Genomic DNA, 62,584 nt, shown 5'->3' on the forward strand with positions numbered 1-62,584 from the left:
CTGATCAGAATGTGACATTTAGAGGTCATTAATAGCACTGGAATCAAGCCAGGGCACACTTGAGTAAGTGTGGGTGCTGAGGATTGCTTTTACAATGTTCGCACTGGTCATCCAGGGCATTACAGGGCATGTCACAGTCACAGAGTCATTTCAGTGTGAGGAACAGCAGGCATCACAACAAAGACATTTGGAAAACTACCACTCTATCATGCCTTTAAAATACAGTGAGCGTGAGTGAAAATGGTTTATTGGGATGTTTGGCTGACTTTGGACTGAGTTTGTGCATGTGGCTGATTGTAACATGAATGTTAAAACTAAGATGTATATATTGTGAAGGTGTGGAAAGTGCGAAGGTCTAAAACGGCATCTCATCTGCAGGATAGGCCTCTTGATTATTTGGTGAATGTCATGTTTTGGTGTTAGTATTTAAAGTGAAGTTGCTATTTTAAGAGGTTTGTTTGTTGTTCATTCTTCTATCTTAACCTCTTTCAAAAAGAAAGGGTGTTAAGTCTATTGACCATATATATATATATATATATATATATATATATATATATATATATATATATATATATGATACAATTTAAGTATGACAAATTACATGTACGCTTACATAATATTTTTTTCACAATTCACAAAAATGTTAGTTAAATATCCATTAACAAGGCTGTCAGTACTGAAACAGACATACTGTTATGTTAATCTCAAAATGGACAAATATTGTCCAATGATTCACCTGGCTGATAGTGGCCTATCATTAGCTAAGTTACAGACAATTCATACATATTTATTTATATAATGTACATTTTAGACCAATGAGTGAGAGACCTGAAATTTGATGTGCGTCTAAAATTTGATGTGTGATGACCATGAGTGCTCGTAGTCACTGCTAGTCACTTTTTTGACCTTTTACTTTTTTTTTTACTCCCATCATTGACACTGCCCCTGGATGTCTCATGGCATTTCTAGCATGAAAATGTCAAACTGTCACAGTACATTTTCTGTATTTAAATAGTAGATGAGTAGAGAAAAGATATTTGTAAAATGTTAACGAATCAACCATGTATTCATATATTTAACATACATGTATTTTAATATATATTTTAATATTAATATAAAAAAATTAAATTAAATATTTAGATGTACAAATTGTTTATATTAATTTCCAGTTGCATTTATTGTTGATTGTGGATACAGACTAATCACCTCTTTCTTTTCTCAGGTTCTTCTTTGCAGGTAACACATGGTCACCTGAGCTCTCCTCCGTCCCAGCCTCCTCTCAGCTCCATGGTGTCCCACCATCACCCCTCCATCATCAACGGTCTAGGGTCGCCGTACTCAGTCATCACTTCTTCCTCCCTGTGCTCACCTTCAGGCTCCATGCCCACTACCTCCAACATGGGCTATGGAGCACTCAACAGTCCACAGGTACAGCACTAAGAAAGAGTGTCTATCAAAGTGGTTCAACTAGGGGCAAACATTTGGAATAATTAAGATTTTTAAATGTTTTTGAAAGATGTCTTTTATGCTCACAGTAAAAATAGTAATATTATGAAAAGTTATTACAATTTAGAAGAACTGTTTTCTTTTTATATATATTTTAAAATGTAATTTATTGCTGTGATAGCAAAGCTGAATTTTTTAGCATAATTACTCCAGTCTTCAGTGTCACATGATCCTTCAGAAATCATACTAATATGCTGATTTGGTAATTTATTTGTGGTGGCAAAGTCATTTCAAGTAATTGGTTAAAAACACTGGGAACATGTAAGAACAATCCTGAAATCATGTAGTTAAAATGTAGTTAATTTTTAAAATTTTTACAGAAACTAGGAGTGTTCATAAATTAAAATAAAAAATGAACTATCTAGTAGGCCTTTGAATATTGAATGTTGAAAAGCAGGCGCCTTGGAGTCAAAAAGGCTGGTCTATTAGATACTGTAGTATTTATATCACAAGTCTCAACATAAGGTCTGCTAGATTTTAACAGCAAAAATGACAAACACGACATTAAATTATTCATATACTATTTCATATTCTTTCAAATTTCTAAAAGAGAGTGCTACCACCTCTGAGTTTAATGAGCACAGCTCTATTCTTTTCTTTGCTTTGGATCATTTGTGCTTTTTCACGGAAGAGATAGTGGAACATCCATGCTTCCATGCATCAGAGAAACTTTTGCTGCAAGAGCGAACCAGCGAGGCAAATGCAGAAAGCTCTTTTAATGCATTTCTCCTTTCCTCTGCAGGGCCTCCCTAAAGCCTGAGGGAGAACAGCCCATTCAGTTTAGTCTAGCCTAAAAAGAGCTAATGTAGCGTGACGGACAACCCTAGTATAACCTTGTCTCACATGGAGAAAGATATCATTGCGTTGAGTCTGCGCTACAGCGGGCGCAATATGCGACACTTCAAGAACGCTGTGGAAACCTGCCATACTATTAGCTGTAAATAGCGTCATGTGTGAATGTCTCGCCTGAAAGTAGGGACGCCTCTATAGAGGAATGCTTCTCGTGAGTGAGGGCCAAGTGCTCTGAATAATATATGGGCTATAGGGAGCAGATTAAAGGGAGTGAATGTGATGGTGGCTGCTGTGTATCACCTTCCGAAGATCTTTCTGCCTCACTGAACTGCTCACCGTTTCAGGATAGCGCTCTCACAAAATGAACGTTTGTGTGAGTGTAAATGCATGATGTCTTGCCTTTACTGTTTGAAAAAAAAAAACAAATGTAACATTTCTGATTGCTTACAGTATGTCAACCTGAAATCAAATCTGACACTATTTACTTTTTTCAAAGGATGTTCCTGGTCTTATTAACCATACATATTCCAAATAAAAGATGAATTAAGTATGTTGCATATAATTTAGTATTTGGTTACATTTATGATAAACTAAAATATATGTATTTAATTATAATTGAAATGACACATTTGTAATAATAAAGTTGCAATTTATTACATTTATAATATATTAACTTTAAATATAATATGAAATAACATGCTACACTCTAAACAAAAATAATGCTAAATAGCACTAAAGGTTGTTCATTGTCTTGTAATTATAGAGGAACCACTTTAAGTGCTATACAGCACCTGTGTCAAATGGGGCTATGTAGAACCTTAAGAGGAGCCCCCCGTTCTCCTCCTAGATTTGTTACTCCAGTTTCAAACTGTTTTGAATCACTTTTATGCTTTTCAAAAAGGTCAAAAAGTCTTGTGTGAGGGTCCTGGAATATTTCCTTACAGGGGCCAAGAGGGTCCTTAGGAGCAAAAAGGTTGAGAACCACATTATCTTCAGGAAACACAATGTATTTGAATGTGGTTTTTTAATCCTTTCCCCAACTAAACTAAAAGAATCTAAGAGAGAGTTAGAGAACTTTTAAAGAACTATACAGGGGCTTAACGCGTTCTTTGTATGGCAGTGGTGTTATATAACACCTCAACCACCCCAAAGAACCACTGAAGAACTGCTGAAGAACCATACTGTTCTTGTTTTTTTTGTTTTTTTTATTTGGTTTGTTTGATTTGTGGCAAGTCGACTGGTCTAAAGAGGTTATTTTTTTACTAATTTTCTGTGTGTGTACAGTTAGAATTAGGGTTAATTCTTCGGTGTTCCTGGTCAAAAATGACTTTACTTGTTTTTTTTTTTTTCAGTAAGCCCAGGTTTTGTATTTTATTTTGGAACTAATTGGTCTTAGGCCTTATTGATTTGAGCTAATGCACCTCAGTTTTTGAGTGAAAAAAATAATTATTTGTGGATAATTTTTGCACTGTTCACTCAAAACCTGAGGTGCATAAGCTCAGATCAGTGAGGCCTACAGTCAATAAGTTCCAAAAAGAAATACATTTTTTTTTCTAATTGAAGGAAAGCATGAACACCATAGATGTAACAAGGTGGGAAACAATCACAAAATTTATCAACATTTTTTGGGAAGTTGTTTTACCTCGTGTGAGCAAAATAGTCCTATGCAATAACATTATAGCATTTCCAGGAAAAAGAAAATCCTCTCCTGGTCAAAATGACTAGTACACAAATGAGGGTTAAGTGATGCAAGTACTGATTTAATCGAAAGCCTCAAATGTGGAATATTGGACAATCTGACGCAGCTGGATGACAAAATAAGCATTTCAAACTCATACACTTTATGATTGAGTACATAGTGTGTAGTGCATCATTTGGGACACATCTATAGTCATGAAAGTGTAATCTCTTTGAAAACAAGTGGCCTTGTATTTTCATTAATTTCATATTATCTGTAGTATTAAATACTTTTAAGATTTGAAGTACATTTCAAGTGCACATTCAGAACAATTAAGCGCACTTCTTTTTCACAAGGTTAATAAGTTCACATTCAGGTCTGACTCTATTCTGCTTTGTGCTCTGACTCCTACTTTTAACTGTCCAATCTATTCAAATAAAGTCACAAGCTTGTAGAATACATTAATTATACAGCATTTATGCAGCAGGAGCTGGCTGTTGTGTATAATGCTTGAAGCCTGAGATTAGTGCACTGTTGGGTTGAAAGCTAAATACTTGTTTTGTTTTGCTTTTATATATGCACTAACAATCGCAGTGCTCCCTGCGTCATTAAAAATGCACATCCTGACATTGTTTTTTTTAAAAAAAGTTCAGCTTTTTAAAAGTCTATTGACCCATTAGGGTTTAGTTGGTTTGTTTTCAGTTTCCATTCCCTGACCTTACTATCTTTCTCTGGGCATGTGTGTCTAATTCTATAACAGCATCTGACCTATACTTGAACATGATCTTGTTCCGCTCATAAAACTTGCCATGTCGAGTTTGACCATTTGCTGCCCTCTACTGGTGAAGACAAACTCAATGTACACTTAGCCAATACATTCATTGTAGTTAATTACTTTTATTTATGATAACACTCTAAGTTCTATATTCCATAGTTTTACATTTCAACCATCTGGAAAACTGTATACTATGCATGTCTAATAAGGCACACATAGAATTAATTCAAATGGTATAAACAACGATTCAAAGGAGTTAAGTCACATGATCCAAAAAGGAAGTGCTCCTTTTGTAACAATTTGATTGTTTAGGTGGTGGGAAACCACACACACACAGGCTTACTCTGTTGATCGTTTCTCTCTCTCCGTCCTTGCAGATGAACTCTATGAACAGTGTTAGCAGCTCAGAAGACATTAAACCTCCTCCAGGACTGGTGGGACTGGGCGGTTACCCCTGCAGCAGCCCGGGGTCCCTCTCCAAACACATCTGTGCCATCTGTGGAGACCGATCCTCAGGTAAGTGCCCTCATACAGCACCCACACACTAGTACATGTTTACTCATGCTTATTCTCTCTTTGACTGGAGCCTGACTGACTTCCTGAAGCCTGAGGGGGATAGTTCACCGAAGAAAACAAAAAAAATCATTTACTCCCCCACCCATATTATTCCAAACTTGGATGAATTTCTTTCTTCTGTGGAACTTGAAATAAAATACTTTGACGAATGTTTTTAACCAAAAAGTTTCTGCTCCTATTGACTTCCGTTGTATTATTTGTCCATGCGATGGGATTCAGTGGAAACCGAAACTGTTTGGTTACAAACATTCTTAGTAAATGAGGGTAGAAATTTTGACTTAAGTTTTTTTGTTTGTATTTGTGATGGTAGAAATTTTGGGTGAACTATCACTTTAAAGACAGATGTTTTATTATCTAATGATATGAAAATATACCATCTGTCTCTACCTACAGGGAAACATTATGGTGTTCACAGCTGTGAAGGATGCAAGGGTTTCTTCAAGAGAACCATCCGGAAAGACCTTACGTACACGTGTCGAGAAAATAAAGACTGCCAGATCGACAAGCGCCAGCGTAACCGCTGCCAGTACTGCCGCTATCAGAAGTGTCTGGCCATGGGCATGAAGAGAGAAGGTGAGTGACTCAGAGGAAAGAGACCGTCAGAAATGAAATCTGTAGGTATTTTTTTGTTGTTGTTTGTGGATTATTGTTTGAAGCAGGGGCGTAGGCAGCGGAGGACCTGACGGGCACAGGCCCGCCCACTCTGATGACAGCCCCCCCCAGTTTATTATACAAGTATAATATTTGTTAAAAAATTATTGTTTAATGTTTTTAACACAGTTAGAGAACTATTATAACATCTCAAATAACTAAAATAAATAAAATGTGTTTTTGCATAATTCTTGATGAGTTTGACTGACAGCAGTGTTAGCCAATTGTTATCTAGGCTGTAAATTTGTGTGTCTTTACCCATTCAGTTGGACTGTAATTTGCAGCTGTGTTAGAAAATGTTAGAAAAACAGCAGCAATGCATAATTCTGGAAAAAAAAGACTTTTAAAAACTCGGACTGATGGGGAGAAAGCCCGTCCATCAGTCCGCAAGTAACGGTAAGACAGTTCCACGTGCAAACCAGTTCATTCTGTGAAGCCAGGAAACACTACTGTCAGGCTGATTATGAATGTCATTTGAGCTCAGTCAGTGTTTTCAGTCGGCTTTCAAAGTCGTTTGGTGTGCGGTGTCTAAAGAATTTAAGACCAGCTGTTGCCAGTCGTCCTCACAAAGATTAGCCAGTTTTTTTATATAGGCCTAGTCCTATATAAATTTTGTGACTGACGCCAGCGATTATCTGCACCTGTTTCCTTATTTGCAGACCATTTTAATAACAAATTGAAAAATAATAATAATTTAAAAATTAAAAAAAATCACAAACATGACATTTCTGATTAAAATTATTTTATACACTTTAGTTATATCTAATTTGGCATTTTCAGTTAATGTAGGCCTGTTACATTCTTCTGATTATTATTAAGCCTATTCCTATTATTATGTTACTTTTATTCTTAAATTAATATTACAATTATTTTGCCCCACAATAATTTCATAGTGCATCACTGCAAAACTGATTAATTAAGCTTACTCTATTACTCTAAGATGTTTTTAAAAAGGTCTTTCAAAACAGGTTTATTAATTATAGGCCTATAATTAATATTATTAACACTGCAATCAAAAAAAAAAAATTATTTCAAGCACAGACTTTTTAAAAAAGAAAAAAAGAACTGTTTACATGAAATACATTTCTTCTCTCTTTATTTATTTATTTTAAATTTGTTTAGTTTTATTGCACTAGCTTATATGTTTGGGCCACTAGAGAAATATTAAGTAAGTAAATTAAATCATTTAGCTACTGTATATACCATTATCAGCATATGAGGCAGATTTGTCTTTGTCTTCTCTTAATGCAGTGTCAGATGCCGAAAGCGCCGTCAGTTTTTACTTTCACTTTCTAGTGACTCGACTGAGATTAAGAGGTTCACTGCATAATTCTTGAGCAAAGTTTGCATATTGCTTGTGTGATATCCATTGGCTCGCCTTCGTGTTTTAAAACAAATATTTACAATATTGCGACATAACCAGAACCCCCTCCCGCCCCCCACCCTTGAGTTCAAGGTTGGGGGCCATGGATTTGCACTTTTGCGGTGGAGTGTGTCTGTTAGTTAGCCTAGTGCCCGCTCACTTTTGCCCAGGCCCGCTCAAAAATAAAATTCTGGCTACGCCACTGGTTTGAAGTAATAGAAATGTTCCGTGTGTACAGCGGTGCAGGAAGAGAGGCAGCGCGGTCGGGAAAAGAGTGATAATGAGGTGGAGTCTAGCAGCAGCTTTAATGAGGAAATGCCAGTGGAGAAGATCCTGGACGCTGAGCTTGCAGTGGAACCCAAGACTGAAGCTTACATGGAGTCCAGCACAGGCAACTCGGTGAGACACCTCTTCAAGTTCTGTGAAAAGCAATGTGATGTCCAGTAATGTTATTGCATACTTATACAAAGTATGTTTGCTATGGTTTTAGTATTATTTCTTTCATTTTTCTTCTGCAATTATATCTTCTCAATTAAATTGATCTTTTTTAAGGATGAAGAAACAGGATTTGTTACAGTGCATTATTAGGAACGCTGTCAATTTGACAAGCAGGATACTAAATATAGATGAAGAAACAGGATTTGTTACAGTGCATTATTAGGAACGCTGTCAATTTGACAAGCAGGGTTGTAAATTTGACAAGCAGGATACTAAAACAGAAATTCTCAGTTTTATTTTTATTGTATCAGTGGTCAATAATTTAGTATGTGGGTTATTTTTTATTTTCTGATTATTGGACAAGTGACCAACATCTGCCAGGCTGCAGACAAGCAGCTCTTTACTCTTGTTGAGTGGGCAAAGAGAATCCCGCACTTCTCCGATCTTCCTCTGGATGACCAGGTCATCCTGCTGCGAGCAGGTCAGGATCCCTCTGTTCAGATGTTAAATGTGTGTGTAGAATAGGGTTAGGATGTACGGGCCACTCTCATTGTCGCTGTGTGTGCGTTTAGGTTGGAACGAGCTGCTCATCGCTTCATTCTCACACCGTTCTGTGACGGTCAAAGATGGGATCCTTTTGGCCACTGGCCTGCATGTCCACCGCAGCAGTGCTCACAGCGCAGGGGTCGGCTCTATATTTGACAGGTCAGGTCACAACACTCCTCAAACCCTCCCTAGATGCACATACCCTCCCCCCAAAATGATATGGACATTTAAGCAACACTTACAATGTGTGAATGCAAGTTATAACAAAAACACCAAACCATAAAATATTACATAACAACAAGTGCATATATGTTACTGATTTTCCATTCATTGAGCCCTCTGCATTGTAATATGACATTGTCCAATTAACTTTTATAGTTTTAGGATCATTTCAATTAGATTTTTCAATTAGATTTTTTTATATTATATTACTGAATCCTTGTAAATCCAATCGAAATACATTATAATGTTTGCAGGGTATTAACAGAGCTGGTGTCTAAGATGAAGGACATGCAGATGGACAAGACGGAGCTGGGCTGTCTAAGAGCTATCGTCCTCTTTAACCCAGGTAAAGCTAATAAATCTAATCTAAACACTCCTTTGACTTCTAATTCATTATTATAATTAATAGATTAAGTGTTACATTTCGGAATTGCAATTAATTAAATAAAAATGATAAAAATAGATATTTTAAGTAAATATAAATTCTATTCTTATGGAATTTATGGGGCATTAGAATTTTATAAGAAGTAATTTATAAGAAACATTTAATAAGAAATATTTTATCATTGCAATAGATCATTTTCTTAATCAAAATATATTAATCAATATTTTATATCAATGTTAATATTTAATATTATATATTTTATTGTTGCATTAATTATATTGATTATTAAATATAGTGCATTATATTATATTATGTTATTTATTATATTTATTATTATTATTTTAGTCTTTTAAGGGCACTGTTTGTTGATTTACAACAGCTTGTCAGTGTGGAAGTACCCTTAAAAGGTTTTCTTTTATAGATGCTAAAGGATTGTCAAACCCGTCAGAGGTCGAGGCATTACGGGAAAAAGTGTACGCTTCACTGGAGAGCTACACCAAACACAACTACCCCGATCAGCCCGGCAGGTAGTTCCCACACTGCCACCTATTATATGATATTTTATTAATGCAACAGCACTCCTGTTCTTCTTTATTTTCTGACAGGCTTTGGCTCGTTACTAGTGTGAACAGATACATGCAGGTGTAGTAGTGGAGTCTGAACGCTTTTTCTCTTTTCACTCAGGTTTGCCAAGCTGCTCCTCCGTCTGCCCGCTCTGCGTTCCATAGGACTGAAGTGCCTGGAGCACCTGTTCTTCTTCAAACTTATCGGAGACACACCTATAGACACTTTCCTCATGGAGATGCTGGAAGCGCCGCATCAAATCACATGACACAAGTCTTACTGCATGTAAATATTCCCCAGCGCACACTTAATATACATTATAACAAAACAAAGTTCTTATTTTGTACCAAGCACAATGTGAAAAACAAATAAACACAAAATACTTGTATTGGTATTTTCAAAGAAAGAGACACTGTTGAAGTAAATTGTAAAAGTACTGTAAACCTTTCTTTGTACATAGATTTTGCCATCTGTGATAGCTGCAGAAACTAAATGTGAAAATATTTAATTCAAAACAAAACTGTATAAACAGTCACCAGCAATGAGTTTAGAATTCTGTGAAAATAAAAAATATATATAAAAAAATCATTTAAAATGTTGTTTTATTGTTGTGTGAGACGTACAATTTCTACCTAAATTCAAACATTTAGCAAAAAAAGATATGCAACTAAGAGCTGGAAAATAAAACTCAGGTTTGTCTCTTGTTTTAATAAATTGGTGTTTTTTATTATTATCTTTTTTAATCTTTATAATATTAATCATTACTAATATAATATATTAATTTGTTTATTGGATTGATGTAATTATTTGATGTTTTTTTTTATGTTTTTAATATATTTAATGTATTTAGGGTTATTTTGACATACACTGCCATTCAAAAGTTAGGTATTTTTTTAAATAAATTAAAAAAATATGTTTATTCAGCAACATAGGATTTCTATTTCAAACTATTGTTTTGAACTTTCTCATTATAAAGCATCCTGAAAAAAAAAGAAATATTCAGCATTTTAGAATGATTTCTGAAAGTTATTTATATATTTATATATTTGATTATAAAAATTTTTTTATAAATTTTTTTTTTCATTATTTTATTTAACATTTTTTATTTGTATATTTATTATTTGTTTTTTAATTGTTTAATGTGAATATGGAAAAAGTAAATCATGAATTAGGTTAAATTATGTTCAGTTCAATTATGAGTTTATGTAAGCGAGGTGTCATGTGTTATTCAGGTCCGTCTGATTGTTCTAAATCAATTAATCTGTGACTCACTGGATGGGAAACTATTTTTTCCCCTAAAATTAAAAAGCACTTGTAAAATGTCTGGAGCAGGCAGGAAAGCAACACCATTAATGTGTTTCTCAGCAGGCATGAATGAAATGTGCTTCTTTCATCTGTCTCTGTTCTGTCTAGACTGATGGTATTTATGGAGCTGAAAATGTATTTTATGTGTCCATGTGTTTTGATAACAATGTCATAAAAAATATGTGATTATATGATTTCCTGATTAAACAGACACTTCATAAAATAGCAAATATTTCATGTCAGAGTTTCACCTGTGTTCATCTGATGCAGTCGCATGCCTCATTCGCCACATTTATGATAATCAACAGGGCAAAGTAACGGCAGTTAATATAACACACAAAAACATAGATTTGGATTTGACCCATACTAGGTCCAAAAATAAAATATAGATAGATAGATTTCTTTCCTAAACATCTGTTTATCACTATGCGCTGCAAAATATGGCAAATTTATGTAGCTAATGAGAAACCTTATAATTATCTGTTTTGATCCACATCTCTGTTGCCCTAACATCTACACTAGATTATTAGATAGTCACTGCATAACCAAGTCAAGCTCTTCTTATCTGTATTTTCATTATACAGACACATGAACTCAAAATATTAAATATATTTATGTCTATTTGAGGGTTTTTTATACATACACTCTCAGAAAAAAGGCACAAAAGCTGTCACTGGGGCAAGGTCATGTTTGTGCTTAAAAAAATTTGGTTTATTTTACAGTACGTGTACTTACAGTGTATTTATCTAAGAAAGTTCTGTTAATACAAGGTAACTACATGGGGTAGGGTTAGGTTTAGGGGTAGCTTCAGGGTTAGTACCTAGTTATTACATAGTTATTGTAATTACTATAATAAGTACATAGTATGTACATGAGGAACAGGACTGTAAAATAAAGTGCTACCAAAAATACTAATATGTCTGTACTAACATGAACACATGTACTAATACAGTATGTACCCTTTAGGGTTAGATAAGTTACAGAAGTGTACCTTTTGAAAAGGTACAGCCCTAGTGCCAATTTTTTTACCTTTTTTCTGAGAGAATACAGAATATACACCTCCAAATGTTTAGGGCCAGTTTATTAATTATAAATTACTTTTATATCAAGGATGCATTTAAATTGATCAAAAGTTAACTTTCTATTCATCAAGGACCGTAAAAGGAAACGTATCAGGGTTTCCACAACAATATTGATCAGCACAGCTGTTTTCAACATTGATAATAATAGGAACTGTATACTGAGCAGCAAATCAGCATATTAGAATGATTTCTGAAGGATCATGTGATACTAAAGACTGGACTAATTCAGCTTTGACATCACAAATTACCTTTTGAAATATATTACTGTAGAAAATAGTTATTTTAAAATGTATTAATATACACTAGAGTCGGGGTTCTCAGACTCATACTCTGACTCGAGTCTGGACTCAAGTACAACTTTTAGCAGACCTGGACTTGGACTCGCGGACTCGGATGCGTTTTTACTCTGACTTGACTCTGACTCGAATCAGGTGGACTCCAACCCAACACAATATTAATGTTTGTTTGTTTTTATATTTTCAATTGAGCAAATGCAGCTTTGGTGCTATAAGATACTTCTTTTAAACACATTTAAAATCAACTGAATTTTAACATGCAGGTTACATGGTTAGTTTTAATAGGTCTATCTTCAGACTACAAAGCTGTGCCTGAGCAATCAAATGCATGATGCAAACCTCAAAGTATCTGTGTCAACAACACATCTGAGCGGGAACATATAATGATGCGAGACACTTAATGAAGTGGCCCAAATGTTGTCCTCAAAGTCTATTTTTCTAAACAATAAACAAAAACACTGTGAGAACATGATCTTTCTGTAAGGTTTTGCTTTTCTCATTTTCTATAACTTTGTTCAGACTATTAACAACTACAGCGTCTGAACAGAAAATCTATTGCCTTTGATTGTTGGGGACACATGGATTAATGCGTCTCAATGGTCCCTGGGTGCAATGTTGAGTTTTGAAGCGCATATCCAAACCAGAATGCAGAAATAATCACTGCAGTGTGTTTGGAGGTGTGGTACACTGCTTTAACATTTGAAAGACATTACTTCAGAACAAAAACCACTTCCCATAAAGAGGATGTTTTCTCTCTCACTTTCTTCACAGCGCGTGGTCATTTTATTGCAACAGGAACTGAGAGAAAAGCCGAAACATTTATTACATCGCACAATATAGTTTTTTTAATGACTGCATTGTTGGATTTGGTTTGATTTTGGGTATTAGGAGATCATTACTCCAACGTCCTTCTCAGTTCAGCTTATGAATCAGCTTTGGCAGCTATTTGAGACACATACATACTTACCAACCACCAAAACAATCCCCAAACACTTCATGACCTCCTACATGAAACCAAATCGAGTGACTCAGATTTGAAACAAGAGAAATCTGTGGGGCCTTTTGTCAATAGTACGTAGTTTAATTTTTGTGACCAGATTAAAAAAGTCAAACACCATCTGTGTCAACTAAATAAAGTCTGGGAAAAGTGCAGGACCTCTGCAGTGGCATGTTTTGGTTTCTCTTAATTTGATTAAAGAGCTTCATTTTGACCCATAAGCTGACCGCATTATGAGCTTTCATGCACTGAAACCCAGTATCAGAAGCACCGGACACTGAAATTGTAATAGCCATAATAAAAAAATATAAAAAATGAACCGTTCATCCCATTTGTGGAACATTGAGATCCAAGGACATTTTAAAGAGGTCACTGACTCTTCTGTCAGCATTGTGGGCACATTGCTGACAGTGTGTGTGTGTGTGTGTGGGAGGTTAGTCTTTACATCATCATGCTTTAATTGGATTCAATAAAAATTTCTGGCCAACAGGAGAAATCCAGCTGCCATACAGTATAAAAGAGTCAAAGCGCACAAGGACAGAACAAGGTGAGTTCAGAAAGACGCTTCCCTTTGGTAAGTCCTTCTCTGCATGCAGACGACTTTGATGATGAATGGCTTCTTTTCGAAACAGCAAACTTCAATGTTTTGTGATCATATCATGTCTTTTTTAGACAAATAGGTTTTTTTTTTATCAGTGTGCGGCTGCTTTGTTGAGGGTTATCATGACTGGATCTGCTCTGGTTTCATTTCTGCTGGCGATGGCCTGTGTTCTCCTGCCACTGTGTGCAGCTCAAGGTGAGTCGGATCATTTCTGGATCTGTCCATCTTGGTCCTGGTGAGGTCTGGTTGGATTTAGCTTGTGTTGTTGTGTGCAGGCAGCTGTGTGGGCAGATGTGGTGAGCAATTCACCCGCGGGCAGGTCTGTAACTGTGACTACAACTGTTTTGTCCATGGAGAGTGCTGCAAGGATTTTGAGGATGCCTGCACTGCTGGTAAGACCCTACCATCTCACAATGACAATTATTTAGTATTTCTAATTTACTTATTTTTGAAATTTGAATAATAAATAATTTAAACTATGAATTTTTTTAGTGACCCAGAAATATACTTTATTTTAGAAAGCTGGATAATTGTTCATATGTTTCCTTCACTTCCTGGCCCAATTCATTTCTATTCATTCAAAATTCAAAATTACTATAACAATTGTATATAATATTTTTTATATAATTAAATATAATCATAACAAATATATTTTAGATATTTAATATAATTATTTTATGTAAACAAAAGCCTTAAGATCAAGTTTTTTTCATCATGAGGGGTCCAAACTTTTATAGAGACTGTGAAAATCATTACTGTAAATATTATGTATTACTGTAAGTAGTGACAGATAGTTTTTATGTACTTCTATCATTTTAATACATCATTTCTATAGTAAGTTTCTTCATTTTTAAACCTTCTCCTAATATTATTTTATTTTACGCTCAAGGAGGGCCAAAACAAATTTTATTTATTTATTTATTTTTGTTTGTTTGTTTTTGTTTTTTGTTTTTTCAAAGCTATTTTTAATTGTGGGGGCAAAACAAAATGCAATGCAACATAATGGTGACTAAGAGGTGCACGAATAAATGTTATTCAAAAGCCTAATGTCATACTTATAATCATACTTATTACTAATATAAAAAAAATATATAAAAAAAAAAAATCCGCAGAGGTTTGGTCCTAATTTAGTAGCCTTAAAAAATTCATTTGTCAAATTTGATACTACGGTGCCCTTAAGGTGACATGTCCGGTTCACTTAGTTTTGTCATGGCCATAAGATATTCATTTGAGGGAACGTCATATTAACTTGTGGGAACGTGATATTATGTCGTGACCACGAGATAATTTTGTCGAGGTAACAACATCCTTATATCGTGGCCTCGAGATGCTATGTTAAGGGAATGACATCCATTTCTCGTGGCCACGACTTCTTATGTTGAGGGAATGACATATTTTTATTGTGGCCACGAGTTTAATGCGTAAACAAACCTGCATGACAACACCAACCCGGGATTATCAGAGATGGATTCATTAATATTTTATTTTGAATTAAGAAATTATTATATTATTTATTATAGAAATGATCACGTTCCCACGAGTTAATATGATGTTTCCTCAAATTAATATCTCGTGGCCACGACATATTATCACGTTCCCACGAGTTATTATATTACGAACATGTCACCTTACGGGCACCATATAATACAGTCGGTTTTATAGTGTTAAAATTGTTGTGTGTAATTGGCAGGTGACTCCTGCAGGGGTCGCTGTGGTGAGGCGTTCCGGCGCGGCAGACAGTGTGAGTGCGATTCAGACTGTGCGCGCCACAACTCCTGCTGTCCCGACTACAGTGAGCAGTGTGGTATGACACAACATTCTTATTTGGAGTTTTTTATTTTTATTTATTTATTTTTTTAATACAGACCCAGGGATCCCCCAGTATAAAAAACTACTTAAAATTGCTTAACTATATAGGCTACTACTTAAGATCATTAACAAATGATAATTGTAATTGTTAATGATGATATGAACATTTTTAAAAAGTCATCTTCAGTTATCTTCACTGACTTGATACAAGTTTTATTCCTGTTTTGACTTTATTCTTGTCTTCATCAGATGCTCTCTCCCAGTTGCAAGCTGCAAGAAGTTCAAAACTAAACAAACCAACAGGTATTATTTTAATATATCTATTTAATCCCCTTTTCTTTTTCTTTTTTTGTATGATTGCGACCCCCTTAGCAATTTGAGGAGCCCCTATAGTGCTGATTGGCTGTAGATTCTGTAGAGGTTATTCAGGAAAAGGTCATTTACTCAAGCTGCAACATATTAGACATAAAGATCAAACTGTCTTCAATCCCTCCCAAAACCAAAACACCAAAGAAGCCTGATCTGAAGCCCCTCGGAGCAGCTTCCGACAGTGGGAGCGAGGAGGCAGGTACATGTACCTTTAGGTTAATGTTAAAGACAAACTGTATTTTACAGACTACTGAAGAGGATCACTGGCACAAAGGTTGGAGCAGAAAATAAAACAAAGCATATATGAATTGTGGAAATAAGTCAGACATCTGCTGGTGATCCAGTCTGACTGGAACCCCTGTAGCTCTCATTTTGTATCAACTTCCGATTAATTAATGCAGAAGTGTATTTAAATTTGCTGTTTTTTAGATTATACTGAGGAGTGTATGGCAGCATGTCTCGCAGCACAGCAAAGCCCAGATCTAATGAGAGATGGTAAGTTTTGTGTCTTCATTATATATACAGTTAAATGGTAATATTATGAAATACTATTGCTTTTTAAAAAAAATAACTGTTTTCTGTTTTAATTTTTAAATGTAATTTATTCCTGTATTGGCAGAAGCCATTACTCCAGTCTTCAGTGTCGCATCAGAAATCATCCTAATATGCTGATTTAGTGCTCATTAAATATTTATTATTGTTACTTAGCATTGTTGAAAACAGTTGTGCTCTTAAATATTTTTGTAGAAACTGCATTTTTCTACTTTGAGTTAAGAACAGGTTTTATTTGAAATAGGAATATTTGTCAACATTATTCGTCTTTACTGTCACTTTCGAACAATTTAATGCTTTTTTGCTGAATAAAAGTATACAATTCTTTCAATAAATAAATAAATAAGTCTTACTGATTCCACACTTTTGAATGATAGTGTATATGTATTTTTATTAAATTTTTTCAGACACCAGACTGAATAACTTTATGGCTCCATCTGATGCTGCATCACTTCCTGCTGGTGGCCCTCTGCCCCAGGACATCAGCCTCTTCGCTCCTCTGACACCCTCTGACACACCCGGTAACAGCTTTATGAGTTTGCTTAAAAATAATTAACCTATTAACTAAAATTGATTTGACTTATTATGGGAAAGAGACAACTAATTCAAATCTACAGACATTTCTATGTGAGCTGATGTTAACCAAACTACATGCCCTCACAGGCATCGGTTCCAACCCTTCTGGGTTCCTACTGCCGGAATCTGGTCCTGATCCTGCCGCTGGACCACTACAGGCAGCGGGACCTTCCTCTGGGAACCCCCTAACCGTCCCAGTGCAGGTGTCCCTCTCCATCAGTGGACAAGGTGCCTCTGCTGCAGGTAAACCCAGCACTCTTGCAGACGTCGCCCAGGCCCTTGCAGCCAGCAGCCCTGCAGCGCCAGGTATGGAATTTGTTCACATCCCTGTAATTACCACCTATGTATGGAAAATATTTGAAATTAGTTGTATTTAGTATTTCAAATATATATAACCACATAAAACCCTATAAAATATACTGTTTCTGTCTTTCATGTTATATACAGCTGCTCAATCGATTCATTAAAATACACTACTGTTCAAAGGTTTGGAAATTGTTTGGGTAAAAATACAGTAAAACAGCAACACTGTGAAATATTAATACAATATTCTTCCTGTGATGGCAAAGCTACATCTTCAAGAGTCATTACTCCAGTCTTCAGTGTCATGTGATGCTTCAGAAATCATTTTAATATGCTGATTTGGTTACTGTGATGGCAAAGCTACATCTTCAATTGTTTTTAATACATTATTAATTTTGATTATTTTAAACTTTTGAGCAGAACTGTAAATTAAATCTGAATATATTTGAACCATTAATTTCTGTTTTTTTGGCAACTCTCTTCAACAACTCCATCATAGCTTTCAGAGGTACAGCTTCTTTATGTATATACTGTTGCGTATAGTGCAATTTTTTATAAGAACACTAATTAAGAAAAGTGCTATCCATCTCAGGTCACTTCTTTTGGCTGCTGAACCCTAAGACTAGAAGAGCCAGTCGTGCTGGTAGAATCACTGAAGAACTGGGCATCCCGTCTCCCATCGACACGGCCTTCACACGCTGCAACTGTCAGGGCAAGACCTACATCATCAAGGTACTGAAGAACGTGGAAAACCATCAATCGACACGTGTTTTAAAAGCTGTTGCAAAATCCACTGAATTGTAAATATTCTCTCACTAAGGTGACAACTATTGGAGTTTGGAGAATGGCGTTGTGGAGCCTGGATATCCCAGATCTGTGGCCCAGGACTTTGGTGGGCTCACCGGTGAGATCACTGCTGCTCTGCCAGTCCCAGCTACCAGAAAGAGGCTGGAGTCAGTGTACTTCTTCAAGAAAGGTGTTAACTAACTCTGTGTCCTGTGTTTGGTTAGAATAATTAGAAATAACCAAAATGAGAAAATTAATCAGAATTTGTGTTTTCTAACTAGGAGGCACAGTCCAGAAATTATCTTTTCCTTCTTTAAGTGGATCAAGTTGCCGTGGAAAGAGATCCAAAAATTCTGACAAAATTCCAAAAAATGCCAAACAAGCCGGTAATCTAAATTATATTTGTTAAACTGAGGTACGCTAAGAAAATTGTCTTGCAATGCACTGGAAAGAATATTTAAAAATGATATATGATTATAGCATTTATTCATTTAAATTTGCTTTTATTTTCAGTTTGCTATCATGTTTTCAGTTTTCATTAACATTACATCTTTATTTTTAAACAATTCATATTTAGTTTATATATATATTTTAGTTTTAACTTTTATTGCAGTTTTAGTCATTTATCATTTTATTGCATTTAATTACCAAAGCAACATTTTCATCTAATATTTATATTTTATTTCAGTTTTATTTCAAATAATGGAAAGATTTTAGTAGCACAGCAGAAAAAGTTATTTATTTTATGATGTTCTTCAGTTTTATTTCAAATAATGGAAAGATTTTAGTAGCACAGCAGAAAAAGTTATTTATTTTATGATGTTCTTCTAATCTGACAGAGATCCAGCTGTCAGGGGAGATCAACATCAAGCTCAAAATGAAGGGCTTCCCGACCCCCGTGACATCAGCCTTGTCCATGCCAAACCCCAGGAAGTCTGACGGTTTCGATTACTTTGTTTTCTCTTGGCGTAAGTGACAACATTTTGTCTTGCAACACAAGTATTTCCTGTGGAATTAAAAGTGAAGACCGTTTGTGAGAGGATTTGAGTGTGAAATGTGTTACTGATCGAGTCTCATCTTGGTTTCTTTGAATCAGTACATATAAAGTGATGCATTTAATAACACCATCTCTGTGATTTACAGCGAAAGTACTAAACGTCAAGGTTAGTGATGATCTGCCCGCTTTGACGGCCCCTGTCAGCCATTCCTCCCAGCAGAATGACATCAGCAAGTGGCTCAACTGCGCCTGAAAGACCAGCATGAAACAAACACCACAAGCAACTGCATGGCGAGAAAGATTCTCCATTTATTAGCAAAAACCATTGAACATAGCGTCAGTATGATTACTCACATAATATAAAATAAGTCTAACCAATGTTTTAAAGCACATTGAAAGAAAACAAAGTAAAACTGCAGTAGGCTGATTCTGGGTACTCTGAAGAGTCATTCAAGGACTTGTAATCAGTGTTTCTGCTGGGCAGATGCTGTAAAGGTGAGTGGATTTAGATGGGAGTGCCTCTGTTGAGTCCTCGTCCCCGACTTCCACGAGGAAAAACACCACCTGCAGGAAAAGATTGAGATACAGACCCAGACAAACCAAATCAAATTACACTGAAGATCTTTGTAGACATCCAAAGTTATTAAAATGTCTGTTTCTACAGAACAAACACCAAATTATACAATCAAGCACAAAACTGACAAATGAAAAGCTTCTGTATGCATTTCACATAATCTTTGCTTCATTAAAAAAAAGAGAAAAGTTTTAAAATCCAGTCTGTGTTACTTTTTGTGAGAAATGTGATTAATGATATACTGAGAGTATAAGTATGAGTAAGAGGATGGATGTAAAAACACGGGGTCGTAACCTCTCCTGATGATCTGGTTCCTGCGCGGCAGCTGGTGCTGAGGAAGGAGCCGGCTCGCAGGTTTGGCCTGACCAGTACTGGTGCTGGTATCTAAAAGAGGAAGAGTATGGGGTGATAAACAGGGTCAAATACTTACGGGTAGAAAGAAAAAGAATAGAAAAGAATAACCCCCTTCAAAATAATCACATTTTGTTGCTTTGCATCCAGAAATGAAGACAGACACAGTTTTGGTTTCATTCAGCTGTATTTACGCAGTGCAACTTATAACATCCAAGTGAAAAATAGAACACCAACATGTCAGAAAAAGATAAACCAGAATCACTGAGTTGGAAAAAGGATAAAACAAAAACTGTGTCCGTCTTCATTTCAGGCTGCAAAGCAACAAAATGTGATTATTTTGAAGGGGGTGATTCTTTTCTGTACCCACTGTAAAATGGTCAGTGATAAAGAACAGGAAAAATCTTTTAAAGGGAACATAAGTAGAGTTTCACAAAATCTCATTTTAATCCTAAGTAGTTATAAAGAATTGCATCCTTCATATCTGCAAAGTATCTTTAATTTGATCAGATTTACAAAGATCGATACAGCTTCAAGCTTCTCTCAGAAAACAGTCGAGCTCCTGAAGGCATGCCCTGGGCGGAGCTAAAGAGTCACGAACATATGAAGCTTTTGCATAGTGATAATCTGCAATCTGTGATATTGGCATACATAAAACAGGAACACAAAACTTTGACTTTTGACTTTTAAGTCATCCTTAAGTCTCCCTTCTGGGAGAAGTGCCCACACAAGGAATTCCACCCAAATTGTCATACGGGCCATACTCAAGAGACAAAAACAAAAACATTCCAAAACTCATACAGACCCTGAAGGAGGGTATTTGGCACAGAAATACTCTGTCATAAGTCCAACTCATTTTTTGAAACTTTGGCCATGTTTAGAATAAGAATCCTACTCTTTAACAGTGTAAATAAGTCAGAATGCTTGAAATAGCATTAGACCTACCCCTTATAACAACTTTATAACCCAACAAAACAAGAAAATTCATTTTAATTTAGACAGAATTAGGTCAGATTTAATTTTACATTATATTTGAGAAATTAAAAGATCCAGAAGAAGAAAAAAAAAAAAAAAAAAGTGCCAAGTCTGTGAAATGGTGTGTACCTGCGGAGCTGGATGTGGGCTCTTGACTAGTGGAGGGCATGCTGGCATCATCGGTCGGCTGTGCGGATTCCAGCTCCGACTGGCCCTCGAGACACGCCTCACTACTCGTCCTGCACACAGGTAACACAATTACTACAGCTCCACTGAAAAAACTGAGCCACTCTCAAATGAAGCATGAAACTCACCCTTCACTCTCAGCCTCCCCCACAAAAACGTCATCTCCATCGTCCCCTGGAACAGCTTCTCCTGGTGCGGTCAGACTGGTGGTGGACGTGCTGACCATGGGAACCGACTGAGAGGCTGTCTCCGACACATCAGAGGGGTGGCTCTCTGTGAATACCGTCACTGTCAAGACAAATGAAAGGAGGAGAGCAGGTTTAGTAGGTCTGACTAAATCATATCAACCAAACAAATTTGACATGACTTCACCTGGAGCAGCCACTTGTAGAGGGGTGGTGGGGACACTCCTGCCTCCAGACTCTTCTTCATGAGCAGGCAGGAAGAGAGGACTTTCATACATGCCCAACCCTGAAGAATGAAAAGTGGAATGTCAGGTATTACGCTATGTTCACAGTAATTATAATATTTACTAGAGTTATTACAATTATTATTTTTCAACTAATCAAAAAAAAAAATCAAATTTTCAAGTTGGAAACTCTGAATGTTATAAAACATGTTATAAAACAATATTACAATTTAAAATAACTTTTGTTTTAATATTTCACAATTTTTTTTTTTTTTTTACTATGTTTTGTTTTATCAAATAAATGCATTCTTGGTCAGTACAAGAGACTGTCTTCAAAAACATTCAAAAATCGTACCAACCACAAACTTTTGAAAAGTAGTGCATTACTAAATGAAAAATGATATAGTAATGAATACTGTAAAAACACTGTTCAGTGTTGCCATTAGGGCTGTCAAAACGGCTGAAAAACTAAATTCGATTTTTTTTTTACTTTTTACTTATCAAAATTCGAATTATATTTGAATTTAAAATGCATAATTTCAGTTAGGGTGAAGAAAAGCTTTTGGCTTCTCTCCTGAGGCCACAAGAGGGCGCATCAAGCAAAATATTACTAATGCTCATTTATTCAAAGCATAAGATGACATGACTGTGGAAAAAAAAGTGCATAATGTTTAAAATAATGTTTATAAACCAATTATAATTAAGTTGCATAATCTTCTATAAACAAACAGCATGTATGCATACATTGTTTAATACAATAAGGCCAAAAGCCAATCACACAGAGTACATTTTTCATTTAAAAACATGAGATACAGTGGGATGGGGAAAAACCCCACCATAAAGTCTCGAGATAAGTTGAACTTGCATTCATTTTACATGGCTTTCTAAACATGCGGCTCTTTTGTACAAGACGTGAGAGCAGCGTAGATAGATGTCGCTCTAGAAAATGAAAACATTATACTGCAACCACACTTCTGTCACCATCGCATCTCATGTGCCACTGATAAGGCTGCCTCCTTAACGCACACCTAAAATTCAAATGCAACGTTTTTAAATTTGACGACTATTCGAAATTAAAACAATTTTTGACAGCCCTAGTTTCCATAGAAACTAATACTTTCGTACAAAGCACACGAATGGCTCAAAACCAGAAACTCTAGGTTGTCATCATGTAATCAAAGTCATTCGGAAACAATGTCAAAGCAGCATTACTGTGTAGTGTTTGTACTCACCTCCATGTGTGGCCAGATGGCTCAAATCAGAATGAGAGGAGCTGGCCTGGGGCATCATATCCTCAGGAGGGCCGAAACGGAAGCGAGGAACTCCGGCCACCTGAGGGGAACTGAGATGGAGGGATGCATCATCAATCAAGATGTTTAATGATGTATCCCTTTATGCTATAAATGAGTCAAAAACTGCTGTGACTCACTGAATGGCCTCTGCGAAGCCATCTGTACGGTGTGGCACCACAAGGGTGGGAGTGCTAGGAACCATTCTGTCATCATCGTCAAAGAAGTGTTGCTGAAGGAACCAAAATACTCTGTCAGAAATTATGAAGCACTAAAGACACAGGATGATTATTTTCATTACACACACAGTTCACTCACCATGCTTGCGATTCCAGGCGTGAGCTGGGGTACACGACTCATTGAGGGCCTTCTGCTCTGTCCAGACTGCCTCTGTCCAAAAGAATAGTAATCAAAATTATGTAATACTGAAATGGAAGTATTTAATTTATGTAGTGTCCAGGGAAACAAATAAGAATTCTTATGTTTGAGCTGCTTTCAAGTATGGGACATGGGCAATATACCTGCATGATGGGGGGTCCAAGCTCAGGGACGGGGTGGATGTTGAGGCGTGGGGGTGGGGTGTGATGTGACCTCCGGGGGGGTTGGGGAAGACGTGGGGCCAGGGAGGAGGTGGTGGTGGTGGTGCTGGGGACTGGCTGGTGATCTCTCACAGGCTCAGCAGGGAACGACTCCAGGGTGCTAACACTAGCTTCACCTGTGAACACACATGAAAAACATAAGTTACTCCGATTCAATATTCATAGATTTGTCACTTATTCCTAAAGGCGCCATATTGCACACTTTCATAGTCTAGACTTCATTGTATGTTTTCCATGATGGTCTGGGTGGACTGAACATGCAGGGAAACTGTGTTAAAGCATACATTAACATTCAAACATTTAGGGTCAACAAGATTTTTATTTATTTATTTTTTTGAAAGAAATTAATAGTTTTATTCAGTAAGGATTCTTTAAACTAATAAAAAGTGACAGTAAAGACATTTATAAATGTTACTGATAATTTTAAATTTAATTTTTTTTATATATATCTGAACCATTTATTCATGAATGAAATCACAGTATAAGTTTCCACAAAAACATTAAGCAGCACAACTGTTTTTTTTTTCAGCATTGAAAATAAAACACATTTTGAGCAACAAATCAGCATATCAGAATGATTTCTTCATGTGACACTGAAGATTGGAGTAATATATTAAAATAAAAATACTTTAACTATATTTTTGAGCCAATAAATGCAGCCTTGCTGAGCATAAGAGACTTCTTTCAAAAACATGTTTTTAAAAAGTCATAACAGCCCAGACTTTCAAATGGCAGTGTATCACAGCATTAGCATGAGAAATTAATGTACAGTAATGCGTGTGTTTTTGTACCACTGCTCTGAGAGTCCACTTGCTTCTGGATTGAATCAGATGCCTCTTGACTCTCTTCATTGTCCATGCCTGGATCAGCTGCCCCATCACCCTGGCAACACAACAAAATCACATCAAAACAACCAGCCAAAAGTAGTCACAATCATTTCACAGAAACTTACTACAAAAAATAAAATAAAATAAAATAAAATAAATAAAAAAAACTCAAAACTTAAGATGCGACCACACTGACTGTTTGCAGAGACCGAGTGGCACAATGGAACAACTTGTTTTCTAGTAGCCAACTGGCTTTCATTACAACAGCAGCTTTATGCATCAGAGGGTTAGAAAAGTAGGGGTCACCTCTGCCTCATCCCCCTCGTAGGCCTCATTGGCATCTGCACTCCCACTGCCTTCATTACTATCCTCTGCTGCTTCTGCCATCCCTCCATCCCCATCTTCATCATCTTCATCTTCTGCATCATCATCTTCATACTGCAGAAAGAAGGGAGGTTAACACAAACTGCTAATTACAAAGTTTCTGCTTCTCTGAGAAACACACTGACCTCTCCAGGCTCCCCCTGCTCCTCCTCTTCCTCCTCAGTGCCGCTATCTGTCTCTATGATGATGACGTCATGCTTATAGTCCTCGGATGAGTCCTGTCCGCTGATCTGAGACTCGGAGGGATGGGACTCACTCACCTGATCCATCGGGACAGACTGAGACAAAGATTCTTCGTCTCCCTCACCTAACACGGGATATGCTTCCTGTGAGAGAAGAACAGACACAGTCAGTGCGCTGGCTGTTCATTGTTGGGATGAGTGGTTGTGGTTATACGGTTACCTCACTGGCATCTGGAGGCTGCTGGCTTTCTCCTGGAGCTTCACCCATAGCATCATTACTCTCCTCAGTGCCTGAAGCATCCTACAAAAAGAGCAATGTGGGATGACGTTTAATCAAAATAATGTTTTAATTGCCAAGGTTATAACCACAGTGTTTCCAGCACCACAAGTGCAGCATCTACAACAAAAAGAAATAATATTTTACACGCACTAAGAGTTTGTAAAGACTGGGCAATTGAATAGAAAGATGATGTGTCTGTTTGTATCAGAATGCCTTCACTGGCTTCAAGCAAAAGCATATATGCAGTGCGATCGGTGTATCTGATATACAAACAAATTAAACCATTCACTTTCACTTAAACTTTCACTTATGATGAAAAAATTATATATTTATATATTATATACAAAATAAGATGCCAGTATAAATCAGACAAATTTCTCAATTAAAAACACAAGCCCCTCCCACAAGATAATAGTTGCTCATGTACGTACACTGCTCACCTCCAGGCCTATTCTTCTTATGATACGGAGCTTCTTAGTGATGGGTGGGTGGGTGGGGTCATCCTGTGTGGTGTCAGTCACCTCAGTGGAGCTCTCTTGCTCTTCCTCTCGCACTCGCTTGGGCACAGATGAGCCTGCAGTTGCTGACACTGACAGAAGAATGACATGTTAGTCTCATATTATCTCATAAACCTCATATTAATAAAGGGTGTGCCGAGGTGGGTCAGTGAAAAAGTAAGAAAAGTGTAAAAAAAAGAAAAAAAAAAGAAAAGAAAAGAAAGTTCATATTTATCAAATCTCACACCATTTTTCTCCCAAAATATAAACAGTTTTTTTTTTTTTTATTATCTTCTTTCATTGATTCAATGTGACTAATAAACACGACTACGACAATATATGGTTTCTCGGAGTTCATCTTATAGTGTTTTATAGTGTACATTTAGATGCCATGGCTTCAAATGTTTGCGACCTCTTCATTGTTCTTTGTACCTGTACCAAAGACAGCGGTGGAAGTGGACGGCCTCTCCATCTGTGAGCTATGTACTGCCTCCATAATGGTCGTTGCTGGCTCCGGACTGGTCTGCTGCTGAGTGGGCTGGACGAAGGCTGTGGCTTGGCTCTGCTGCAGGCTGAGGATTGGCTGTGTGGTCTGAATGTTAGGGCTGGTGGAACGCACTGAGCCGCTGGTGCTGCCGAAGACAGTCACATGTTCCATTGGACTCTCTGTGGACTGGAGAGCTGATGGAACAAACCAATGACAATTTACAACTTATGCACTAATAAAGATATCCTATCAGATGTCAAAGCCTGAACTCCACCCATACCTTCCTGCGTTTCAACCTGTGTTGTGGGCATGACTGTGGCTGTGGGCGTGGTCACAGGTCCGGGTGTTATCATTGGGCGGATGCTTGCCCTAGGGGTGGACTTACTCCCTGCAATTGGTGAAGGCTTGCTGGGGGCAGCAGCAACTGGTGTGGGCTTGATGTTAGCAGTGGGCGGCTCGGATGCACTGGCACTGTTAGCAGATGGAAAAGGGAGAGACAATATTTAACACCGCTAGAAAAATAAAAGATGCAGAAGTCTCACACATTCATGGAAAACATTACTTCCGCGTTGCAAAATTAGGTGGATATGAACCATTACCTTCCTCTGTCAGCAGCAGGTGTGGGTTTGAGAGTGATCTGACGAGCATCTGATGACCTCTGTGCCTCCTGAACCTGGAAAAGATCAAGTACTTTGATCAGTACTGAGGACAAATACTTATATATTTACTTAAATACTTTCATTTAGTAAATAAAGACCAGGATGTCTCTTGTAAGATAAAACTTAATAAAAACCCATCAATGCCAAAAAAAGTCACATTGTATTCATACATATGTTTTTTTTAACATACATAACACAGAGTATTTCTACATACATTGGTCAGAGAACAGAGCATTTGTGGTGCTATACCTTGCTCTGGCCAGGCTCCTGAGCTTCATCTTTCTGATCTCCGTGTCTCTCCTGTTGCTCACGGAGTTCCCTCAGCTCTCTCTCCTGCCGGCTCAACCGGCCTTCATACTGGGACTTGAGTGCACTCATCCTCACCTCCAGCTCCTCTCTTTGCTGCTTTAGCTCCTCATTCTCTTTCGCCAGCTGCTCCTTCGCACCTAAAACACATTGGATATAGGGATGTAAGGATGTAGGACAATTGGATGTAGGATGTAACTAAAGTCCAACAGCCTCAAAAACATAATTTGCTATTTTTCAGGGAGCGGTATATGGCATTAAGTGGAAGGATATTTGCACCCTAAAAAGCATTTTATTGGACAAAAAAAATTACATATGCCCCTGTGTACAAGAGGAGTCAAATATTTCAGTCCAACAAAAGAAATACTGTAAATATTACAAAGAATACATTTTCAAAACATGTCCATTTTTAGAAGTACACCAGCTAACAAATATGGAATGTAAACCAAGATTTTAAAAAATGTAAATGGTCATTTAAAAATATTTTTCCCATTTAGAAGTAAAAGGCTATTTTCTATCCTGTTTTTGAACCTGTCTGCAGAACTGTTTTTATAGGCGGGGCACATTCAAGGCTCGCAAGTAAACGCCTACTGCTATGATTGGCTAAAAGATTTGTTTATTAAAATAACAGATGGACTGCTGTGACGTTCTCTGAAAACAACATAGGTCATTTGGATTAAAAACCTATAAATACTCAGTATATATCAAACAGTCTGGAACAGCTAGTGGTAGAAGCACATTTACTCACACTTGCAACAATTACTGTTGGACCCATTCTAGTCTAGTCTCAGCCTCAGACGTCACGCCCACGGACCATTGGCTAAACGTCTGATGCATATGGGACACAAAAGTGCAAACAATTCAGGAGTGTCGAAGTCTTCATCGGATTGGTTGAATTCTACAGGATTTCCGGGAGGCGTGTGTCACGTTCTTTAACATTCCGCCAGAAAAAAGGATTCCGTGGCGCCAAACTCCCTCACGAAAGAAGAAAGCCATAGTGTCTACAACTGTGACGACGAGCGCTTATCAGGATCAACTAAACACTGTAGTTTCAAAAGTATGTGAAATATTTAAAGCATAGAATCTTTAAAGATTCTATGCTTTAGAATCTTTAAATTTGCAGCATAGAATCTTTAGTTTAAGTAGTATGTTTTTTATTTAAGGTCTGTTATTGTGGCAACATTTCCATGCCCCGAAATGTGATGCTGAACGAAACGAACTGTGATTGGTTGTGTGACATGTCGGTCAAACGGCCTCATGGGCGGGCCTTGCCCAATGAAAGCTGCCATGGATTCCAGACCTTCAGCCGTCAGTCTGAAGGTCTGGCTACGCGAGACTAATTCTAGTCAGACTCAGTGCTGCATCATAATGCCTTGTCTGCATCATATTGCCTTGTTTAAAAATTAATCTGTAGCAAAGTAAAGCAAACCAACTGTGTTTCAATGACTTGATCTGGAGCTCCTTTACACTGGATTTTAGACAACAGAACCCATTTATAATCGATGATTCTGTCTAACACTGGATGCGGAACGGATTGACAACAAATCCCCGACAGTAAACTAATGTCCTGCTCTATTTATGACATATAGGCATTCACGCAGTTTCTGACCTAAAAGAGAATTTCATTCACGACATGACGCAGCAGTGCTTGCGTCCGATCTTGATGTGTTAGGATCACAAGGAAGGCAATTCAAAGTTTTTTCAAAGACTCAATTCAAAGAGTTTTCACAACTTACACTACACAGTGTCTTATAAACTTGCAATGACATCTGTATGGTTCTAGTATTTCCTGTCCTACTACTAAAAGTGCATATCAGCGGGCGGGGCAAAAGAGGCAGTGATGTAGACGCAGGCATTGTTCTCCTGCAGAGGCGGGGCTTAGCCACACTATTACATCATAAACTAGCACAAACCAAAATGAGTCATTTTCTGAGCTTGGTTTAAATAAAAGCGTTTTTTAAACTAACGAGGAAGTTTTGAGTTTTGAAACTTACAGGATGTTTTTATAGTACATAGACCTGTTAAATGTCAAAAGATCAAGGGAAATTTGATTTCTCAGTTCATGACGTCTTTAAATCATTAACTTGCAAAAAATGGTCACGATTATCTGGTTGGACTATATTGCTTTGGACCATAGGAATACCAGCAAGATTAAAGTTGCTTGTCACATGTTCTGGTTTACTAACTGTTGAGCTGGTTGATCTTCTGCTTGGCACCCATGAAGGCTTTCTTGGTCTTCTCCTCTTTATCAGCGATCTGCTGTCGGAGCTGCTCCTCTAGGTTACTCTTCTCCTGTATCTCTGCTCTCAGACGGCTGAGCTCCGGCTGCACCTGTGCCAGCTGTTCCTGCAGGCTCTTCACCTCAGCTTCACGTTCTTGCACCGTCTGCACACACAAACATCACCACGTATGTTTTGAATGCACTGCTGACAGTCTCATTGAGTTTGTTCACTTCATCACTTTTATGAAGTCAACAAACACTTCATAAGCAACAATGAAAGAGGACCCAAAAAAAGAAAAACAAAAACCTCCAAAAAACTTAAAAAAAAAAAAAAAAAAAAGCCCACTAAAACCCAAAAAAACATTCATCTCACTCCATCAAACTAACTTCACACCTCACTGTCTCAAAAGTTAATGAACAAATAACACTCCATTACTCCATCACTTCCTGGATTAAACACTTTTATTACAATTATAAAATGTGAGCCAAACCAGAGAAGCCCACAATGGCGATGTTTGTGATTGTGAGCTGAGTACTTTTACAGCACAAGACCGGACATCCCAGTGCTCTGGAGGGTTATACAACTGTGGATCTGTAAAAGCAATCATTTCGAGGAAGCTTTAACTGTTTGATTTGTTTCTTGAAAGTTTTATTTTAACGCAGACGTAAAGGATTTGTTCACCCAAAAATGAAATATCTAATCTAGCCTTTTATTCACATATAAACAACAACATGATCAACATATATACCACATCAAATATGGTACAGAGAAGCTCAAACCAGTGAGGTTTGTTCTTGTGTGTCCCACAAACCTATTCAAGCTTCCGCAAGAACAACTGAGGTTTGTTCATGGTTGATCTTATGGGTTTACAATGCGTTTCAGACCTAATGAGGTCAACATTCAGTAAAAGGCTAATATTCTATCATGTTCATGTACTTGTACAGCATGAATATATGGCAATTCCAGCTTGATCCAATAGAGGGCTTCACATTTTTAGCCTCTCTGGATACCAATGCAAGAAAGAACCATCTCGCATAATAGTTTGTCCCACCTACAGGTAGACTTGTTTGTCAGAGCAGCACAATAAGCCTTAAATGAGTACCTTCTGTATGCTGTCAAGCTGAGTTTCCAGTTCCGAAGTTCTGTTCTGTGTCTGACTCAGTGAGCTCTTCAGGTTTTGAATCTCCTGCACCGAGGCCTGACGGTCTTCATGCTCCTGTGCTGGCTTAGAAGCAGCCTCTGCCACCATCTATCAGAGAGATGTGACAGACTCATATTAATTCAGGACATTTCATTGCTTAAATTAGTAAAAATGAAAAAAGAACAACCACCATAAATACTGGTGTACCTTATCATGCTGTTCTTTGAGCTCTTCATACTGGGTTTTGTAACGACGGCCGATCTTCTTGACCTGCGTTATGGTTTTGAGTTTCTCCTGGATATCCACGGTCTTTGCCTCCAGCTCCTTCTTCAGATTGTCTCTTTCAGTGGTGACCTTCCCAAGGCTCTCCTGCAGGTTCTGCACCTGGCTCTGAGCTGTTGTGATTGAAGCTTGGCTCCTGTTTGGTAGGCAGAGAATGAAGATTGCTGTGTTAAAACCTCTGGAACTAAACTAACAACAACAAAAATTCTCACATTTTAAAATGTTAAATGATTTAAACAAGCACACTGACCTGGCCAGCTCATTCTTGAGTTTCCCTGTCTCCTCTATGAGCTGCTGGATGCGTTTGAGATGGGCCTCCCTCTCAGAATGAAGCCTCTTACTTTCCTCCTGATCACTGTCCTTCTGCTGATTAAGCAGTTGCTGCACAACCAATTAAATCGCAGAGTTAGATACTGAAAACCACACTACCAGTCAAACATACTGGTGTTGTTTAATATAAGATTCTACATGTTACATTCAAGGTATAGAAATTCATGCATGAACACTGAGATCCTGAGACCTGTGTTCGAGTCTTCAAGCGCTTGACGTCCTCCTCCAGGAGTCTCTTCTCAGCCTGTAGCATGCCACTCTTCTCACTCAGCTCAGCATTGGAGTCCTGCAGGGGCTTGATGTCTGCTTCCAGCTTACGCAACTACAACATCACATGACAATCAATGTCATACATACAGGGTGTTATTATAATATAAAAACCCTGATATTTAAGCAAATATATAATATATTATACACAAATATGCACTGATATATCTGTAATCACATAGAAATGGACTTCTATATTAAAGCTTACTTATAGGGGAGTAATGTTTAATGAATAATTGACTTGTTTTATAACAAATAGAAGACACTCAACCTTTTTGACTTAAAGCCCTCCTGTTGTCCAACACGATATTTGAAAGACTACCCCTCTTATATCATATATAAATATTTTCAGGATTTTTACTGTAATGACAACAATTCTTGTTTCTTAAAACAACATTATTTCTAATTAATTGTAAAGAAGGTGCCTGCAAGAGAGATTGACTCTTGGCCTCTGAAGATCACTTAAACTAAAGAATAAGACAGGAAATGGTCCTAAGGAGTGACGCACACAATGTGCTCTTAAAGACTTGCCTTTGCCTGAGTCTGTTGTAATTCATGCTCAAGTCTGTTCTTCTCATTCTTCAGCATTTTATTGGTCTCAGTCAGAGCACTCATACTCTCCATCCGCTTCATTACGTCTTCCTGCTGTGCCAAGGTCTTTGTTGCTACCTGCAGATAGAGATGTTAACTGACTGAAAGATACGCAATTTTTTTTTTAAAATCAGATCACGTGTTATACATCTTTGATGTTAAATGTTGATTCTTATCCAACCTAAACATGCAGCAGCAACAACAACCCACAAATAAATAAATATAAAAATATATACAAAGAAAAAGAAAATTAATATAAAAAATAAATATATAAAAAGACTGTTGGAAAAAAGTCTCTGGTGGAGCTCTCAGTTTGTCAGTTTGTTAGAATATTTGGATATGTTTTGGGGGTTTTGGTTTAATGTTTCTTTTAAGACCTGTAGCTTTTCTCTCTCCACATTCAGGCTATCCTGCAGTTCCTTTAGCTCTCCCTCCAGGTACTCCATGCGCTGTTTATAGCGCAGGGTCTCCACCTCCGCCACTTCTCGCCGGGTCTCAGCTATTTCCTTCTCCCGCCGTACAAACCTGTTGGGAACGAAAGGCCACATGAGTATTACCCCTATCTTGTTTAGTATTGTAAGGCATTTTAACAGCATGTCATTCTTTGAGAGGGTTGCGCTTGATGAAGGTTTAACCTGAGAATGTCCAGGATCTGTTCATGAGATTTGCCCTCCTCGTTCAGAGAGATGTTCAGACTGCTCTCTCTAGCGGTCTGCTGCTGGGTGGAGGCAATGATCTTGCTGCTCAGGTTTTCCATCTGATCATGGAGCATGGTGTTCTGCTTCTGCAGCTCCTCGGCTCTCTTCTGTTCTTTAGAAAGTTCTTCCTGAAAAGAAACAATATAGAAGTCGCCAACCAAGCAATAGATCTACAAAAGCTATTATGCTAAAGAGGTAGTCCACACAAAACTGAAAACGGTGTCATCATTTACTGAAGTCGTTCCAAACTTGAAATGGAACACAAAATAAGATATTTTGAAAAATGTCGAGAACTAAACAGCCTCGGTTCCAATATACTTCCATTGTCTGGACAAATTAAAAAAACGATTACTTAAAAAAAAAACATTACTCAAAATATCTTGTGTGTTCAGAAATGCACAAAGGTATTTCATTTATGCTGATCACCAAGGCTATCTAACATCTTTATGCATAAGCCAGTTCCATTTACAAAATTCTTCTACCTTTGCCAACCACAAGATTTTACCTTCAGTCTCTTTTCTTTTTGTTCCCAGTCCACACGGCCCTGACGCAGTTCAGATGCAGCTTTCTGAGCCTTCTCCTCAAGCTGCTTCAAGCTCTGTACTGACAGCTGTCCCTGTTTCTTGGTGGCCTGTAGGGCTTCCACATCTGCAGCATGCAGCATGAGCTCTCGCTCGTATTTATTCTGAGCCTCTGCAGCCAGTTTAGCCTGGGGCCCAAAATAAGACACAGGTGAGTAAACATCCAAGAAAATCAGTGGGTAGTTGTGTGAAAAAATAATTAGCTGATTTGATCCAGCAGCATCACACTCGCCTGTAGTTTGCTGTCCTGAGTGGCTCTCTGCTCCTGGGCCACTGCTTCCACAGCTCTCTGGAGGGCATCCTGCAGCTCCGTCTGCATGTCGGTCAAGCTCCTTTTCAGTTCCTTCACCTAAACAAATGGTTTCAATCTTCAGAACTTTCCTATTCAGATAAACTCCAAAAAGCATGGACGTGCCATCCGTGTGCGTTTCATACCCGTTCTTCAATGCTCTCCACAGCTTTCCTCTTCTCCTCCTGGAGCTCTAGCTTTTCCTTTTCTGCTTCCACCAGCCGGGCTTCCAGCTGCTGGTTCAACTCCCGAGCTGTCTTCAGCTGGTTTTCAGTGGAGGTCCGTGCCTGCTCAGCCAACTATAAGTGAAACATGGGGCAAATATGTTTGTACTGTGGCCACTTAGGACTTGTAGTAAAAACAATTGGACAGGTTGAAGCAGATTAATACCTGCTTCTCTTTGTTTACAGACTCCTCTAAGCTGAGCACCATGGATCTGTACTGCTCTAGGTTGGTGTTGGCATTCTTCAAACGCTCATTCAGGTCAGAGTTCTGTTCTTCGGCCTGCTGTAGACAAGCACGGAGCTCGTCCACCTCTTGTTGAGGAACACCAGGAGCTGAAACTGCACATAACATGACCATGACTTACACAGCACTGGAAAATATATGACACTCACACTTTCATCTTCTAACTTCTGTGTTTACCTCTGGGTAACGTCCTGACAGGCTGCTTAGGAGCTGAGCTCTGGTTCTCGTTGTTGTTCAGTTGCTGCCTCATGGAGGTGACCTGCTGTTCAGCAGTTCTTAGCAGCTCTTTAGTCTTCTGATGTAGTGCTGTCTGTGTCTCCAACTGCTTCTTAGCCTCCAGCAGCTGAGTCTAATCAAAAGAAATGAAGGAAATTAGTGTTTCAGTTGTAGACGGTTCCACCAAGTAGTTGACATTTGAAAATCACCCCTACTAAAATGTTAGTGAATATTAAAAGCTTACGTCTTGGTGGCGTTCCAGTGCGTGTCTCTGTTCCACCTCCTGTTCCAGCTTCTTCTTAAGCTGGACGATCTCTTTCTCCAGACGTTGAATCTGGTTACTGTAGCGCTGCTTGGTCTCGGTCTCAGAGCGTTCCATGGTAAGCTGTGACACAATGAGGAAGTTAATAGGAAAATATCAAAGAGTGATTTTAAAAGTTGGTAGGGATAGGTAGACAAACTGTACCTGAATGGATTTGAGGTTGGTAAGCAGGAGGTTCTGGCCCCGCTGCTCGGTCAAGATGGACTCTTTCTCCTGGGCCAGTCTGTTCTCCACCTGCTTCAGAATGTCTTTTTCTTTCCGGATGTTCTCAAGGCGCAACTGGCAGAAAGACGGGAAAAAAATAAAATAAATCAACAACTGAATACCAGCTGAATAGTTTGCTGATAGTCCATTCAGTGCATTGAGCTTTCTCTCACCTCAGCCATGGCTAGTTTCTCATTGGCCTCCCTTAGATCTTGAGTCATTGTGTGAATGATTTGTTCATGTCTCTGATGAGTGGCAGTCATCTTTTGATTCCTCTCACGTAGGGCTTCAGTCTCTCGTCTAAAGCCATTCACATTGTCCTGAAGCATCTCATACCTGCCAGGGGCCAATTCAGATTTTAAGTATTTAATCCTTTATAAATGCGAGTTGGAATTTGAAATGAAATAACTATTCAAAAATGTTCATTTTGTCAATTCGATTTGTATTTTGACATACACAACTTTGAAAAAACTGCATTGTGTTTTATGTTATGGTTTTATATAGTTCATAATATATAGTTACAAAGCTATGTAGTTTATAAAGTTTGCAAAGTTTTTGCACCAAAAATGGTCCACTATCTGTAAAAATGATCATTTCCCATCCTCACTGTCAATCTTTGTGAAAAACAGTCAAATTCAAGGGACCTTTACGTCTTACAGAAAAGGAAGTAAACAACTACTGCCCACTGTGTGTTTTGATGCTTAAGATGGGACGTACTGTGATAGAGCATATATGTTTGAGCCAGACGGGACAAACATGAGTTACAGAGAACACACCTCCTTGATTACATTCAATGATGACGCATGTTAAGGGGCGTGTTGAAGAGAATCATCACAAGTCTCTGGATTTCAAACCCAGGCATTTCAGAAGGGTAGAAAATAATAATTCATTCATGAACTGGTAAGTATTGGGTTCTGAAACTTGCAGTCTGTGACTATTGTAAGCGACTTTTTATATATCACAAACATTTTGATTCACATATTTAATATTTTGGAAAAACAATGTGCATCTGTTACATTTATGAAAAGTTAAAGAAAAAAAGAAATAATATAAACGAAGATGAAAACCACATTAGGGTTTAAACTAAAAAGTGATTGCGCATTCAAAAGTAGTTTCAATGCTAGGCATAGTAGTGGCTCCCTGATGCCGGCAATTTATATACAGTATAATTGCCCAATGATATAACTGCGAGAGAAAATACTAAAATATATAATTTTCCTCCCATTGTCTATTTATTCCCTTTAGGGGTTCTGTATTACACGTCATTTTCTTTCGGAACATGGTATTGGGATGCAGCGGATTGCGGGGGATGGGGAACGCGATGCCGGCTCAACATCGTGATGTCTATCAGCAATCAGCATCGTCTATAGGCCCAACCCTAAACCACATGCAATAAATGGTATACATGTAGCTATGACTTTACCTTGTTTTGCTCAGGTTAGAGTGAGGTAAAAGCATTCAAATCCAACTTAAATTCATAATGCCAGCAAAGAGAGTTATTTCAGGAAAGTTGTGCTCACCGTTTGTAGGCGAACTCCAGCTGAGAGGAAAGTTTAGCCTTTTGTGAGAGCAGGTCAGACACTTGACCATGAAGCCTCTCAATCTGTTCGTTCAGAAGCTTGTCGTTTTCTGCCTTCTCCTTTTTATATGTTGTAAAGGCATCATTAAGCTATGAGGAGAAAACGTTCAGTTTAATGCTCAATACTGAATGTCCAAATGAGATTTGTGTTGGAGTCATTTTTAGGGTATACTTCACCCAATAAAGAAAACTGTAATAATTTACTCAAATTTTTGCCTCCATTCAACAAAAGCTTACATGATTGAAATAAAACAACATTTCATTTTTGAACTAACCTTTTGAAGGAGTGAAGCGAACCGAAGCAAGTGAATATATCTAACCTGTTTAAGTGCTGCTTTGGCCTGAGTTGCCTGGACAGATTCTGCAGCTGCAGCCCTCAGGGGTGTGGATCTGGTGGCCACGGGTCCTGGCCTGCTGGCAGTGGTGGATTGAGATCCAGTGTCTGAACCTGAACATAACCATGACAAACGAGTTACACTTAAGTTAACACTTGGGTTAAAAAGACAAAAAAAAGAGAGGCAGTTTTGTCTAAAGGGTCAATTTTCACCCTGTGGTGGAAGCTCGACTCCAGCTGTCTGCAACAGGATACGGTACATGTCTCGTTGCCGGGTGGCAGAGTCAGCCAGCTGCTTCTGGTGGTTTAGCTGCTCCTTGATCTGCTCCAGTTCCTTCTGAACCTTCTCTAGACTCTGTTCCAACTCTGTTTTCCTGAGAGAACATTTGTTTGTTTTGTTTTTTTACTGATTTTCATGGTGTTACTGCAGAATAGCAGGGCAATGTTTGTGCTGGAAGATCTTTTCTTAGATGAACACTAATGTAAGGTAGATGGTCAGTACCTGGCAGTCTTAGCCTGGTTCTGGTCTCTCTCCCTCTGCTCCTCCAGATCTCTGATCTGGGCCAGCATGTTCTGGTTCTGCTGCTGAAGCTCTTGGACGCTGCGGAAAGCCACCTGCCGTGAGCCCTGGACCTCAGAGCTGCTGCTCACAGCCGAGCTCACATCCTCACGCACCACCTGGTTACCACGTGCTTCCTCCACCTCCAATAGCAGCACACGAACCTGAATCATGGAAAGAAAAAAGAAAAAAACTGTGGAATGTAGATTGCTATAAGAATTATTATGCTGTCTGAGGCTGAGACTAGGTGTTAATAGGGTTTGCGATACTGACAACAACAAAATTAAAAAAATAAAAAATTTGAAGACACACAATGTTTCTTGTGTGTTCTTATGTTGCAGTTTTGTTGGACACACTTTTCGTTTGAGAAATAGAGCAGAAACAGACAATATTGACAACACTGTGACTGAAAAGTAACAATAATAATTGATAGATTTTATACAACAGTTAAATAAACATCACATTTCTAATCGTGCTGATATTTGGGAAAACAGCACACTTGCTTGTGTGATATTGCTGACTACATCCAGGGTTCCCACACCTTGGTTAACTTCAAATTCAAGGACTTAATGTGGGGACACATTTCAAGTGAGAGTAAGGTTACATTGTGTTACCTTGTAAGATACATTGTTACATTTTTCATGTGTCAAACACAACTATGCAAAAAAGCTATTTTTTTTTATTTATTTTTTTTGCATTGATTTTTGGCCATATGACAGAGATCTGATATTCTATTTATTGTATTTCTGTTTTGCATAAAACTGAAGAATATTCAGAACACCCTATACTGTATTCTAAAATGATCTGATATTAACTTTTGCATTAGGGTTGCCATCTTTAGAAAATGAAAATAAGGGACAACTGTGATTCTTTACAGGAAAATAAGGGACAGAAAAAGGGATTCTCATAATATTTTTTTCTGTACCACACAGAGTGTCATTTCCGTGTCTACAGTTAAATATGTGTATAAAAGTAAATATATGTGTAAAAAAGTAATAATATAAAAATAATCACATTTGTTTTGCTTAACCTATGTACAATTATTCTAAAAATAAAGTTTAATGTCATACAAAAAATTTCACGCTTGTTATACAAAAAGCATTGGCCTGAACAAATTTTTACCTCTATAGAACTGTGACTGCACAAGTGGTGTAGTATTTTAGGAGGTGAATATACTGTGAAATTACATACAATATGGCCAGTGCTTGAAGTGGAAAAAAAATAAGTGCTGGTACTCACCCCCGCCCCCACCCATTTATCTTTTTATTTATTTATATTAAATAAGTACTTTAATAATACACAATGTATGTACGGTGCCAAAATCAATCAATAATTAAATAAAAGTTTTCAATACAAATTAGCACAAGTCAATCTGCGATACCAAACAGGGAGACGCCAAAGAGAACTAAACCTACTATATGGATACATTCAGAATAGCTAAACCTCTGACCACCTTCAGCCAGCATCTATTATAAAACACTCTTGCTTTTAAGCCAAATACACACTGAACAGAATAAATTAATGACATCTGGACGTAAGTCACTATTCTCTCCACAATCTCTGATGAAATCTGCCATGTTTTCTCTGCATTAGCGCTGTTTTGAACTGACTGTCTGAATTCATTTACTGGATCCTTGGACTTTCCAGGATTTTACCGATTTAAAATGATGTGATTGCAAAAGGCTTCTTTTCATTTTTAAGGTATTATTTTCATTATAAAGTACTGATTCAAATTAGTAATCAATAATTCATTATTTTTTAATTAATTAATTAATTTTACTACTCGACGTGCCTCCCCTGACATGCTCTGGCACCCCACACATGAGGTAGACCTATTGAATTCACTCACGTGATTAGTCGAGATGAGAAGTGATGCCGCCTGGGTAGTGTGATCTATATAGCGTCATTTCTAATTACCCAGACACTGACGCTTTTACTCAGAGTACCAGCAAAATGCCAGAAGTGGCGGTACGCACAAAAGAAGTCCAGGTACTCTAAAGACTAAAATATAGAAGTACCGGCCCACTTCAAGCACTGAATATGGAATAAAATGTTGAAAAGATAACAACTGAACATCTATGAAACTTCAATAAAACATTTTTTTTTTAAACAATGACATTTAAAATTTTGAAATAGAATGTTATTGCAACCATGTAGCCAATAAATTCATGATTTTTTTTTTTTTTTTTTCTCAATTAAAGAGCTTGGGAGTGTGTGGGCTGCTTTTGGTGCTTGAATTTGTTCTTCAATATTAATGAGGTCTAGGTTTAGGAATATGCTAGAAGTTACAATTTTAAAAATGTGTAATTTTGTTTCTCTATTTAACAACATTAACTTACAATACTGAAAGACATCTTCCCTCAGGTAGATTGCATGTTCTCTTGCCTAGCTAGATGTTGTGCTTATGATCAATAATCATGTTCTTTGCATTCACCCAAACTGATCTGGTGAAATCAAAACGCGGATGGTGAAGGGGATTGCTGTTAGCACAAGCCCCGCTCGCTGTGAAGTCAGAACAACCAGCTGCAAGGTCTTAAAGCCTTCCTTGAGTGGCTACGTTCGAATATCAAACAATGATTTGTGCAAAAAGAATGATTAATTTTTTATTTGTATGGTCTAGATGGCCATATGATGTATGCCTGCGAATACGGGACAAACAGCATTCCGTATAACTTTCATACGCAACGCCTATCTGATACCTTAAATATGGGACAATTTCATATTAGGCTATACGGAGTGGTTGGCAACCCTATTTTGCATGAATTTTATTGAAAAGAGCTCAGGCTCATGTAACCAGGAGGTTTAAGATATATGAATATGCTTTTAAGTTTTTCTTGCCTCATGGGTTTACATAATCTTAACAAGCAAAGCAATTCAACATTAATTTCACGGTGTCTCTCTAAAACTTTGAAGTACCATCGTAGTAGTTTCGTGTGCGTATGAATATCATGGCAATGTACAACACAAAGTACCTTATGCGGGAAACACTTTATGTAACACGTAAATGCACGTAACTAACGTAAATCAAGCAAGCATAGGCCATGAAGTGTTGGTGAAATAACACATTAGCGGACCGGAGGGAATAATATGGATTTTTTTTTTCCAGAAAACGCACAAAATAAATTCAAGCACTTTCAGATTCACAAACATTCAAGGACCTGTGGGAACCCATATAGGAATAGAGACAAAAATTCATACAGGGGCATTTCTGCTCCTATTTATTGCATTTTGGGATCATTCTAACTGCATACTACTAGGCTATATCACACAGAGATAATGTGCACTCTTAAGGCACCACAACAGTTCCAATATTATTGTAAACAATACATATTGCTCACCCCTAGGTATTACATCTCAATGTTTACTGTAGCAGACAGACAGTGTGTGGCTTACCTGTTCAGACACGTCTGCTAGCTGTCTCTCTGATCTCTGCTTATCTCTCTCTAGCCCCAAAGCTCTCTTATTGGCTTCATCGATCTCCCTTTGCAGTCGATGGACCTCCTGACATACAAGAGAAAATACACAGATTAATGTCATACTGAATAACCATCATGTTTTTTCTGTGCAAACCTTTATAGCAAATATGTGCAAACCTTCATAGCTTGCTCTAGTTTGGCACATAGGCTGCTCATGGACTTTTGCATGTTTTCATATTCTTCCCTCTGGCGTTTCAGGATGGGAGCTTTGTTCTCCACCTCCAGAACTATCTCATCCAGAACCTTGTGCACACGCTTGCTCTCCAGCTTCTCAAGATGCAGTTGGTCTTGCGCCTCCACGAAGGCATTATACAGCTGAGAGCCAAATATAGGAAAGTTACTCATAAAGATACACAGTTTCACAAAATTCTGAATTAGTTTGTGATAAACATCTTTTATACCTCCATTAACTTCATGCCGGGCTTAACAATCTTGGCCACTGCAGCTGCAGTTGGGGAGAGGTTTGTCAGCTCCTCTTCTGTGAGAGCTGGAACGCCTGTTGAAGTACACAAATACAGAATGAAGTCTTGCACAATGACATGATTTACCCTAAAATCTTCCCATAAACCCATCAAAAGTTCAATCTAATTACTCTGAAAAGATTCTTAAACCTAAAACAAAGAGGTTTTAGGTTTTGTGCTCATTACCTCTCCTCTTAAAGTCTGCAAGTCGCGTGTTGGCATTTTCCAGCTCTTTCTCTAGATGCCTGACCTTCTCGTGTAGATCAGACTCTGCTTTCTCCCTCACACTCTGCAGCTCTGACAGCTTCTTGTCTGTGCCTTTATTGGCTGTTGATGAAAGAAGCAGTATGTCTGCTTAGCACCACATAACATCTAAACTCGACACAACATTCAATGTAAAGCAATGACAGAAAATTAGCAAATAAACCCAAAATAAGAACATAGATGTTCAGAGAAGCATGCTACAATTAAAAAATTAGATAACCTTGCATAAAATAACAAATGGCTACATTGGTTAGATTGATTAATAAGTATTACATTGTATGTTAAGTGTAGTTGATAGGAATTGAACCCATGACCATTGTTGCTAATGCCATTCTCTAATGTCTGAGTTACAGGAATGAACAAAATAAATAAATAAATATATTAATTAACTGAAGCATTTTTAATTTTCACACCTTCCATCGCCTCCTTCAACAGTTTGTTGAGCTCTTCTGTTGAGCTATTTTACTGTTCTGTTCAGTTTTGTTTTCTTAAGTTTCTGCTGCTGCATTCTGTGAACACACAAAAGGATTCAGATCGTAATTATATCATACATTAACCCTGGACCTGCACAACAAATATCAACATCAACTGACCTTGTACAAATTACAGAGTTTGAGGTTAGCATTCAGCTCATTGCGATACTTTTCCTCCATGGAGGCCCGCTGGTCTTTAGCCTAAAAATAGAACACAAGCAATGCAACCATTATTGAATTTCTATTTCATGTGAAATGGTAAACTACTTATGAACAGGAAGGTAATAGTGAACCTCTTTGAGTTTGTTCATAAGATCCTCAGTACTCTTCTGCATGTTGTCATTGTTTTTCTTGAGCGTGTTCACTTGGTCCTGAAGTCTGGTCACCTGATTATAACAAACAGTACATACGATTGTTGCAGATAAGTGATATAATAAGAATATAGCCCAACTGATAAATAAGGGTCTCAAAAGTCCCTCACACCTCTTCCTTCTTGCTCTCCAAAGAGCACTTGAGCTCCAGGATCTCTTTGCCCTTGTCTCTGGATAATGAGTTCAGCTCATCTGTCTTACTCTTCAGCTCTGAATTCAGCCATGTGTTCTGGTTCTGAAGGAGCTCTTTTTCTTGTTCCATTCGCTTCTCACGATACTGATGAGAAAGAACCACAGTAAACCTTTCAAAAAATCAACTCAAAGACTCAATGATCAGATGAATGATTTCATTGTAGAGACAGAATGAGAATGAGAGTCACTATTCACCTGAATGGAAACCTCAGATGACTGAAGTTCATCCAGTTTAAGCTGGAGCTCCATCTTGATTGTGTTGGTCTCCACAAGTTTGTCATTGAGACGTTTAAGATCCTCTGTATAATAACATTAAGACATATTTTAGCTGTTCTGGATGTCAAAAGCATTGGTTTAGGGCTACTTTAGGACTAAATACCAACTCAACTTCACATGTGAGCAATCAGTTTGTTTCTAACAAACTGTTCACTTGATTAAAACTAAAATTACATTTATTTACAAATACTTAATGGCTACATTCCAGTGTTTTTAATTTGGCTTGCTAACATTTACACTACCGTTCACAGATGAATTAAATTGTTCAAAGTTCAAGCTAAACTTGAAATGTTACAAAATATTTCCATTTCATATAAATACTGTTCCTCTGAACTTTCCACAAAATCAATTTCCACAAAAAATATTAAGCAGCACAACTGTTTTCAAACTTGAAAATAATAAGAAATGTTTCTTCAGCATTATTAGAATGATTTCAAGGAAGATGTGACACCGAAGACTGGACTAATGACTACTGAAAATTCAGCTATGCATCACAGGAATAAATTACATTTTTAAATATTTTCAAAACTGTTTATTTTTTATAGCAATATTACTGTTTCTACTGTATTTTTAACTAAATTCAGCCTTGGTAAGCATAAAAGACTAATTTCAAAAACATAAAACAAATCTTAATGACCCCAAACACTACTGGATGGTAATGTAAATTAATATTAACTTTTTAAACAAAGAACAGAGCTCAAAAGCATAATAGTTTTTGCTGTGGTATTGAGAATTGTGAAATTTCACATGCATTTGCACTGACATTTTGGTACAACACTATTAGCAACTAAAAAGTGCTCAAAATGTTGTTGATTAAGTAATGCAAACAATGCAAAGTCGATAATAACATTGTCATAAATGACTCGTACCGCTGAGGTTTTCCACTTCTTGAGATCTCTTCTCAAGCGACCGCGAGAGCTCTCTGTTTTCTGCCTCAATTTCATATTTGGCTCTTGGAGGCTTACTCTGAAAGCCAAAGACATTGAGATATTTTCATCATCTTTAACTGCTCAGATATGACGGTCCATATGAAGCATGACAGGTGAGACTCATTGTTACCTCTTGCGTTGTCCCCTGCTCTTCCTCTATATCTTTTAGCTTCTTAAGTTCCTCCACTTTAAGAAAGAACAAACACATTATGTTATACAGCAATACTGCATCAACACAATCCAAATATTAAAAATAGAACATAATGTACGGTACTTACCGAGGCGGCCGTTCTCCTCCTTAATACTGTGATACTCTTTACTTTGGGACAAGAACTGCTCCTGACTCTCAGCTAGCTTCTTCTCAAGACTAAAATACTGTTGTTCTGTTCATTAAAAATATGACACATGCTTTTACTGGGACAATTCATACTGACATGATTAAGACTGCTGGTTTAGAGAGAAAGAACCGTTATAAAAATTAATTCATTATGATTGAGGTTATCAAGAAAGGCTTTATATGCTCACATAGCATTCTAGTATCGAGAGAGCAGATCAATAACGCACATAAAAGTTCAAGTGGAAAAAAACAGACAAACATGATCCACACGTTTTCTTTGGTGTGCCACTACATCTTAGAATTAACTCCAGATTAATTAAGCAGACAACTTGCTCCTCAATGTTTCGGATCAGCACAAATGTATTTATGATGCCTACACATGCTGTCTATTCAGGCAATACACTAGTGTTTAAGACACTCAGCTGCTGAATGACTCTCTGGCCCGCCTGCTACCGTTACTCACCGCAGTCTGCTTTATATCGCTCGTGCTGTGATTTCAGCGAGTCTATTTCCGTCTGCTGCTCTGACAGAACTTTCTCGAGCTTGTTCTGAATCGCTTTCGGCAGTTTGTTTATCTCGGTTCTCTCCAGCGCTTGCTGAAGAAGTGCCGCCATCTCTCCGACACACTGCAACAGTTAGCATTAGCGGCTAGCTGCCCTTACGTCGTAAACTCAAGCCGCAAAGCAGCACGGACCTACAGACGTATTGTCCAATCAGGTCTCTTGAACTGAAGAGCGTGTATTTGATGCGACGATTTGTCACGTATTGGGTCCACAGCTGTTTGAAGAAGTGAGCGTGATCTCAAGGTGCGTTTGAAGATTGCTATATTTTCCGCTGCTCTGACGTTATATTGTATGTTTCCTAAAATGTCATTATTTTCTATGTGTTTAAAGACGTTTAAATGTTTTACTTTTTGATGTCATTTAGAGTTGGACATTGAACTGCTTCTCTTCATTTTGGAGCTAAGCTGTAGAAACAGTGATTGCTCAAAATAAAATAAACATAAAAAAACAACTATATTAGATTTTCATACTGTATGTTATAATGTGTGGTTCAAAACAATTATTTGTATTTCTTGTATTTATTGAATTTTAATATTTCATAATATTTATTGGTTATCGGCCATAATATGCAAATTATTTCACACAATATTTGTCATGATCAAAAGGCTGACTAAATAAACTTTTTTTCCTGTTTCACTGTTATTTACTGCCATTAAATAGTTTGACACTCATTTAAATTCTCATTTGCACTTAATAGATAATAATAGTACTCGTAGTAATAATAATAATAATAATAATAATAATAAAATTTCCCTTAACAGCAGCAATACTTGTCCAATTGTAAATATGTTGTCAGTGAAAACGCAGTATAAAAGTATAACATTATAAACAGTATAACATTGTTATTTTGCAGTTGCAAGCAGGTTAATAAGGCACATTATTGAACTATTATCATTATTACTTTATTTTTTTTCTTTTGCGTGTTTAGAGGCAGAATGGGTAGGAGTTACTTTGTAGATGAAGCTGTGGAGGAATATCTTGTTGGGATTCAGACAGCTCCCGGCTCATGTGTGACCGGACTCCTGGCTGGTCAAGTAAGGATGCTAAACTCATTTATATATAATAATGTCAGTGCACACACAACTATATTTCCTTTATTTTCTTTTCACAGTCCTCTCCTCAGAGAGATTTTGTGGTGCTGGCTGTGCAGACTCCTCACAGGGAGAGTGAGGGGCAGCCGAAGGCTTCGAGAGGGGTCAGCCCACTGGATGACATTGATGTGGAGTGGGTCACAGAACATGCCAAGCAGGTGATTAGCATGATGTCTTATAACATGCATAGTGGCTTTGAAATGTTTTACTGTGAAGTTGTACAATTAAGGATTTTGACTTTCCCTATTCTAGGTGTCCCGCATGTTACCAGGAGGTCTTTGCATTCTTGGCCTGTTTTTAGTAACCCCACCTGAACTCTCCAAAGATGCCCAAAATGCATTAAAAAGGGTATGGACTTAGATGTATTTTTTTTTTATCTGTTAATTTGTTTATTTGTTAGATTAAACATTATTTTATTAATTTTATGTATTATTAATTGTTTTTTTTCAATAATTTAATTAATTTCAATTAAACTATTTTATACTAATCATTTAGAAATTGACTGGAACACATTTTAGCTTATTTTATTAAAGATGATTTAGTAGGCCATCATCACTTAAGCACTTATTTCTGTGCTCTGTTCTCTTTATGTAGCTTATATTTGCTATGGATAAATACATAACTAAGGGAAGATTGTGGGAACTGTCAGAGGAGGATGTGACTGATCAAGTCACCCTGCATATCTGCTCCAAAACAAAGAAGTATCCTTTACACTCCCTCCAGCTATTACCCTACATAAGTATATTCCCCGTGATCTAAAAGCATCGGTCTGTATGAATACCCGCACATGTTTGCATGATCCTTGACTTTAAATCTACAGAACTGTCTGCAAAACATTTGATGTAAAAGATCCAAAAGTAAGAGACACTTTTTTGTCTTAAAGCTTGGAATCTTGTGGCAGATAGTGTTGTATTAAGCTGTGTTTTAATTCTTTTGCATTTCTAGAGTTCGGCCAAGCCAGCAGATTGGAAGTATCAGACAGGTGTCTCATCATCCTGGCCCATGCTGAGCTGCTCTGTTGCGGTGGATGTGCAGATCCCTATGACAGGATCTTCTTCTGATATCACAGACAAGTGCATGAAGGTGAGACGGGTGCATGGAAAACAAGAGAAGTGTTTTTCTTGTGTAGGATTTTGTGGTGAATGTAGATTTGATAATAGGTTGATATGTTGTTAGTTTAATTTTCCTTTGCCTCCCTTGTCCAGGATGGTCTAAGGAGGTGGGCTAAACAGATTGAGGCTGCTTGCTGTCTCATAAATGGCAGACATGCATTAGATGACTCTGAACTCGTATCAGGACAGGTGAAAACTTCATTCTGTCATTCCTCTGTCATACTGATTCTTCATTTGAGCTGAGGTACATGTTTGTTCTTTTTTAGAAAAAGAACCCAAAAACAACCCATCGTCAGACACTGCCAGCACGGATCTTTGTCTCTGATGTGAGCGGCTTCTCTTATAATAGTGTCTTCTGATGAAGATTATCAATGGGGCATATATGTGGATATTGTCGAATATATAATATGTATATCAATGTGACAGGAACAGGCAGAGCTGGATGAGCGGAGCAGTGCTCTGGTTCAGCTGTGCAGCGGCTCTGTGAAGGTTCGAGGGGTGGTTCACTGCAGGGCCTACATCCACAATAACAAACCCAAAGCCAGACATGCAGCACAGGTCATTCAAGTCTATTCATACTGCTTTATGCTTAGGGATGTTCAATATATCACTACCATATTGTTATGAAACAGTTTGATATATATATCAAATATACTGATATTGGATATTTAATTGTAAGTGCTCATTTCCCCTATTTTACCATTGGCATTATCTAACACTCACTTAAAATCTTTCAAAAACTAATAATTAAAAAATCTCAAAGTAAATACTCTTTTATATTTATATATATACACACATATAATAATTAAAAAATCATATATATATACATATGTATGTATATATATATATATATATATGTGTGTATGTATGTGTGTATGTATGTATGTATGTATGTATGTATGTGTGTATGTATATATATATATAGATATATATATATATATATATATATATGTACATATGTACATATGTATAAAATATACTGTACATTATAATGTTGTAATGCCTGAATGCATTTGGAGTCTTTGAGAAGATTAATACTGATTTATATTCTCTTTGTACTGGTAGGCCATTAAGAGAGACATCATAAACACGGTTTGCTCCAGAGTAGAGATGTTTCTGGAAGATCTTTTAATAAATGAAGGGAGTCACAAAGGTACAGTGGTCCATCATGTCTTACGTGTGCTGTTGGAAGGGATAGTTCACCCAAAAATGAAAAATCTGTCATAAGTTATTCACCCTCAAGTTGTTCCAAATGTTTATGACTTACTTTCATCTGAGGAACATAAAAGAAGATATTGTGAAGAATATTAGTAACCCTTTTGATTCCCATTGACTTCCATTGCAATTTTGTCCATATAATTAAAGAGGGGAATAAAAATGGTTACCAACATATCTTGTTTAAAGTTCAGCAGAAGACAGAAAGTCATTCAAATTTGGAATGACATGAGTGTGAGTATATGATGACAGAATCTTCACTTTTTAGGTGCACTATCGCTTCCACAACAAACTTTTGCTAACATCAATTTGACCACTAGATGGCAGTAGTTTGCCACAATTCTCTTCATTGAGTGACATAGTACAAAAATAAATGTATTCATAATTCAAGACATAAGTGCCCATATTGTTTCTCTAGGTCTGTGCAGTGGGCAGCAGGCTCTTCCTCGGCGTGTGTTTGCACCAGTGCCCGTGTCCGGTCTGTCTGTGTGTGACTACATGTTTCCAGATGAAAGTACAGCAGATGTGGCCGAGCGTCTGAAAGAGATGCTGGACTGCAAAACACCAGAAGAGGACATAGATACTAGTTTGGAGGGCAATCAATGTATGTTTCCCATATGTGACTTTAGGGTTAATTTAGGGCTTCACAATTAATCAAATTTCTAATCGCAATTACAATTATGGATGCCACAATTACGTAATCGTTCAAAGTGGCAATTAATCATTCATAGTCCACTTATGTAATTCTGCATGTTTAAGATGCGTTTTTTTTTTCTATCTACATGTTATCTTAAGGGTGTTTCCCAATATTTTAATTTTAGTTTTAGTATAACATTAGAATGCCGTTCATATTTTTACTTTTTTATAATTTAAAGAAGAAACCAATCCGATGTATAGTTGACATTACTATAGAACAGCACAGAAACTTTTCAGTTAGTGTGTTTTCAGCTTGTTTATTTTCATATAAAAATACGGCATGCCGTTGCATCAAACAATGGTATAAATATCATTCAATGTAAATTGTGATAATTCTAATTAATAATCGCAATTACAATTTCAAGGGAATAATCAACAATTATGATTTTTGTCATAATTGTGCAGCCCTAGGTTAATTAATTATCTCACTTTATTTAAGTTTCTCATATTATAAGATGGCTTATTTAAATAATGAAATGCCGGTACTTAAGGAATTGCACTGTGGTAATGGATTGTATCACCTCTAGGCTTTTTTTAAGTGGACCTCAGATGTGTCACTAGGAAATGGAGAGCAAGTCCTTGCAGACTCACTAGGATTCAGGGATGACTGAACACAAGGATTGTAGGGGCTTTATTGTTAAACAGTGAAGAATGTGTATAGGTGTGTGACTTATAGAATACCAAAGGTTCAGCCTTGTCAAAATGGGTGCATACAGACCTCTTTTGACACACCCTGCCTCATTTCTCCTCCAAAATAATAGCCAGCTACACCTTGCCTCTTGTTCAGACCAGTTTAAGTTTGCCCTCATATGGTTTCCATGTATGGTTAAAAAGGAAGAATGTGGAAGAGGTAATAGGATTAGCTGCAGGCTATCTGATCCCTTGTGTTAACAAGCCCTTTGGGGAACTTGGGATATCGTTTCTGACACAATCTCCACCTTGGAAAAAAAAAAAAAATTTCTTGCATCATTTCTTTCTCTTTAGTGGCACAAGTCTACTATACCTAGTAATTAAATTTTTTACACGTTTGTGCATGTTTTTTTTTTTTTCCCCCAGTATTTTCCAATGTTTGTGGATCAGAGATAACTGAAAGCCCCAGTGATGATTCTAGTAAGCATGTCTTCTCAGAAGTCCAAACTGAAAATCCCAAAAATCAGAAAGCCCCTCAATATTATGCTGGTAAGTGCTTAACATTATACATAATTATTAATATAGATCACGCTCTATTTTTCTATGAGTAACTAATTTATTCATAAAATAAGTCTCTCTTTTTCTATCATGGTATTAAACGGGGCTCAACGATAAAGTTAACGATAACAATACGCTGTATAATGATACAGTCTATAGATGTTAGTTGGGCGGATGTGACCATATTTTTCTTGGTGTGATTCCTTTAATTCTTGGAGACATTCTCACATTCCCAGTGGTCCGTCTTCACCGACCTGATGACCTCTCTTTCTTTTCTCTCTCTCTCTCAAATACACAGGTGTGGCCATAACAGCAGCCGTTGCTCTCCTTGCCACAGCCACATCACTACTGTATTTTAATGAATGACAATGGAAATAGAAAATATGTTTGTATGAGTGAGTGTATAAGTATGCATAAGTGAGTGTGTGGAGTACTCCCTTATAATCAGTAGGTTTGGCTATTTGAGTCTAGACAAATCTTAATGTTATACTATACAATGGCAATCGAGAGAATTACTGTATGTCTCTAACATTCACAGCCTGATCGCACTGATGCCTACTGATGGGTTCATTCTGTAGCCATTCTTCTGAAATGAAATGTTCATCAAGAGACCAATCAATCCATTTCTTTATTAAAATGGCTTTGTGTGTCGTGGTGGAAAAAGGCCTTTCGCAAACTGTTGCCCCAAAGTTGTAAGCACACAATTCTCCAGATTGCAATCTTCTAATGTTGCATTGAAATTTATAACTGAAATTAGTGGAATAGACAAACCCGCTAATTTGAAGAGGCTATTCTCATGTTTATGGCCATATAGTTTAGATAATATACATATACATATATATAATGCACATATACATATATATTAAACATTTTTGAGTAATAATATACCGGTTAAAGTGTAAATTACAATTATGTGTTTTGTTTTTTCTTCCTTTTTTTTTTTTTTTTTTTTTTGAAAATTGTTCACCAGTGGCATGTTTTCGTCTCATGCCACATTAATAACAGATTAAAAGAAAAATGTTCATTGTCATCCTGCACGTTTGTTGCTTTCTTCAGTATATTGTCAATGTGCCATTTGTCATGTCATTATCAAACCAGTTTCTTCTGGCTTCTGTAACGGTGGAGCATTAAAGGCATAAAGGAAATGTTATATTAAGTTTAACTGAGCGGAAAATCCCTTTGGCATGAAATACAATTGCTGAAAACTTTTTTTGTGATGACGGTAATGTAAGTTAAAGGGTTAAAGTTAACCCAAAAATAAAAATCCTTTCATTATTTACTTACCCTTGGGTTGTCTCAACCCTGTATAAGTTTATTTCTTCTGTTGTACACAAAAGAAAATATTTTGGAGAAAAAAAAGTTGATGGTACCCACTGACTTCCATAGTATTTTTTCTGTACTATGGAAGTCAATGGGGACCATCAACTGTTTGGTTACCTATATTTTTCAAAATATCTTCTTTTGTGTTCAACTGAAAAAAGAAACGGTTTGAAATAACCTGAGGGTGAATAAATGATGACAGAATTTTCATTTTTGGGTGAACTATTCCTTTAATGACACTCCTCTTTTCTAAATAAGGGGTCTTAAAAGTTTTTTCAGACCAAGGACCCACTGGTGGTACATACTTTATGATTTCTACATTGCAAAGCCATTAAAAATGTTCACATTCTAATGTGACAGGGCAGTGAAACAGAGGAACTTTAGGGGTTTATTTTAGTTAATATTTCTGTTTCTTTTTTTTCTAGTTTCAGATCAAACTAAAATGTTGGACCCCCTTTTAAAGACCCCTGTTCTAAGTACCAAAATCATCTTGTTGTATTCTTAAAGTCATTTAGGTTTAACAATGATATGCTGACCTAAACCACATTCACCTGCACCTTCAAACAAGCACTTACACATGAATAGTCTCTTATAAACACAGTCATCCTGTGATTTGTGAGTTAGTTGGGTACGTGTCAGGACACGTTTTACCTGGAATGGCATTTGTAGCACAAATCTAGTCATGAAGACCTATAGGTGTGAGGAGTGTGCTTGGCCTTTCTGTGTTTTATTGAAGTAAGTCACTCTGGTGTCATGTAATGCAGCATTACAACATATGAAATCACACTTTTTTTTCTCATATAATTTATTCATTAAGCAGATAGCAGCTCGATACATAATGGATGACAAGTACAGTGACAGTTTGACTTTCATGTGGCAAACCTAAGCATGCTCAGAAGACATGTCAGAGAAATTAATACAAAATATAAATTTTTGTAATGAATGTACACTAAGTTTGAGGTCTGTATGTTTTGAAAAAAGTTTATTTTGCTCACTAAGACTGCATTTATTTGATCAAAAATACAATAAAACAGTCACATTGAGTGAATAAAAAAAATGTATTTTAAAGTGTAATTTATTTCTGTGATGGCAATGCTGAAGTTTTGTAATTTATTAAGAAGGTGTTATGTGATTGTTAAGTGATCATTAATATGTTGTTTTTATGCTGTTTTGTCACTTCTTAATGTCAGTATTGACAACAGTTGTGCTGCTTAATATTTTTGTGCAAACCCTGCATTTTTACAGGATTCTTTGAATAGAGTTAATTTGAAATAAAAAAAGTCTTTTTTTTTTTTATCAGTTCAATGCATCCTTGATGAACAAAGGTATTATCTTATTAAAAAATTACAGACCCCAAACCTGTTAACATAGTGTACATTATTATTTATTATCTCCTTAATAAAATATTCCATCAGCTTCTCTGTAAACCATAATAAATGGTTCAATTTGTAAGTGAATGAATCATTTCCCTTGTCTTTTTAAATACAATTTTTTGGCCATTTTTGCCTTATATAGACATAATAGTTTTGAGAAGAGAAAGGGGAACAGGTTTGAGAAAGGAGAAGAAGTCAGCACTTAAACTTGAGTCGACCAAAGCACTGCGACGCGATACAGTGGAGAACTTCTCTATGGATCTGAAAAATCATCCTTCCCCATGCAAATCAGCCGAATTGCTTCATAAATCAGTCAGAATGATTCATGAATGAGTTGATCTTAATTTGAATGATTTAAAAAAAAAATCCTTATCAAGTAATCACAAACTACTGTCAAGGGCATAGAAAATTCATGGAAACTCATTAGTCAAAAATTGTGGGTACCCTGGCAAATGAAATAAGCATGACTGTGTGCCTTTGATAACACTATGAAGTATTTAACCGCTGTAAATCACGTGCTAGTAGATGCCTTGAGGTGTGTGTGTTTGTTGGAGTCATGGCCCAGTATTCACAGCATCATTACTTGATCTAGCTCTGAAATAAGTCTGACAGGTTGACTAATGTGATTCATTTCCACCCTTTGAATTTCCTCAGTTATTCCACATCAGCATTCTCATTCTCATCGGGGCCGGCTGCGAACTCTTTCTCTGGCAGCAGACCGTACTCATTTAGGAAGTTCTCTACATCCATGGCGAAGAACTCCTCATTCAGGTGCTTTGTGATAGACATGAAGTTGCCCAGCAGCTCTCCAGCCTTGTACACCAGCAGGGCGGGCAGAACGTCATCTGAGAAACGCTCACCTGCCCCTGTGGCAGAAGCTCGGATTCGGCAGAATTTGACGGTGGAATACTCTGCTGCCAGGCAAGTCAAGCAGTTGTTGAGAGCGTCACATCCTCTGATCCCATCATCATAGATGTGCACAACCACTAGGGTTAGGCGGTGCTCTTTCTCAATGACATCCAAGAAGGCCTCCCCACTATCCAACTCAAACAGAGCATCGAATTTAGGCCCAAAACTCAGGTGCTCGTGCATCTCCTGCATGCACTGCCTACGATACTTACGCAGACAGCTTTCATCCTCTTCTTTGATCATTTCGTACTCCTGAACACTCATCTGCATGTGGGCAGACAAAGCAACACAGCAATTTTAATAAATATGCGAAGCAACTCTTACACTGCCAGTCAACATACTGGACAAACTTATATGAATTGATTCTGAAATGATTTTGATTATCTTAAAAACCGTTCAATTTAGTGTTAAACACATTAAATTAGTTTTGTATTTAATTGTAAATTATAAATTGTGTTTATGTATAAATTTCTCTCTGTTTGGAGTATGGAGTAGGCCGAATAGTGAAGCAAAAACATATACACAACCCTTCAAAAGTTTGGGGTCACTAAGATTTTTTTTGACAAAGAAATTAATACTTTTAATTATTAAGAATGCATTAAATTGATCAAAAGTGTTTCAAATGATTTCTATTTCACATCCATGTTGTTGTTTTTAATTTCCTGTTCATCAAAGAATCCTTAAAAAATGTTTTGTGGTTTCCACAATGACTAAATAAATAAATATTGTGGTTTCCAGAAAAAAATATTAAGCAGCACAGGTGTTTTCAACGTTGATGATAATAATAATAAATGTTTCTTGAGCAGCAAATCAGCATATGAGAATAATTTCTGAAGGGTCATGTGACACCTGGAGTAATAACTCCTGAAAATTTTAGCTTTGCATCACAGAAATGTATTGTTGATCAAATAAATGCAAAAACATTTATTTAAAAATCTTTAGAAATGTAGTCAACACAATTTATTAGGGCACTATGGCTACCTCATGAAGATTTGCTTAAATTGTTTTAATTACTGCATAATTTGACATTATTTCAGAGTTTTGATGACTTTACTATCATTTTAAAATTTGGAAAATATGAATTATACAGAATGAGTAGCTGTGTGCATTTGACTGGTAAGCTATAATGATGGGATGTGTTTGGAATTAAAATGACTCATTTTCTTGTGCGTGTTATATATGTGTAGATGTCAGTTGGGAATTTTTCCCTGTTACCTTGTGGATGACTGTTTCCCGGGTTTCGTCATTACTGGATTTGGGGTTGGACATTTGTCTGAGGAGCTCTCTCTTGTTGGAAGGGACGCTTTCATGGTCCTCACTCTCAAGTTTGAACTTTCTCCAGTCATGGATCACACCTTTGGGCCCTAAGATCCAATGTTTTTTTGTCATTTAAGATCTGAATTTGTCATTTCAGTCAACGGGCTGTTGAATAAATCTTGTTTAAATCAGTTTCCAGACTGCAGCCTTTAATTACAGATAATCTTGGGTGTATCACAGCATAATGAGGGAAATCTCCCGTATTACCTCATCATTAGTGTAAATAACGAATAGATGTTAGCAGGATGTTAGTACACCTGGCCGTGTACTGAAAGACTGTGCTGCACAACTGACAGATGTCCTAACAGATATCTTCAACACCTCGCTGAGCCAGGCAGTCGTCCCCACATGTCTCAAATCCACAACCATCATACCGGTACCAAAAAAATTACGTGTCCCTGTCTAAATGACTACCGTCCCATAGCACTGACTCCAATCATGATGAAGTGCTTTGAGAGGTTAGTCATGCAAAACATCAAAACCAGCCTCCCCAACACACTCGATCTGCTCCAGTTTGCATACCGTCCAAACCGCTCTGCAGACGCTGTAATTTCCTCCACCCTCCACCTGGCTCTTACCCACCTAGAAAATAAAGACTCCTATGTCAGAATGCTGTTCATCAACTTCAGCTCAGCATTCAACACAATAATCCCACAACAGCTCATTAATAAACTAAACCTGCTGGGCCTTGACAATTCCCTCTCTAACTGGATCCTGGACTTTCTAACTGGAAGACCTCAGTCAGTCCGTGTTGGCCACAACACCTCGAACACTACCACACTGAGCACAGGTGCCCCACAAGGCTATGTGCTCAGCCCAATGCTCTTCACGCTGCTGACCCACAACTGCACTGCCAAGTTCAGCTCCAACCACATCATCAAGTTTGCGGATGACACAACAGTGGTAGGTATCATCAGCAACAACTACAGAGAGGAAGTGGCACAGCTGGCTGAATGGTGTGGCACTAACAACCTGTCCCTCAATGTGGAGAAGACAAAGGAGGTTGTGATGGACTTCAGGAGAAACTCCACTGACCACCCCCCACTGACCATCGACAGCTCGACTGTGGAGAGAGTCAGCAGCACTAAATTCCTGGAGGTGCACATCACAGAGGATCTCACCTGGACCACCAACACCATGTCACTCTCAAAGAAGGCACATCAGTGCCTACACTTTGACAAGAGCAAGTCTCCCTCCACCCATCCTCACCACATTCTACAGAGGAACCATAGAGAACATGCTGACCAGCTGCATCACAAGACCCTCCAACGGACAGTGAAAACAGCTGCGAAGATCATTGGTGCCCCTCTCCCCTCCATCCTGGACATTTTCCTTACAGGATGCTCCAGCAAAACCAACATTATCGTGAAGGACCCCACCCATCCCTCCCACAGTCTCTTCAAGCTCCTACCATCAGGTAGACATTACCGTAGCATCAGAGCCCGCTCCGCCAGACTGCTCAACAGCTTCTTCCCCCAGGCTGTGCGATCCCTGAACTCAAATTACCCCGCCCTCCTCTGAAACCCCCACACAAACCCTCTACCTCCTGAAACATGGACCATCTCCCCTCCTCCACCCCCCAAATACCCCCCCCCCCAACCTTACCACATCACAGAAAAACTGTCTGAATTTTTTTTTTTTTTTTGTGCAAATCTCCACTATGAGCACTAGACACTTTTCACACTCACTGCTGTGTACATAGTCCCACATAAGACTCAAATATGTGTTTACATGCTCATGCACTACTTATCATCTTGCACTATTCCCCAGCCAGCTGCTTGACTAAATCTGTCAGTAGGTTAGTTGTGTATAGGTACCGTGTTTATGTGTAGCATTTGTATAGTTTGTATTTTGTTTGTTTTTTGTTTTTTAGCTTATGTATAGGTAGATATTTATATATAGTATTTATAGTCAAAATCTGTCAGTAGGTTAGTTGTGTATAGGTTTATACTGTTTTACTTCATTGTTTTATGTCTGTATTTATGTAGCACCGTGGTCCTGTGAGGGACAACATTTCGTTCCACTGTATGTCCACACATGTAGCGGAATGACATTAAACCTCAACTTGACTTGACTTGTTCTGCAATCAGAGGGATACTCTACAATGTAGCTCTTTCTTTGTTTCGATATCAGTAATTCAATCTTTTCTCACCTGTTTGTGTTGCTGGTAGTTCCTCAATCTCAGCTGAACCTGACATGATGAATCCTCCTAGTAGAGCTGATGATAGAAATTACAGTTCCTCTGAGCCTTTACTAATTTGTTTGTGCTTGTGGTTTCAGTTTAAGGATGGAAGAATAATAGTAAGTTGTTGCTCCATCTGAATATGCCCATCTTGAGCAACTCCTCTAAGAAATGACCTACGGTGGTTGATATTTTCTCTCTCCATTTGTGACCCTGGGCCACAAAACCAGTCTTAAGTCACTGGGGTATATTTGTAGCAATAGCCAAAAAAAAACATTGCATGGGTCAAAATTATAAATTTTTCTTTTATGCCAAAAATCATTAGGATATTAAGTAAAGATCATGTTCCATGAAGATATTTCATAAATTTCCTACTGTAAATATATCAAAACTTCATTTTTGATTAGTAATATGCTTTGCTAAGAACTTCATTTGGACAACTTTAAATGTGATTTTCTCAGTATTTAGATTTATTTGCACCCTCAGATTCCAGATTTTCAAATAGTTGTATCTTGGCCAAATATTGTCCTATCATAACAAACCATACATCAAAGGAAAGCTTATTTATTCAGCTTTCAGATATTGTATAAATCTCAATTTCTAGAAACTGACCTTTATGACCGGTTTTGTGGTCCAGGGTCACATTTTATATTTCCAGACTATGTGAGATGAACAAACAAATGGGAAGTTTTATGTGACGATCAGTTACACTAGTGCAGTTATTCTAATGTAACCAAAGTAGATTTTATTTCTGCTGCATGAGCTCTTGACACTGTCCGAGTATGTTACAATTATCCAGGTTGAGATGGAATTAGCAGATTACTTTCTTATAGGTGATGGATTAGAACTACGATCAGATTATATTGTTGTGACTAATGGGTTTGCCCACTGTGCTCCTGTTTTCTTGCATGTAAAAGTGCTGTACTAATGTACTAAATATTATACTAATGCTACACATATACACACCTGAATATGGAAATGTTGAGCATCTCAATCTTAACAAACCACTTGCATTTATATGGTTTTCACAGAACACTACCATGTGATCTTAGCAAAGAATTGTGCTGATCAACTGGATTCTATGAACAAGACATACTCAGAAATACGTCAGAAGTAATCTTGTTCAATCCAGCTCCTACCGATTGCTTTGTCATCCCTCTATTTTACCTCAGATTTTCACACATATCAACAAGTTCCATTAGCAAAAGTGCTAGTTGCAGGATTCATGCACAGTAGGTCTATCTAAGGCCTATGCAGAATTTAGATATGTTGTTGCAGTATTTTACACCTAAACACCAAAAACTGCATAATTAAACATTATTACCTGAAATATATTGCTCACCAGGTTATTTATTTTTTTCTATTGTTTGAGCATCCTGCATATACAGTATAATACCTGTAAGAACTATTTCAGATAAACATGCTTAAGTGATCATTAACCATTTCAGTATTTTCCATCTGTTATATGTAGGTATAGCAAAACAACAGAAAAGTCAGAGGAATGTCATTCTTACCTGAGTGTTTGCTTTGACTACCTGCCTTTGCTGTGTACAGTCTCAGATAATAATGCCATGGACATCATGGTTACATCTCAGAAATAATACGGTGTGATGTAATAAGATTACAGTGGAGGAATTAAAGCAGCCCGTCACAGAGAGAGATAAACAGACAAAACACAGCCTGGCATTTACAGTGCAAGAAATCCAGCTTCTAGTTTGTCACACACACACACACACACACACACACACACACTGCAACACTGTATTTACCTGTAAAGTAAACAGTTTTAGTTTGCTTTCAGTAAAGCTCATAAAGCTATATTGTTGCACTTAATATCTACTGGAGAAGCATTGTGGCTGGCCTGGTGGCAATACCCATAATCCCTTGTGCTTGAATAATTTTATTTTTATGTGGTTGGTCAAAACATGGGAAATTATGAGGATATGTACATTTAGTTGTATTTTATGTTGAAAGGATAAAACATTTATTTAGTGTTTTTGATGTTTTATTTTAATTTTTAAGTCACCATTAGCGTGATCAGTGTTCATTTTTAGGTTAGGTTTGTTTAAAGGGGTACTCCATCCCAAAATGAAAATGCTTACTGCTCAGAATTGCCAAAATGGCACTACGCTGATTTGGAGAGACACAGAGGAGAGGAATTGTTGAATGAAGTCGTGTACAAAAATTATTTTCATCGCTTCATAATGTTACGGTTGAATCACTGATGGCAGTTGGACTATTCTGATGATGCTTTTCAGACTTTCCTGGACCTTGACACTGTTATTTATTTGGCAGTCTATGGTACAGTCACAAGCCTCCCTGTTTTCATCTAAAATATCTTAAATTGTGTTCCGAAGACGAACAAAGCTTTTACGGGTTTGGAACGACATGGGGGTAAGTGATTAATTACAAAATTTTAATTTTGCAGTGGAGTAACCCTTTAATTACTGAATGTATGTAAACTGAACTAAACAGTTTTGAGAACAGTGGACTTCAGAATCATGTAGTTGTGGAAACTTGTTTCTTGAAGTTAAATTTATAGTTTTTCAACCCTCTATTTAACAAATAAGCCTAATATTTTACTGTACATGCTTATGAAGGTTGATTTAACATAAAATTAACCATATTTTTAAGACCTGGAAAACTCACGGAAATGTCTATTTAATAAAGAAGAAGAATTTTTTGAGAGAGAGGACAGTGTCTATTAAAGAAATTTTATTGTATTATTTTTGTTTTCATTTTATTATTATCCAGCTATACTGAATAACTGAAAATGGTGTGGGAACCGTAATTTCATAATGTGTTTTTCATCTTCATGATGTTTGCTGGCGATTACATCTCTAACAGTTTTTGTTGCATTTATGTGTTATGACATGAATGTGAAGTGTTATGACACCTGGGTTAGGTACTCTTGGGTAAGAGAGACTTGGTGTACAGACTGATATCCCCTCCTGTCTGCACATGACTTGCAGGTGTAGGTGATTCTAACATGTTGTTCCATGTCCTTCTTATCTCAGCTTACCTTACAATCTCTCACCCTCTGCAATGGCACAAAAAAAGGAGTAAATACGTCTAGAAAAAGGAAACAGTCATCAAAAAATAAGTTTTTCACGCATCACCAGATGGTGGTAAAATCCACTGAAATGTCTTAAAGGTTTCATAAGCTGCTGTGTGAGTGGGCAGCAGAGAGATCTCCCAGCAACTACAGTATGATGTTATATCAGCAGACTCACGCTTTATCTCAGCAGGGCAATCTGCCAACCAGCTGTTTGCACAATAATTTCTTTGGCGTATTTACAGCCTTTTTTGACTCACTTTGTTGGGTACTGTATAGCATTACTCATTGTTTAACTTTTTCTTCGGATCCCTTGATAAGTCTGCCAATATCCTCTAAACAAATACCTCAGCAGCCTCTATGACCTATATAGATCACAGCTTTGCGTACTTTATTCTATTTTAACTTCATGAGGCGGATACTGGGATCTTTTTAACCGTGTCTACTGATAGAGTTTACATGTATGATGAAGACTTGTTGATTGCTTTTCCTTCTCAAATCATGCCATTTATTTTTCTTAAAAAAAAAAAAATCAACCATTTAAATGTAAGTGAATCAAAAGTTTTTCAGGTCCATGAGAAGCATAAATTCAGTATGTGTCCAAACTTTGGTATAACAGTGTGTGTATAAAAAACTGAGCATGTTAATGTTCACATATTCTGTCAAATTTGAAAATATGGCAGCTGTGGTTGCCAGACATTTACAATAAAAAAAAATAAATTGTAATAACATTTCAGCAAACATTTGAAGCATTTTTTATTTTAGAATTTATAACCATATTTATTATGAAATCCTATAATGTTATAATAAAACGAACTATGTGAACTACACAAATCTGCTCTATACCTTAAAATGTATAACCACCATAGTAATGCAGTGACTGTGTTACCAGCAGTGCGTCAGCGCCTGGCACGGCACAGCTAAAGGAGTCAGACAGACTGTTGTGTAAGAAGTAAAAGTTTTGAGGAGGCGTGAATCTCCGCTCTTACGACAGACCCACCAGGGAAAACTTGAAACAACATCACGTGTGAATGTTTCTCAGGCTGACCTCATATGGTTTTATCATAATCTGAAGCGGAAATGACCGTCTAAACAGACCTTAGTGCTGGATTGTGCTGGATTTTAAAAGAAAACTTCACCCATCAGGAATGCTTACTTCCGTATGATTTAGTAACCACTCGGACTCTTTTCATTTTACATGAATTAGATGTTTTTTTAAACTAGATATGGTTAATATATATATATATATATATATATATATATATATATATGTATATATATGTATATATATATATCTGCCTCCTGAACAATGTTAGGTAGGTTAATCCAGAGTTTAGGCACTAAATAGGAACAGGATCTGCCGCCCGCAGTTGATTTTGATATTCTAGGTATTATCAAATTGCCAGAGTTTTGAGAATGCAGCGGATGTGGAGGACTATAATGTAACAAGAGCTCATTCAAATACTGAGGTGGTAAACCATTCAGTGCTTTATAAGTAATAAACAAGATTTTAAAATCTATACAAAGTTTAATAGGGAGCCAGTGCTGCTCTGCATAAGTTGCTTACCTCATTTGGAAACACAAGGGGGATGGTTTCTTCATTATACATGATGTTTTTGGAAGCCTCTTATAAAAGGTTACCTGTGGTGGACATTTGGCACATGGATATTTATGGGTCTGATACAGAAAACAGTACTGACATTACAGTACTGATGTTGGGACTCAATATGGGCTAACCTCAAACATGTCTCTAAAAATCCTAATCATCAATTGATCCATTTCAAGATGATTCATAGGATGTATCTCACTCCCAGGAAGCATCATTTAATGAAGCTCTCCTCCTCTCCTAAATGTGACTTGTGTTCTAGTGGGTGTATAGGGACATATATGCACATGTTTTGGGATTGCACTGAACTCATTGAGTTTTGGAGACAGGTTACCATTATGTTAAAGGACATTTTGGAGTTGGAGATATCATGCTGTCAGAGACTCTTGATTCTAATTGATGACTCCTCTTATACTCTCTCTTTAACTCAGTAGAAGTTACTTTTCTGTGGACTTACTGCTGCTAAGAAAATGCTTGCCTTATGCTGGAAACCTCCACATTCTCTAGCATTGACTCACTGGATGCACTCTTTCTTGGACATTGCGAACATGGAGCTCTCAGTAGCAAGATTACATGGAGCCTCTCAGGAAAAAACTATTTCAACAGGGTCAGGTGTCATTTCAAAAATTAAGGAGCGTTTTAAGACCTATATCTCATGTTCTTTTTTTTTCTTATTGTATTTGGAGTTTGTTCTTCACTGATTATGTATGCTTTGAATGTACCTTTTGGGAGATGGGGGTGGGGGGTGTGGGGCTGGTAGATGGTGGGGGGTATGGTCGCCTTGGGTATGTGGGAGGGGAAAAAAAGAAAAAAAAAGAAGTGTTCAGAATGATGTTTATTTTTACCTTTTGTTTCTGTACAATAACATTCTGTAGCTCAATAAAAATTTGATCTAAAAAATAAAAAAATAGGGAGCCAGTG

The 62,584-nt window shown here is 37.3% G+C and overlaps 4 protein-coding genes and 1 pseudogene across 6 annotated transcripts in view; 3 read left to right on the forward strand and 2 right to left on the reverse strand.

Annotated features, from left to right (window-relative positions):
• LOC109103028 (retinoic acid receptor RXR-gamma-A-like) overlaps positions 1-10,082 on the forward strand; it is a 16,739-nt gene extending 6,657 nt beyond the window's left edge. The window contains exons 2-10 of the mRNA XM_042771959.1: positions 1,223-1,428; positions 5,129-5,267; positions 5,721-5,900; positions 7,580-7,762; positions 8,144-8,260; positions 8,352-8,484; positions 8,802-8,893; positions 9,354-9,459; positions 9,617-10,082. Of these exons, the coding sequence (XP_042627893.1) occupies positions 1,223-1,428; positions 5,129-5,267; positions 5,721-5,900; positions 7,580-7,762; positions 8,144-8,260; positions 8,352-8,484; positions 8,802-8,893; positions 9,354-9,459; positions 9,617-9,764 (1,304 nt within the window). The 3' untranslated portion in view covers positions 9,765-10,082. The remainder of the gene's footprint in view (positions 1-1,222; positions 1,429-5,128; positions 5,268-5,720; positions 5,901-7,579; positions 7,763-8,143; positions 8,261-8,351; positions 8,485-8,801; positions 8,894-9,353; positions 9,460-9,616) is intronic.
• Positions 10,083-13,812: 3,730 nt separating this feature from the next.
• Positions 13,813-19,940, forward strand: LOC109103018 (proteoglycan 4-like). The gene is made up of 14 exons (XM_042714349.1): positions 13,813-13,972; positions 14,053-14,169; positions 15,468-15,581; positions 15,836-15,889; positions 16,385-16,450; positions 16,915-17,028; positions 17,171-17,452; positions 17,531-17,532; positions 17,807-17,894; positions 17,979-18,118; positions 18,206-18,362; positions 18,454-18,558; positions 19,012-19,140; positions 19,316-19,940. Exons 1-14 carry the CDS (start codon positions 13,900-13,902, stop codon positions 19,420-19,422), a joined length of 1,548 nt encoding a protein of 515 aa, XP_042570283.1. The 5' UTR covers positions 13,813-13,899; the 3' UTR covers positions 19,423-19,940.
• On the reverse strand, positions 19,455-44,724 carry LOC109103065 (annotated as a pseudogene).
• On the forward strand, positions 44,705-51,057 carry LOC109103045 (protein odr-4 homolog). Of its 2 annotated transcripts, none has more exons than XM_042771976.1 (14): positions 44,705-44,842; positions 45,528-45,633; positions 45,711-45,848; positions 45,943-46,038; positions 46,285-46,391; positions 46,511-46,547; positions 46,636-46,773; positions 46,896-46,991; positions 47,069-47,128; positions 47,229-47,360; positions 47,868-47,955; positions 48,436-48,621; positions 49,770-49,892; positions 50,200-51,057. In XM_042771976.1, exons 2-14 carry the CDS (start codon positions 45,535-45,537, stop codon positions 50,265-50,267), a joined length of 1,368 nt encoding a protein of 455 aa, XP_042627910.1. In that variant the 5' UTR covers positions 44,705-44,842; positions 45,528-45,534; the 3' UTR covers positions 50,268-51,057. The 2 variants fall into 2 exon arrangements, with proteins under 2 accessions (XP_042627910.1, XP_042627919.1); XM_042771985.1 differs by having other exon boundaries at positions 47,235-47,360.
• A 1,554-nt stretch (positions 51,058-52,611) lies between these two features.
• Positions 52,612-58,607, reverse strand: LOC109071633 (phosducin-like). Of its 2 annotated transcripts, none has more exons than XM_042772006.1 (4): positions 58,517-58,607; positions 56,973-57,038; positions 54,719-54,867; positions 52,612-53,767 (listed from the first exon to the last, which is right to left on the reverse strand). In XM_042772006.1, exons 2-4 carry the CDS (start codon positions 57,016-57,018, stop codon positions 53,249-53,251), a joined length of 714 nt encoding a protein of 237 aa, XP_042627940.1. In that variant the 5' UTR covers positions 57,019-57,038; positions 58,517-58,607; the 3' UTR covers positions 52,612-53,248. The 2 variants fall into 2 exon arrangements, with proteins under 2 accessions (XP_042627940.1, XP_018943612.1); XM_019088067.2 differs by having other exon boundaries at positions 56,973-57,087; positions 58,517-58,556.
• Between the last annotated feature and the right edge of the window lie 3,977 nt (positions 58,608-62,584).

Source organism: Cyprinus carpio, chromosome A2, assembly GCF_018340385.1.
Source record: "Cyprinus carpio isolate SPL01 chromosome A2, ASM1834038v1, whole genome shotgun sequence".
Taxonomy (NCBI): Eukaryota; Metazoa; Chordata; class Actinopteri; order Cypriniformes; family Cyprinidae; genus Cyprinus; species Cyprinus carpio.

Coding starts and splice junctions, on each gene's coding strand:
- LOC109103018 (XM_042714349.1), top strand. CDS start 13,900: ATGACTGGATCTGCTCTGGTTTCATTTCTGCTGGCGATGGCCTGTGTT. Junction 13,973..14,052: donor GCCACTGTGTGCAGCTCAAG/GTGAGTCGGATC, acceptor TGTTGTGTGCAG/GCAGCTGTGTGGGCAGATGT. Junction 16,451..16,914: donor CCCAGATCTAATGAGAGATG/GTAAGTTTTGTG, acceptor AAATTTTTTCAG/ACACCAGACTGAATAACTTT.
- LOC109071633 (XM_042772006.1), bottom strand. CDS start 57,018: ATGTCAGGTTCAGCTGAGATTGAGGAACTACCAGCAACACAAACAG. Junction 54,868..56,972: donor ACTACCAGCAACACAAACAG/GTGAGAAAAGAT, acceptor ATTGGATCTTAG/GGCCCAAAGGTGTGATCCAT. Junction 53,768..54,718: donor GGGAAACAGTCATCCACAAG/GTAACAGGGAAA, acceptor GCCCACATGCAG/ATGAGTGTTCAGGAGTACGA.
- LOC109103045 (XM_042771976.1), top strand. CDS start 45,535: ATGGGTAGGAGTTACTTTGTAGATGAAGCTGTGGAGGAATATCTTGTT. Junction 46,039..46,284: donor CCCAAAATGCATTAAAAAGG/GTATGGACTTAG, acceptor CTCTTTATGTAG/CTTATATTTGCTATGGATAA. Junction 47,129..47,228: donor CACGGATCTTTGTCTCTGAT/GTGAGCGGCTTC, acceptor TCAATGTGACAG/GAACAGGCAGAGCTGGATGA.